Genomic DNA, 72,089 nt, shown 5'->3' with positions numbered 1-72,089 from the left:
ATATATAATGTGGCCGAGCTTGCAAGCTGTTTGTATGGAGGATAAGCGGGCGTGACGACAGGTTGTAGAGGACGCTAAAGGCAGTGCCTTTAAGGCACGCCCCCAATTTTGTTGGCCGGGTGGCAATCGGGAGAAATTCAGGAGAATAGTCGGGAGGGGCACTGAAATTCGGGAGTCTCCCGGGAAAATCGGGAGGGTTGGCAAGTATGATTAGAACATGGATGGATGGATGTTGTGATGCTAGTAAGGATGTATACAGTGTACTGGTATTTTTTGGTACTGGTTCCTAGTTGGAGGGGGAAGCAGATATTCTCAAATATGAACAACATCAAATACCAAATACCACACCCGCCTCACAGATAAGAGCTTGCAGTGTAATATAGCTAATAAACACACTTACATGATGTATTTTTGGTCCAATATGGCTCTTTGAACATTACTGGTTGCCGACCCCCGATATAGTAGAAGTAATAAAATAAATCTTTAAGGGCCCAGGGTAAATCTGACCTTTATTTCCACGATGAGTAAATGGAAACTAACTAATTATTGCTCATCCCTGCCGTCTCAGACCCCTCAATGGGGCCCTTATTAACTTTACTGGTCTCAGTCAACTGCTTGGATAGACACCTAGGATCTTTACACATTTGCAGGCTTGAGTAACAGAGCGGTCAAAGGGTTAAGACGTGTGTTTGTGTTAGATAAACTCAACACAAAGGTTAATGACTGACAAGCGAATAAAGCAAATGCAGCCGGCAGAGTCCTAAAAGTTTTTATGTTGCATTCTTATGGGAGATTTTCCTAGTTAGGCAAGTGAGTTTTTTGGTGTTTTTTTTTCCACGCTCATAAACAGGTAGCCCCCTCGGAGCACAGCGGGGCGGGTGTGAAGAGCGGCTGTCTTAATTATGGCGGAGGTGCCATGTGAAGTGTTTTTTTGGCCAGGAAGGAGCAGTTTGAAGCCCAGAAATAAGGCCAAACCCACCTGGTATCCCCTGAGGGGACAGATGAACCAACTACAACAAACACTCCTGTAGCATTTGGCTTTTTCGCTGCCAATTTAAGTGTGACGTGGATTGCTGCCTTTAAAGCAACACTATGTAACAATTGGACTTCAAGATGATAGCGTTGAAAACATTTTGATGGCAAACTGGGGGAACAGCAGGTCTTAGTTGTTGCTTATTGTTGGTGGGCCAACTTGGACATCTCTCATATTGGCAACATTAGCATTGCTACTAATATGAATTGTTGCCTCGTCTTGTATGTTTATTTGAAAATTTTCTGTTGAAATAAAAACCTTGTGTTTTCTTGATTAGGCAAATCCTATCATATTGTTATTCCTATCTAATATTTTTTATAGGGCTGTCAAACAATTTAAATATTTAATCGCGATTAATCGCATTTTGTTCATAGTTAACTCAAAATGAATCGCAATTAATCGCAGAACGATATAATTATTCTTCATTAATGACAGATAATTTTTTAATACCATGACTGGACAATGAATTTGCTTTATGCCTTTTGAAACAGCTCAATGAAAAAAGGATATACACATGCTTTTAAAGATAATTTTAAAAGTGTGTTGGTGTCTTGCCAGAGTTTGTATTTTGTAGGAAGACGCAATGTGCGTACCTGCTTTAGGAGCACTTGCATTTAGAGGAGAGGAGCTACATTTTCATGTTTGGATAGCAGTTTCACGTATTAATAACACAAAATGTGGATTGTTACAATGATGCTTTGATTGTATAAGATGTTAGGCGATATTTATTCTACCAATATAAATGTTTCTGATAGTGTTGTCCCGATACCAACATTTTGGTACTGGTACAAAAATATTTCGGTACATTTTGGTACTTTTCTAAGTAAAGGGACCACAAAAAATGTAATTATTGGCTTTATTTTAATAGAAAATCTTACGGTCCTTAAATAAAATAGTGAACATACAAGACAACTTGTCTTTTAGTAGTAAGTAAACAAACAAAGGTTCCTAATTAAGCTGCTTGCATATGCAGTACCATATTGTGTCATGTATCATTCTATTATTTTGTCAATATTATTAAGAACAAGTAGTAGAAAATGAAAGATTAATCTACTTGTTTGTCTACTGTTAATATCTGTTTACTTTCTGTGTAATAATCACTTATTCTTCTTTTGTTTGATACTTAACATTAGTTTTGGATGATATCACACATTTGGGTATCAATCCGATACCAAGTAGGTACAGGATCATACATTGGTCATATTCAAAGTCCTCATGTGTCCAGGGACCTATTTCCTGAGTTTATAAACATAATATAATTTTTTTTTTTAAACGAAAGAAGATTTTGTGATGCTAAAAAATATATATGTAATCATAGTGGTATCGACTAGATACGCTATTGTACTTGGTGTCATTACAGTGGATGTTAGGTGTTGATCCACCAATGGCGTTTTTTTATATTGTAGTGTCCCAGAAGAGTTGGTGTCGCAGGGAATTCTGGGAATTTGTTCTGTAGTGTTTATGTTGTGTTGCGGTGCAATTATTCTCCCAAAATGTGTTTGTCATTGTTGTTTAGTGTGGTTTTATTATATGGCACGGATTTATGACAGTGTTGGCGTTGTTCATATGCCCACCCTTAGTGTGACATGTATGGCTGTTGATTAAGTATGCGCTTCATACACATGTGTTTAAAATTTAGATGGTTGCCTAATGGTTAATGAATGGACATAATACAATCTTGTGTTGACTTTGTCAACTATTGAAAAGTTTGAACTCATCCATTATCATCGCTCCGATGTACTGCGGTGTGAAGTGAAGCATGTAGAGCGCGTCCTACAGGGTTGATACTTGAAATAATTGTACTCGATTTGTCTCCATGGAGACAAGGATAAGTGATATTAAAGTAGTTACAACACTGCTGACTGCTGACAGACATTAGCCTTATCTTAAAGCATCTCTTCCTGAGGGCGTTCTGCATGACACGACGTGACGTGGTCGGGTGGGGAACTGGTACTTTTTACAGGCGGTATAGTACCGAATATGATTCATTAGTATCGCGGTACTACACTAATACCGGTATACCGTACAACCCTAGTTTCTAAAATTCTCTACTTTACATGTTGTACAATTTAATGGCATTCATATCTCTGCATGGCAATGTTTTAACCTTCTCTACCTATTTACTAATACTATGTCATATTCAGCCTGTTAAACATTCTTCAATTGCGGACTATCAATCAGAACAGGTTATAAAAGAATATACCATAGCGATGGTAATATTGTGTAGTGAACTGTAATTACCCGATGTGGGCTGCAGCGGGCAGTTTGTAAGCATGCCTGCACTATTAAACCTAGTCTTAGTGGTAGCGAAGAAGAAGACGAGTTTGTTCAAAGAGTCTTCTTCCTTTATTATCGCTGCTGCCGTTAAAATACACTTGATTTCAATCTGCCAGAAAACATTTATTTAGGTAGAAATTACACAGAATAGCACAGAATAATACATTAGCATGATTTTATTGAATAACGATGTTTTGTTGTTTTGTTGGTTAGACTGGATGTCAAACGTAGCATTTTTTTAGTGAAGCTGCCAATCGGACGTGTGTGATTGGTATGAGAAAAGACATGACATGTTTTGATGAAAATTTCCGATAAAAGTGACTTTAGACTTCTTCGCTACCGTCCCTGTTTCTGATGAGCTTTTATTACATCGTACTAAAGCAGTTCCAGTTACAATCTAAATTTTATGTTATTAAAGGGGAACATTATCACAATTTCAGAAGGGTTAAAACCATTAAAAATCAGTTCCCAGTGGCTTATTTTATTTTTTTAAGTTTTTTTCAAAATTTTACCCATCACGCAATATCCCTAAAAAAAGCTTCAAAGTGCCTGATTTTAACCATTGGACGGGTGTAATCATACACCCGTCCATTTTCCTGTGACGTCACATAGTGATGCCAATACAAACAAACATGGCGGATAGAACAGCAAGGTATAGCGACATTAGCTCGGATTCAGACTCGGATTCAGACTCGGATTTCAGCGGCTTAAGCGATTCAACAGATTACGCATGTATTGAAACGGATGGTTGTAGTGTGGAGGCAGGTAGCGAAAACAAAATTGAAGAAGAAACTGAAGCTATTGAGCCATATCGGTTTGAACCGTATGCAAGCAAAACCGACGAAAAGGACACGACAGCCAGCGACATGGGAGAAAGCGAGGACGAATTCGGCGATCGCCTTCTAACCAACGATTGGTATGTGTTTGTTTGGCATTAAAGGAAACTAACAACTATGAACTAGGTTTACAGCATATGAAATACATTTGGCAACAACATGCACTTTGAGAGTGCAGACAGCCCATTTCAGGCGCGCTAAGAACATATATTTTTCCACGATTTCAGCACTCAGGTTAACCATACCTAAATAGACACAAAATACTGCATTACACAAGACTACCCGAATGTACTCGAATGATTGAAAAAAATAAATGTTTCTAAGCTAAATTATTGGTAAACACAGTTTATGTAGAATAATTTACGTAAAACCGCGAGTAATGAATAAAGTTTTCATCAATTAATATATTCTGTAGACATACCCTCATCCGCTCTCTTTTCCTGAAAGCTGATCTGTCCAGTTTTGGAGTTGATGTCAGCAGGCCAGGGAAGCTAGGGTCGATATTCTTCTCCTGATCATCTTCGGTGGCAGAAGGGACTGTTGCCATCTCTGTCGTAGCATAGCTTTCGTCGGTAAAGTGTGCGTAACAAACGACTGACCATTTTGTCGGCTTTCCCCACACCCTCGTATTTTGAACAAATTTCGTCCAATTTCTTGCCACTTTCGCATCTTTGGGCCACTGGTGCAACTTGAATCCGTCCCTGTTCGTGTTGTTACACCCTCCGACAACACACCGACGAAAGTGAGAAAATGGCGGATTGCTTCCCGATGTGACGTCACGTTGTGACGTCATCGCTCCGAGAGCGAATAATAGAAAGGCGTTTAATTCGCCAAAATCCACCCATTTAGAGTTCGGAAATCGGTTAAAAAAAGATATTGTCTTTTTTCTGCAACATCAAGGTATATATTGACGCTTACATAGGTCTGGTGATAATGTTCCCCTTTAACAAAACCCAGACGTGAAGCTCCTGTCTACAAGCAATGGGTGCCAGAAGCGTTTGGTCCAATGGAGCCGTCTCACGGCGATTAAAGGAAAAAATTGACTTGTCCGGAGAACGACTTGCCATGGCTTTGAATCTGAGATTTTCATAAAGTCCCTCTTTCTTTGTGCAGTTCTCTTAGCTATTTTCGAGCTTGTTTTCCCAAGCTACGGAACGGGCCGAGGGTAAAAGACATTAATCTCTCGTTAAAAAAATGATCGCCGTTAAAGAAACTTATAGTTATTACCGCGTTAACTTTTACATCCCTAATTTTTTTATACGATTGTATTGTATTACTGTACTCCCAAATTTACATTGTTAGCAATTGTGGCTTCCCTGAAATTTAAATTGTTAGACTTACCAATTTGCTAATATGGTGATATATTAGGCTTTTAAAGTGTCTCCTGATCAGTATGCATTTGAACGCTTATGAATGCATTTTTATGTTGAAGCAGTTCTGTTCTTTTAAGTCATTTCATGGGGGAAAATTGTAAAAAAAATATGTCCATGTTGACTATGCAGGTTGGTATATTAGCGCAACGGGTGCAATGTGTGTTCCCTTTTAATGCGTCAAAGAGTTGAATATGCATCGGTTGGGACTACAAAGAGAACAATTGTATCGCTGTCATTTCTAATAATAGCTCCATTAGCATACCCTTCAGGGCCATATCTATGCGGGGATGTGCGCTGGCGTGTGCACTCATGGAAATAATGCCAGTACAAACAGGACGGTCCCTGCTGACATTCCCTTCCCAGCTTCATTTCTCGCAGTTTTTTTTTAAGTCAATGGACGGGCAGACAGACAAGAAAATGTGTTTGCGTCTCAATTTGCACACCTCCAAACTCACATTTTGTATTTTGAGTGCCTGATTAAATTGAGACCCAGCCTAAGGTTCAAAGCCAGCCGACCTTAACCTATGGAACATGTGTGAACTATGGACCGGTAAACCAACCAACAATGTGTGTTTTCCTGCTACATGTCCTATCTGTGTACTTTTAGCTATAGTATTGATTTTAGTATGTACCAATTATTTTATTTGTTTTAAAGCACAGACCAAGAGTGGCAGCAATAATCATTAAACATTTAATAACATTTCAGTACACTAGTATATTCTATTGTAACCTAATCCTAGATTATGGCAGACTTTATTTAAAATTGTAAATTGTTCTTTGAGTGCAACAAGAAAAGCCCAATGTGTTTAATGCCTTTTATTTTTTGTTTTAATCTTGTAAAATTGTTCTTTGAGTACAATTAGAACATATGTTTAATGTATTTGTAAGATTTTTGTATTAAAATAAAGCCAAAAATCTATATATTTTGTTCCTCGTACCAAAATATTGGTATCAGGGCAACCTTAATATAAATAGATATAAAAAAATTAAAATAAATATATATATATATATATATATATATATATATACAAACCCCGTTTCCATATGAGTTGGGAAATTGTGTTAGATGTAAATATAAACGAAATACAATAATTTGCAAATCATTTTCAACCCATTTTCAGTTGAATATGCTACAAAGACAACATATTTGATGTTCAAACTGATAAACATTGTTTTTTTTGCAAATAATCATTAACTTTAGAAATTGATGCCAGCAACACGTGACAAAGAAGTTGGGAAAGGTGGCAATAAATACTGATAAAGTTGAGGAATGCTCATCAAAAACTTATTTGGAACATCCCACAGGTGAACAGGCAAATTGGGAACAGGTGGGTGCCATGATTGGGTATAAAAGTAAATCTCATGAAATGCTCAGTCATTCGCAAACAAGGATGGGTCGAGGGTCACCACTTTGTCAACAAATGCCTGAGTAAATTGTTGAACAGTTTAAGAAAAACTTTTCTCAACCAGCTATTGCAAGAAATTTAGGGATTTCACCAGCTACGGTCTGTAATATCATCAAAGAGTTCAGAGAATCTGGAGAAATCACTGCACGTAAGCAGCTAAGCCCGTGACCTTCGATCCCTCAGGCTGTACTGCATCAACAAGCGACATCTGTGTGTAAAGGATATCACCACATGGGCTCAGGGACACTTCAGAAACCCACTGTCAGTAACTACAGTTGGTTGCTACATCTGTAAGTGCAGGTTAAAACTCTCCTATGCAAGGCTGAAAACCGTTTATCAACAACACCCACAAATGCTGTCGGCTTCGCTGGGCCTGAGCTCATCTAAGATGGACTGATACAAAGTGGAAAAGTGTTCTGTGGTCTGACGAGTCCACATTTCAAATTGTTTTTGGAAACTGTGGATGTCGTGTCCTCCGGACCAAAGAGGAAAAGAACCATCCGGATTGTTATAGGCGCAAAGTTGAAAAGCCAGCATCTGTGATGGTATGGGGGTGTATTAGTGCCCAAGACATGGGTAACTTACACATCTGTGAAGGCGCCATTAATGCTGAAAGGTACATACAGGTTTTGGAGCAACACATGTTGCCATCCAAGCAACGTTACCATGGACGCCCCTGCTTATTTCAGCAAGACAATACGAAGCCACGTGTTACATCAACGTGGCGTCATAGTAAAATAGTGCGGGTACTAGACTGGCCTGCCTGTAGTCCAGACCTGTCTCCCATTGAAAATGTGTGGCGCATTATGAAGCCTAAAATACCACAACGGAGACCCCCGAACTGTTTAACAACTTAAACTGTGCATTAAGCAAGAATGGGAAAGAATTCCACCTGAGAAGCTTAAAAAATGTGTCTCCTCAGTTCCCAAACGTTTACTGAGTGTTGTTAAAGGGAAAGGCCATGTAACACAGTGGTGAACATGCCCTTTCCCAACTACTTTGGCACGTGTTGCAGCCATGAAATTCTAAGTTAATTATTATTTGCAAAAAAAAAATAAAGTTTATGAGTTTGAACATCAAATATCTTGTCTTTGTAGTGCATTCAATTGAATATGGGTTGAAAAGGATTTGCAAATCATTGTATTCCGTTTATATTGACATCCAACACAATTTCCCAACTCATATGGAAATGGAGTTTGTACAAATGCAGTTGGGATAGGCTGCAGCCACCCCCGCGAAACCGGGAGGGACAAGTGGTAGAAAATAGATGGATGGATATATTTCCAGCCATAGTTATGCCAAAAGCTGTCGGATGTCTTCAAAAATCATTTGGTTGATGTCAAATTTGCTAAGGAACATTTAACCAAGTATTAGTGGGGGGATATATGTACATTCTCTGGTGCTGTAATAGTAATAGTACAAATGTCTGCCTTCAATGGTAGAGGGCATGGGTTCAATTCCCGGCCACGGTTGCATCAGGAACGGCATCAGGCGTAAAAAAATTAAGCCAAACCATTCATGTTATCAACTTGCTGTGGCAACCCCTAACAAGTAAGAGCTCAAATTGGAGTAGTGTTACCAGGAGGTGTTGAAGGTGCGTGTTGAGAAGAATGCGGAAGTCCAGAAAGGGCAAGGCAGGCGAGTGGTCAGGGGCTGGAGCAAGGCGTCGTAGTCTGGGGGCATGCGAGAGGTCGAGATCTGGGGAGGCAGCAGTAAGTCCAGAGGGAATCCGGGGAGACAAGACACACAGCTCGAAACCAGGGAATGACGCCAGGCTGCACGATGACGACACAGGACAAGAGGAGGAGAAACACGGAAAGCGAGGAAGCACATAGGCGAGGAAAGCTAGAGACGTGTAAGGCTTACTGTACTGGTACAAGTAGCTACGTTCTGGCACTGGAACGCTGGACACGTTGGCTTAAGAAGGAAGTGGAGTCCTCATCAGCGTCAGGTGTGTTGATCACAGATTGAGTGGCCGCAGCAGGTGAGGAGCGCTTGTGCACAGCAGAATGTGTGGCGGCACGTATTTTAAACGTCACCACTTATTTGGTAAGCCCAAGACATCTTGATTGCAAATTTTACATTAGTTCCTTGTATGTGCACTAACAGACTTTTACACCAAATAGTTACGACACTAATAAATTGTGACATACAGCGTTCTCTTGTGGTTCTTCAACACAACCAAATAGTAATGTTGGAATGTTTCCATCTTTCAGTAGCCCCTTATACAACATTGTACTGGTCCATGTTGACTAAACAGTCACTTGTAAAATGTCATGGACGGATAAACACAGCAATGTTTGACTTTTATAGACATCAGAGCAGGCGGGAGGGCATGAATCGAGAAGGCATGACACGGGAGCCATGACAGTCTTGGCACAACTTGAAGCAGACGGGAGCATATACTGCATGCCCATAAAAGTATGTCTGTCCGGCGCATATTGACATCAGTGGGACGCATTTTGACTGAAAGACGCAGTGTTCAGAGGCATCCAAAACTGCTTGCAAGCTCACATCCAAATGTATAAACCTTATGTTAAAGTTAAAGTACCAATGATTGTCACACACAAACTAGGTGTGGTGAAATTGGTCCTCTGCATTTGACCCATCCCCTTGTTCACCCCCCTGGGAGGTGAGGGGAGCAGTGAGCAGCAGCGGTGTCGTGCTCGGGAATCATTTTTGGTGATTTAAACCCCCAATTCCAACCCTTGATGCTGAGTGCCAAGCAGGGAGGTAATGGATCCCATTTTTATAGTCTTTGATATGACTCGGCCGAGGTTTGAACTCACAGCCTACCGATATCAGGGCGGACACTCTAACCACTAGGCCACTGAGTAGGTTGTGATTTGACGATGTGGCATTGTCATGAGTATCCAACATTGTAACAACATTCGTAAGACAGAAAAGTGAAAAAATCTTCATAGGTCCCATTCGTGGGCCCAACATGAGTTTTGACATACATTGCAAACCTATGACTGTAACTTCAGGGCCTTGTCGATGCGTGATATGTGCCAACATGCACATTAGAGATGCGCGGATAGGCAATTATTTCATCCGCAACCGCATCACAAAAGTCGTCAACCATCCACCATCCACCCGAACTAACATTTATTCAAAACCGCACCCGCCCGCCATCCGCCCGTTGTTATATATCTAATATAGACTATGCAAGGCATTAGTGAGGTTATAAAGCTTTTGCCTGTTAAAGAAAGGAGACTGATCCAATTTAGCAGAGACATTCAATGCGTGCCACGCTGTCACGGCCCAGACGCACACCAGTGCGCAATCATCTGGGAGCCGCGCTGAGCGCACCTCCAAGCGCGGTCGCGCGCGCGCGTCACTCAAACTGCTGCAGGCAGCTGCGTTATATCTTGTTTTAACATCCTGTGGCACTCTTCTGGGATCACGGCGGACGAAACTGCTCATGCTCAGGGTGTTTGTGGAGATTCGGGGTTTTGCACAAATGTCATGCACCATGTTAGATGTCCCGGTTTTGTGACTGTCGTAGACATAAACAGCGTCGCAGCTCTTGCAAATCACGTAGCCAGCATTACTATCATCCTGATTTACAACCTCATAAAAACGAGTCCACGCTGAAATTTTCTGGCCTTTTTTCCCCCTGGTCTTTAGTATTCCCTTTTTTAGTTTGTCGCGTACCACGTTTGCTGCCGGCGTTGCCATCTTTTTTTTTTTTTTCTTCTTCTGTTGTGGCGTGCTGCAGGTGCCTGCTCGTTTTTCGTATGTGGGTAACAACATTTAACTATGTATATATATTTCCGAATTGGTTTAACTGCCACCCGCCTGAATCTATTTAAAATCTAATTTTTTTTTATTTCAACCGCCCGACCCGCGGATAATCCGCGGACTCCGCGGTTGTGTCCGCAAACCGCGCATCTCTAATGCACATTCATGGAAATAACACCAGTACAAACAGGATGTCTTCTCTTCATTCTCCTTCCAGCTTGCTCGTTGTGGTTTTTCAAGACAACAGACAAACAGGAGATGGAACAAAGGTGCAAAACCAAAGTGATGACTTTGTTTGCCTTTATTTTGCTTACTCCCAGCAAATTTATCAGATAGATTTAAGCCCAATCTTCTCGTCGATGGGCTTTGTCACATTTCAAGATGCCCTGACCTGATGGGGACTACTTTTTTTTCCCCCCTTCTTCAAACAAATCAATAGCTCCGTAGTTTAGCCTTTCATAGCAAAGATTACAGAGAAATGGCTATTAAGGGCTTAGCCTCTATCACGTCTCCCATCTCAAAGCCACTTAAAGACTCTGGGTTGGGATCGGGGACCCTGTTGACCCCCCCACCCTCCCGTCACACTGCAGGGGTTGTCAGACAGGACTTGAAGATCACGTTTGGCTTAAGAGGAGATGGACCGTGCAGGTGTACGACTTTGATGGGACAAGGGCAAAGGAAAGAAAATGGGAGAAATTGTCTTTCTGACTCTTATTGGACTTTTCTACTGAGTCACTAGACGCTTAAGTGACCGTGCACTCTTTTAAAAATGTGAGCGCGTGACTGGAATGTCAAGTGACTCCTCTTGTTGCGCTAAAAACAACACTCATTGTCTTGCCAGAGTGCATGGATGACATATAGTCCAGATGTGGGGGGTGGGCTCAATAGTAGGGTGCGTGAATAATTCTTGCAATGTTGCTAGAGTACAATAACTACATACAGCGCGAGTTTGGGGGCATCATCAGTGCTCTTAAAGTTAAAGTTGAAGTACCACTGATAGTCACACACACATTAGTGCGGTGAAATTACACTCTGCATTTGATCCACCCCATTGTTTCATTGAGCAGTGAGCAGCAGCGGTGGCCGCGCTCGGGAATCATTTTCGTGATTCAACCCCCAATTCCAACCCTTGATGCTGAGTGCCAAGCACGGAGGTAATGGGTCCCATTTTTATAGTCTTTGGTATGACTCACGACCTACGGATCACAAGGCCACTGTGCAGGTTTTGCCCATGAATGACTATTGCAACATTGCTGAGTGCTTGAATGACACACTCCAGAATTATGGGGTTAAAATTGCTACACTATTTGAGTCCTGTATGGGACCTCAAGTCACAGTGGCAGTTTTTTATTGATCCACAGAACAATTTCAAGCATTATTATTCTATGTCTTATTTAGCCATTGATTTTGAGCCCGAGTCAAAGTGTATTGACTGTTCATTTAGAATGAGCAGCATGGGAGAAAGTGAGGCGTGTCTTATTGCATTGTGTTAGTTCGCATGCAAGCAGTTCCATCTTTATCATACATTAATTGCCATAATAACAATAAATGTATATGCAAGACTTCTGTTGATTTTGAACAGCATCAAAACCTTGATGGACAGAGTAGAAAGGAGAAAAGCATAAAGCTTCCTATGTTTTTGTTGGCACTCTAGAAGTTTCAGATTTTGTCTTATATACTCTTATTTGAAAAGTGATCAATGCTATAATAGCAATGACGTATATGCAAGACTTCTATTGATTTTGAACAGTATCAAAACCTTGATGGACAGAGTAGAAGGGAGAAAAGCATAAAGCATCCTATGTTTTTTGTTGGCACTCGAGAAGTTTCAGATTTTTACTTATATACTTTTATTTGAAAAATGATCATTGCCCTAATAACAATAAGAGTTTATGCAAGACTTCTGTTGATTTTGAACAGTATCAAAACCTTGATGGACAGAGTAGAAGGGAGAAAAGCAAAAAGTGTCCCATGTTTTTTTGTTGGCACTCTAGAATTTTCAGATTTTGTCTTATATACTCTTATTTGAAAAGTGATCAATGCCATAATAACAATGACGTATATACAAGACTTCTATTGATTTTGAACAGCATCAAAACCTTGATGGACAGAGTAGAAGGGAGAAAAGCATAAAGCGTCCTATGTTTTTTGTTGGCACTCTAGAAGGTTCAGATTTGAATTATATACTCTTATTTGAAAAATGATCATTGTCATAATAACAATAAGTGTTGATGCAAGACTTCTGTTGATTTTGAACAGTATCAAAACCTTGATGGACATAGTAGAAGGGAGAAAAGCATAAAGCGTCCTATGTTTTTTGTTGGCACTCTAGAAGGTTCAGATTTGAATTATATACTCTTATTTGAAAAAGGGTCATTGCCATAATAACAATAAGAGTTGATGCAAGACTCCTGTTGATTTTGAACAGTATCAAAACCTTGATGGAGAGAGTAGAAGGGAAAAAAGCATAAAGTGTCCCATGTTTTTTTGTTGGCACTCTAGAAGTTTCATATTTTGACTTATATACTCTTATTTGAAAAATGATCATTGCCATAAAAACAATAAGTGTTGATGCAAGACTTCTGTTGATTTTGAACAGTATCAAAACCTTGATGGAGAGAGTAGAAAGGAAAAAAGCATAAAGTGTCCCATGTTTTTTTGTTGGCACTCTAGAAGTTTCAGATTTTGTCTTATATACTCTTATTTGAAAAGTGATCAATGCCATAATAACAATGACTTATATGCAAGACTTCTATTGAATTTGAACAGCATCAAAACCTTGATGGACAGAGTAGAAAGGAGAAAAGCATAAAGCTCCCTTTGTTTTTGTTGGCACTCTAAAAGTTTCAGATTTTGTTTTATATACTCGTATTTGAAAAGTGATCAATGCCATAATAACAATGACGTATATGCAAGACTTCTATTGATTTTTAACGGTATCAAAACCTTGATGGACAGAGTAGAAGGGAGAAAAGCATAAAGCATCCTATGTTTTTTGTTGGCACTCGAGAAGTTTTAGATTTTGACTTATATACTCTTATTTGAAAAGTGATCATTGCCAAAATAACAGAAAGAGTTGATGCAAGACTTCTGTTGATTTTGAACCGTATCAAAACCTTGATGGAGAGAGTAGAAGGGAAAAAAGCATAACGTGTCCCATGTTTTTTTTGTTGGCACTCTAGAAGTTTCAGATTTTGTCTTATATACTCTTATTTGAAAAATTATCAATGCTATAATAGCAATGACGTATATGCAAGACTTCTATTGATTTTGAACAGCATCAAAACCTTGATGGACGGAGTAGAAAGGAGAAAAGCATAAAGCTTCCTATGTTTTTGTTGGCACTCTAGAAGTTTCAGATTTTGTCGTATATACTCTTATTTGAAAAATGATCATTGCCATAACAACAATAAATGTTGATGCAAGACATCTGTTGATTTTGAACAGTATCAAAACCTTGATGGACAGAGTAGAAGGGAAAAAAGCATAAAGCTTCCTATGTTTTTGTTGGCACTCTAGAAGTTTCAGATTTTGTCTTATATACTCTTATTTGAAAAGTGATCAATGCCATAATAACAATGACGTATATGCAAGACGTCTATTGATTTTGAACACTATCAAAACTTTGATGGACAGAGTAGAAGGGAGAAAAGCAAAAAGTGTCCCATGTTTTTTTGGTGGCACTCTAGAAGTTTCAGATTTTGTCTTATATACTCTTATTTGAAAAGTGATCATTGCCATAATAACAATGACGTACATGCAAGACTTCTATTGATTTTGAACAGCATCAAAAACCTTGATGGACAGAGTAGAAAGGAGAAAAAAGCATAAAGCTTCCCATGTTTTTGTTGGCACTCTAGAAGTTTCAGATTTTGTCTTATATACTCTTATTAGAAAAATGATCAATGCCATAATAACAATGACGTATATGCAAGACTTCTATTGATTTTGAAAAGTATCAAAACCTTGATGGACAGAGTAGAAGGGAGAAAAGCATAAAGTGTCCCATGTTTTTTTTTGGCACTCGAGAAGTTTCAGATTTTGACTTATATACTCTTATTTGAAAAATGATCATTGCCATAATAACAATAAGAGTTGATGCAAGACTTCTGTTGATTTTGAACAGTATCAAAACCTTATTGGAGAGAGTAGAAGGGAAAAAAGCATAAAGTGTCCCATGTTTTTTGTTGGCACTCTAGAAGTTTCAGATTTTGTCTTATATACTCTTATTTGAAAAATTATCATTGCCACAATAACAATAAATGTTGATGCAAGACTTCTGTTGATTTTGAACAGCATCAAAACCTTGATGGACGGAGTAGAAAGGAGAAAAGCATAAAGCTTCCTATGTTTTTGTTGGCACTCTAGAAGTTTCAGATTTTGTCTTATATACTCTTATTTGAAAAGTGATCAATGCCATAATAACAATGACGTATATGCAAGACTTCTATTGATTTTGAACAGCATCAAAACCTTGATGGACAGAGTAGAAAGGAGAAAAAAAGCATAAAGCTTCCCATGTTATTGTTGGCACTGGAGAAGTTTCAGATTTTGTCTTATATACTCTTATTTGAAAAATGATCAATGCCATAATAACAATGACGTATATGCAAGACTTCTATTTTAATTTGAACTGTATCAAAACCTTGATGGACAGAGTAGAAGGGAGAAAAGCATAAAGCGTCCTATGTTTTTTGTTGGCACTCTAGAAGTTTCAGATTTTGTCGTATATACTCTTATTTGAAAAATGATCATTGCCATAACAACAATAAATGTTGATGCAAGACATCTGTTGATTTTGAACGGTATCAAAACCTTGATGGACAGAGTAGAAGGGAAAAAAGCATAAAGCTTCCTATGTTTTTGTTGGTACTCTAGAAGTTTCAGATTTCGTCTTATATACTCTTATTTGAAAAGTGATCAATGCCATAATAACAATGAGGTATATGCAAGACTTCTATTGATTTTGAACACTATCAAAACCTTGATGGACAGAGTAGAAGGGAGAAAAGCAAAAAGTGTCCCATGTTTTTTTGTTGGCACTCTAGAAGTTTCAGATTTTGTCTTATATACTCTTATTTGAAAAGTGATCATTGCCATAATAACAATAATGTATATGCAAGACTTCTATTGATTTTGAACAGCATCAAAACCTTGATGGACAGAGTAGAAGGGAAAAAAGCATAAAGCTTCCTATGTTTTTGTTGGCACTCTAGAAGTTTCAGATTTTGTCTTATATACTCTTATTTGAAAAGTGATCAATGCCATAATAACAATGACGTATATGCAAGACTTCTATTGATTTTGAACACTATCAAAACTTTGATGGACAGAGTAGAAGGGAGAAAAGCAAAAAGTGTCCCATGTTTTTTTGTTGGCACTCTAGAAGTTTCAGATTTTGTCTTATATACTCTTATTTGAAAAGTGATCATTGCCATAATAAAAATGACGTATATACACGACTTCTATTGATTTTGAACAGCATCAAAACCTTGATGGACAGAGTAAAAGGGAAAAAAGCATAACGCTTCCTATGTTTTTGTTGGCACTCTAGAAGTTTCAGATTGTGTCTTATATACTCTTATTTGAAAAGTGATCATTGCCATAACAACAATAAATGTTGATGCAAGACATCTGTTGATTTTGAACGGATCCAAAACCCTGATGGACAGAGTAGAAGGGAAAAAAGCATAAAGCATCCTATGTTTTTGTTGGCACTCTAGAAGTTTCAGATTTTGTCTTATATACTCTTGTTTGAAAAGTGATCATTGCCATAATAACAATGACGTACATGCAAGACTTCTATTGATTTTGAACAGCATCAAAAACCTTGATGGACACAGTAGAAAGGAGAAAAAAGCATAAAGCTTCCCATGTTTTTGTTGGCACTCTAGAAGTTTCAGATTTTGTCTTATATACTCTTATTAGAAAAATGATCAATGCCATAATAACAATGACGTATATGCAAGACTTCTATTGATTTTGAAAAGTATCAAAACCTTGATGGACAGAGTAGAAGGGAGAAAAGCATAAAGTGTCCCATGTTTTTTTGTTGGCATTCGAGAAGTTTCAGATTTTGACTTATATACTCTTATTTGAAAAATGATCATTACCATAATAACAATAAGAGTTGATGCAAGACTTCTGTTGATTTTGAACAGTATCAAAACCTTGATGGAGAGAGTAGAAGGGAAAAAAAGCATAAAGTGTCCCATGTTTTTTGTTGGCACTCTAGAAGTTTCAGATTTTGTCTTATATACTCTTATTTGAAAAATTATCATTGCCACAATAACAATAAATGTTGATGCAAGACTTCTGTTGATTTTGAACAGCATCAAAACCTTGATGGACGGAGTAGAAAGGAGAAAAGCATAAAGCTTCCTATGTTTTTGTTGGCACTCTAGAAGTTTCAGATTTTGTCTTATATACTCTTATTTGAAAAGTGATCAATGCCATAATAACAATGACGTATATGCAAGACTTCTATTGATTTTGAACAGCATCAAAACCTTGATGGACAGAGTAGAAAGGAGAAAAAAAGCATAAAGCTTCCCATGTTATTGTTGGCACTGGAGAAGTTTCAGATTTTGTCTTATATACTCTTATTTGAAAAATGATCAAAGCCATAATAACAATGACGTATATGCAAGACTTCTATTGTAATTTGAACTGTATCAAAACCTTGATGGACAGAGTAGAAGGGAGAAAAGCATAAAGCGTCCTATGTTTTTTGTTGGCACACTAGAAGTTTCAGATTTTGTCGTATATACTCTTATTTGAAAAATGATCATTGCCATAACAACAATAAATGTTGATGCAAGACATCTGTTGATTTTGAACGGTATCAAAACCTTGATGGACAGAGTAGAAGGGAGAAAAGCAAAAAGTGTCCCATGTTTTTTTGTTGGCACTCTAGAAGTTTCAGATTTTGTCTTATATACTCTTATTTGAAAAGTGATCATTGCCATAATAACAATAATGTATATGCAAGACTTCTATTGATTTTGAACAGCATCAAAACCTTGATGGACAGAGTAGAAGGGAGAAAAGCATAAAGCGTCCTATGTTTTTTGTTGGCACTCTAGAAGTTTCAGATTTTGTCGTATATACTCTTATTTGAAAAGTGATCAATGCCATAATAACAATGACATATATGCAAGACTTCTATTGATTTTGAACAGTATCAAAACCTTGATGGACAGAGTAAAAGGGAGAAAAGCATTAAGCGTCCTATGTTTTTTGTTGGCACTCTAGAAGTTTCAGATTTTTGACTTATATACTCTTATTTGAAAAATGATCATTGCCATAACAACAATAAATGTTGATGCAAGACATCTATTGATTTTGAACGTTATCAAAACCTTGATGGACAGAGTAGAAGGGAAAAAAGCATAAAGCTTCCTATGTTTTTGTTGGCACTCTAGAAGTTTCAGATTTTGTCTTATATACTCTTATTTGAAAAGTGATCAATGCCATAATAACAATGACGTATATGCAAGACTTCTATTGATTTTGAACACTATCAAAACCTTGATGGACAGAGTAGAAGGGAGAAAATCAAAAAGTGTCCCATGTTTTTTTGTTGGCACTCTAGAAGTTTCAGATTTTGTCTTATATACTCTTATTTGAAAAGTGATCATTGTCATAATAACAATGACGTATATGCAAGACTTCTATTGATTTTGAACAGCATCAAAACCTTGATGGACAGAGTAGAAAGAAGAAAAAAGCATAAAGCTTCCCATGTTTTTGTTGGCACTCTAGAAGTTTCAGATTTTGTCTTATATACTCTTATTAGAAAAATGATCAATGCCATAATAACAATGACATATATGCAAGACTTCTATTGATTTTGAACAGTATCAAAACCTTGATGGACAGAGTAGAAGGGAGAAAAGCATAAAGTGTCCCATGTTTTTTTGTTGGCACTCGAGAAGTTTCAGATTTTGACTTATATACTCTCATTTGAAATATGATCATTGCCATAATAACAATAAGAGTTGATGCAAGACTTCTGTTGATTTTGAACAGTATCAAAACCTTGATGGAGAGAGTAGAAGGGAAAAAAGCATAAAGTGTCCCATGTTTTTTTGTTGGCACTCAAGAAGTTTCAGATTTTGTCTTATATACTCTTATTTGAAAAATGATCATTGCCACAATAACAATAAATGTTGATGCAAGACTTCTGTTGATTTTGAACAGCATCAAAACCTTGATGGACGGAGTAGAAAGGAGAAAAGCATAAAGCTTCCTATGTTTTTGTTGGCACTCTAGAAGTTTCAGATTTTGTCTTATATACTCTTATTTGAAAAGTGATCAATGCCATAATAACAATGATGTATATGCAAGACTTTTATTGATTTTGAACAGCATCAAAACCTTGATGGACAGAGTAGAAAGGAGAAAAAAAGCATAAAGCTTCCCATGTTTTTTTGTTGGCACTCTAGAAGTTTCAGATTTTGTCTTATATACTCTTATTTGAAAAATGATCAATGCTATAATAGCAATGACGTATATGCAAGACTTCTATTTATTTTGAACAGTATGAAAACCTTGATGGACAGAGTAGAAGGGAGAAAAGCATAAAGCGTCCTATGTTTTTGTTGGCACTCTAGAACTTTCAGATTGTGTCTTATATACTTTTATTTGAAAAGTGATCAATGCCATAATAACAATGACATATATGCAAGACTTCTATTGATTTTGAACAGTATCAAAACCTTGATGGACAGAGTAGAAGGGAGAAAAGCATAAAGCGTCCTATGTTTTTTGTTGGCACTCAAGAAGTTTCAGATTTTGTCGTATATACTCTTATTTGAAAAGTGATCAATGCCATAATAACAATGACATATATGCAAGACTTCTATTGATTTTGAACAGTATCAAAACCTTGATGGACAGAGTAAAAGGGAGAAAAGCATTAAGCGTCCTATGTTTTTTGTTGGCACTCTAGAAGTTTCAGATTTTGACTTATATACTCTTATTTGAAAAATGATCATTGCCATAACAACAATAAATGTTGATGCAAGACATCTGTTGATTTTGAACGGTATCAAAACCTTGATGGACAGAGTAGAAGGGAAAAAAGCATAAAGCTTCCTATGTTTTTGTTGGCACTCTAGAAGTTTCAGATTTTGTCTTATATACTCTTATTTGAAAAGTGATCAATGCCATAATAACAATGACGTATATGCAAGACTTCTATTGATTTTGAACACTATCAAAACCTTGATGGACAGAGTAGAAGGGAGAAAAGCAAAAAGTTTCCCATGTTTTTTTGTTGGCACTCTAGAAGTTTCAGATTTTGTCTTATATACTCTTATTTGAAAAGTGATCATTGCCATAATAACAATGACGTATATGCAAGACTTCTATTGATTTTGAACAGCATCAAAACCTTGATGGACAGAGTAGAAAGGAGAAAAAAGCATAAAGCTTCCCATGTTTTTGTTGGCACTCTAGAAGTTTCAGATTTTGTCTTATATACTCTTATTTGAAAAATGATCATTGCCATAATAACAATAAGAGTTGATGCAAGACTTCTGTTGATTTTGAACAGTATCAAAACCTTGATGGAGAGAGTAGAAGGGAAAAAAGCATAAAGTGTCCCATGTTTTTTTGTTGGCACTCTAGAAGTTTCAGATTTTGTCTTATATACTCTTATTTGAAAAATGATCATTGCCACAATAACAATAAATGTTGATGCAAGACTTCTGTTGATTTTGAACAGCATCAAAACCTTGATGGACGGAGTAGAAAGGAGAAAAGCATAAAGCTTCCTATGTTTTTGTTGGCACTCTAAAAGTTTCAGATTTTGTCGTATATACTCTTATTTGAAAAGTGATCAATGCCATAATAACAATGACGTATATGCAAGACTTCTATTGATTTTGAACAGTATAAAAACCTTTATGGACAGAGTAGAAGGGAGAAAAGCATAAAGTGTCCCATGTTTTTTTGTAGGCACTCTAGAAGTTTCAGATTTTGACTTATACTATATACTCTTATTTGTAGTAGGGTTGTATGGTATAACGGTATTAGTATAGTACCGCGATACTAATGAATCATATTTGGTTCTCTACAGCCTCTGAAAACTACCGGTGGCTTTAAAACATCTTCTTTCCTTTTCTTTTTTTTATTTATATTGTGTTTATAAACTCAGGAAATATGTCCCTGCACACATGAGGACTTTGAATATGACCAATGTTTGATCCTGTAACTACTTGGTATCGGATTGATACCCAAATTTGTAGTATCATCCAAAACTAATGTAAAGCATCAAACAACAGAAGAATAAGTGATTATTACATTTTAACAGAAGTGTAGATAGAATATGTTAAAAGAGAAAGTAAGCAGATTTCAACAGTAAACGAACTATCCATCCATCCATTTTCTACCGCTTATTCCCTTTTGGGGTCGCGGGGGGCACTGGAGCCTATCTCAGCTACAATCGGGCGGAGGGCGGGGTACACCCTGGACAAGTCGCCACCTCATCGCAGGGCCAACACAGATAGACAGACAACATTCACACTCACATCCACACACTAGGGCCAATTTTTAGTGTTGCCAATCAACTTATCCCCAGGTGCATGTCTTTGGAGGTGGGAGGAAGCCGGAGTACCCGGAGGGAACCCACGCAGTCACGGGGAGAACATGCAAACTCCACACAGAAAGATCCCGAGCCCGGGATTGAACCCAAGACTACTCAGGACCTTCGTATTGTGAGGCAGATGCACTAACCCCTCTTCCACCGTGAACTAGTGGATTATTAATTCATTTTCTACCACTTGTCCTTAATAATGTAGACAAAACAATAGAATAGAAAATGACACAATATGTTACTGCATATGCTAGCAGACTAAATTAGTAGCCTTTGTTTGCTTACTGACTACTAAAACACAAGTTGTCTTGTATGTTCACTATTTTATTTAAGGACAAACTTGCAATAAGAAACATATATTTAATGTACCGTAATATTTTTTGTTAAAATAAAGCCAATGCTATTTTTTGTGGTACCCTTTATATAGAAAAGTACCGAACGGTACCGAAAAGTATCAACATTTAAATTTTGGTACCGGTACCATAACATTGGTATCAGGACAACACTAATTTGTAGTGAAACAAAATTCATATTCTAAATAGTATTTAAACATATATATTCATTTTAATGGTTCTAACTTAAATCCAGACTTCTAATCATTATTTATTTATTTTTTTCTGTATTTTTTAAACTTTTTCGTGGCACTCCTCTATGGAAATTGGCTCATTGTCTTTCCTGTCTTGTCACCGGCATTTTGGGCTATAAAACATATACACACTGAGGCTTTCTGCAGATTTGTGAGATTTCTAAGCGGTGTGACATGAATACAATAGTAGGAGTAGTAACACCCTTCCCCCCTTCTTCCACCTGTCTGCCTGCCTCCCATGATTATTCCTACAGAAACATTCAATACCATTTCCATGCAGCAATATAGTGCAAGACTATGGAAAATTGCGCCCTGGAGCTGTACACCTTGCCGCTGTTATGGCAGCAGCGTTTAAGCTTGGCAGTGGGAGACTTTTATTGGAAGTTTCACAGGGAAAGTGAAAGGATATGTTCTTCTTCTTTTATTTTTTTTATTTTTTTTCCGAAGCAGTGAGGGCAGTGGGTGAGTCTGAGTGGCTGTGATATTGGAGGATTTAACGCTACATTCAGGATTTTGGGCTTTTGTAGCGTTCCTGCAGTCCAGGCTGGGCCCCAACCTTCTTTTTAAAAAAGTGTGTGCATATGACTCACTACTGTAAATCCCCACACTATTGTGTGTAAACAGCACAAACAGGAAGGAATTTGAGTTTTTGACCTCAGATTGGATGATATTTTGAAAACATTTTAGTTTAGTTTAGTCTTTAAAGGCCTACTGAAATGCGATTTTCTTATTTAAACGGGGATAGCAGGTCCATTCTATGTGCCATACTTGATCATTTCGCGATATTGCCATATTTTTGCTGAAAGGATTTAGTAGAGAACATCGAAGATAAAATTTGCAATTTTTGGTCGCTGATAAAAAAGCCTTGCCTGTACCGGAAGTAGCAGACGAGTAGCGTGACGTCACAGGTTGTGGAGCTCCTCACATCTGCACATTGTTTACAATCATGGCCACCAGCAGCGAGAGCGATTCGGACCGAGAAAGCGAAGATTTCCCCATTAATTTGAGCGAGGATGAAAGATTCGTGGATGAGGAAAGTGAGCGTGAAGGACTAGAGGGCAGTGGGAGCGATTCAGATAGGGAAGATGCTGTGAGAGGCGGGTGGGACCTGATATTCAGCTGGGAATGTCTAAAACAGTAAATAAACACAAGACATATATATACTCTATTAGCCACAACACAACCAGGCTTATATTTAATATGCCACAAATTAATCCCGCATAACAAACACCTCCCCCATCCCGTCCATATAACCCGCCAATAAAACTCAAACACCTGCACAACACACTCAATCCCACAGCCCAAAGTACCGTTCACCTCCCCAAAGTTCATACAGCACATATATTTCCCCAAAGTCCCCAAAGATACGTACGTGACATGCACATAGCAGCACGCACGTACGAGCAAGCGATCAAATGTTTGGAAGCCGCAGCTGCATGCGTACTCACGGTACCGTGTATGCGCATCCAACTCAAAGTCCTCCTGGTAAGAGTCTCTGTTGGCCCAGTTCTCCACAGGCCAATGGTAAAGCTTGACTGTCATCTTCCGGGAATGTAAACAATGAAACACCGGCTGTGTTATCCGGCACAACAGTCAAGGGGTGCATTCTACGGCGGGGGTGCGTTATCCGGCACAACACCTGCCGCAATACACCGCTTCCCACCTACAGCTTTCTTCTTTGCTGTCTCCATTGTTCATTGAACAAATTGCAAAAGATTCACCAACACAGATGTCCAGAATACTGTGGAATTTTGCGATGAAAACAGACGACTTAATAGCTGGCCACCACGCTGTCCCAAAATGTCCGCTACAATCCGTGACGTCACGCGCAGGTGTCATCATACCGAGACGTTTTCAGCAGGATATTTTGCGCAAAATTTAAAATTGCACTTTAGTAAGCTAACCCTGCCGTATTGGCATGTGTTGCAATGTTAAGATTTCATCATTGATATACAAACTATCAGACTGTGTGGTCTGTAGTAGTGGGTTTCAGTAGGCCTTTAAATGAAGGGACAATGCACAGAAACCTTAAACTGAAAGACAGATATGTTCTGCACCAGATTATAGCTGAATAGTTCATTTCCATCTGCAGTCCCTGGCTAAATTAATTAAAGAGATACAAAAAAACATACAATAACATTAGAACAATACAAATATACTATAGCATATAATCAAATTAAGATAATTGATAATTTTTCTCACAGGAAATAATCAAAATGCAAATAGACATCCAAAATCATCCTAATTCATGTTATTATAACCTTCATAGTAATTCTTTGAAAGTAAGTTAACCTTGAGCTATTGATAGCTCGTATGTGCCTTAAATGCCTCAACTTTTACAATACATTCGTGTGTGTAAAAATAAGGTAAACAATTTTATAGCACAAGCAATGCAAAACGACAACAAAACATGTGTAATAACACTTATGTACACTAAACATTTCATTTAAAATTTCTAACATCCTACAAGTGCAAATAATGTTAGGCACCGGTAACATGCAAAACACGTGTAAAAATTGTTAAAATTATTTGCAAATGTGCAAAATCACACAATTTTAATTTAGAATGAAACATTTAAACACGCCTTTTTCTGTTGAACGTATATCCATTAAAATATTGAAAAACGGCAACATATATTAGTAGGTGGTCATTGTGTAGTGTAGTAGTAGTGGCTCAGTGGCCTTGTGGTTAGAGTGTCCGCCCTTAGATCGGTAGGTCGTGAGTTCAAACCCCGGCCGAATCGTACCAGAATAAAAAATCACCTCACTTAGCATCGAGCGTGATTCACGAGCACGGCCACTGCTGCTGCTCACTGCTCCCCTCACCTCTGAGGAGCAGAGGGTATTTTCACCACACCTAGTGTATATTAGTATTAACATATAAAACAATAAAGCAAAGGTTTCAAATGTCGAAAACTGGATTCAGACAATTAAATTAAATTAAATTAAATACAAAAACTAGTTTAAACATTGACCTTTTGAACCCCATTAAGCAAAAGACTGACATCAAACATTTTAGTATATCAAAATATGATATGTGACATGGAATGTATTAACCAAATAAGTCCAACAATGTACTCAAACATCTTGAACCTTATTGAAAAACGAGTAAAAGTGGGAATATTTGGGCACCTCAAGATTTGATTACGTTTACGATCCAGGGGCTACGATTAGATTATAAATCGACTATTTTTATATGTATAATTATTATATTATAAATTATTATTATGTCACTGCATATTGTTAATATATTAAGTTGTCACGTTGTGTAAATCGTAAACAAAAACAGAATACAATGATTTGCAAATCCTTTTCAACCTATATTCACTTGAATAGACTGCAAAGACAAGATACTTGACGTTCAAACTGGTAAACGTTATTTTCCGCTAATATTAGCTCATTTGGAATTTGATGCCTGCAACATGTTTCAAAAAAGCTGGCACAAGTGGCAAAAAAGACTGAGAAAGTTGAGGAATGCTCATCAAACACTTATTTGGAACATCCCACAAGTGAACAGGCTAATTGGGAACAGGTGGGTGCCATGATTGGGTATAAAAGCAGCTTCCATGAAATGCTCAGTCATTCACAAACAACGATGGGGCGAGGGTCACCACTTTGTGAACAAATGTGTGAGCAAATTGTCGAACAGTTTAAGAACAACATTTCTCAATGAGCTATTGCAAATAATTTAGGGATTTCACCATCTACGGTCCGTAATATCATCAAAAAGTTCAGAGAATCTGGAGAAATCCCTGCACTTAAGCGTCAAGCCCGAAAACCAACATTGAATGCCTGTGACCTTTGATCCCTCAGGCAGTACTGCATCAAAAACCGACATCAGTGTGTAAAAGATATCACCACATGGGCTCAGGAACACTTCAGAAACCCACTGTCAGTAACTACAGTTTGTCTCTACATTTGTAAGTGCAAGTTAAACTCTACTATACAAAGCGAAAGCCATTTATCAACAACACCCAGAAACGCAGCCGTCTTCGCTGAGCCCGAGCTCATCTAAGATGGACTGATGCAAAGTGGAAAAGTGTTCTGTGGTCTGACGAGTCCACATTTCAAATTGTTTTTCGAAACTGTGGACGTCGTGTCCTCTGGACCTAGGAGGAAAAGAACCATCTAGATTGTAATAGGCGCAAAGTTCAAAAACCAGCATAAAGTGATGGTATGGGGGTGTATTAGTGCCGAAGGCATTGGTAACTTATACATCTGTGAAGGCACCATTAATGCTGAAAGGTTTATACAGGTTTTGGAGCAACATACGTTGCCATCCAAGCAACGTTATCATAGACGCCCCTGCTTATTTCAGCAAGACAATGCCAGGCCACAGTCTGCATGTGTTACAACAACGTGGCTTCGTAGTAAAAGAGTGCGGGTACTAGACTGTCCAGACCCGTCACCCATTGAAAATGTTTGGCGCATTATGAAGTGTGATGTACCCCAACGTAACCTGTATGAATTGTATACATAAACTAATACCATAACCTTACCCATAACTAAAGGTTGTTGAACATATTTAGGTTTTTTTTAATCGGTAAAATTCCATATTGCATGGCCTGAGGGGCGTTTATTTTTGTCTCAACTCCGCGTCGCCTCACGCTTTAGCCAATAACATGTTTGCTATGATCTGGACAGCTGCTCAGCCCAGAAGGTGTGAAATATGGGATACCTTTTATAGCACATTAGCCTCCTTTTGTTGCGGGAAAAAACGCTCCCAAAACTCAGAGGCAGGCTCCGAGAATCTTTTTCTCATCGATAGCACCTCTCATTGACTGCTTTTCTTAATTGATTGAGGGCCAGCAGAGCTAATATTTGTCATTTTGACACATCATTATGGCAACGTAGCGCTGTCCACTGGAGTTTCAGGAGTGTCAATAAATGCGAATGGATTCCGAGTGATAGTGACAAGTATCCGAGGAGCTCTCCACAGGTAATAGGATCATTTGGAGATACTGAAATGCACTCTTTCGGGTGCAAAGATAAAATAAAATGGTGACACTCGGGGCTTGCTCTACCAAGATCCAAATAAAAAGTGCTAAATATTGTGTGCAACCTGTACAATTGTGTGTACTTTTAGTGGGCATGTTGGGAGTGATCTACTCAGCTACTCAGACTGCATGTACAATTGAAAACAAGTGGTGTTGACCACCCTATTTAAGTGAGGTTTTTGTGTGTCCTTCAGGCTGTCACTATGAAGACACTCATTTACTGGCATCATACTCCAACTTTTATGTTGTGGAACATGTAGCATATCACAGTAATCTGTTTCACATTTTCTGGACAATATATTAGAAGCACGGTCTAGAACAGTGGTTCTCAAATGGGGGTACGCGTACCCCTGGGGGTACTTGAAGGTATCCCAAGGGGTACTGAGATTTTTTTTTAATATTCTAAAAATAGCAACAATTCAAAAATGCTTTATGAATATAAATAAAAACCTATCTTTTTGTCCAAATAGTTCAAGAAAGACCACTACAAATGAGCAATATTTTGCACTGTTGTACAATTTAATAAATCAGGAACGGATGACATAGTGCTGTATTTTACTTCTTTATCTCTTTTTTTCAACCAAAAATGCTTTGCTCTGATTAGGGGGTATTTGAATTAAAAAAATGTTCACAGGGGGTACATCACTGAAAAAAGGTTGAGAACCACTGGTCTAGAAAACAGAACCTATTTTTAGCACCCTGCGCTACACCAGCAACACACAAGCTCAAGTCCGCACATGTTTTTGTGCACGCAAACTCTTAGTACAGGGGTGTCAAAACAGGTTTTATCCGGCCAGCGGGATGAGTTTGCTAAGTATAAATATGAGCCGAAATGTTTGAATGAAAGAAACCGCTGTTCTAAATGTGTCCACTAGATTTTGCAATAGCAATTCTTTGTGTCTTTGTGGATGATGCTACATATGTAAAAAAATAAACCACATGTTAGTGCACCAGATGAGGAAAATGAGCAAACTACATAAATAACATCCTGTAATTTGATTTTCTATATTATTTTTATATCACGATAAGTTTGGAAATTAACACCAATGAATTGACTGATGAACATTATCACATGCTTTATTCAGAAAGTATAAATAACGACAAATAAAGATAGAATACTATTAACCGCAACATGTATGTGTATACCTTTGGCCATTCGAAGCCGGTAATTTGCTGGAGTTATCTCACCCTCTGAGCAGCCTTCATTTTACTAATGTTTTCCAATGTTGTAAAAATGTGTAGAATAAATATTACATTTCAACATTTCTGTCAACGCAGATTTGCATTAGCCTGCGACACATAGTCATTTTGATAGTAGGCTAGTATTGACACTTACATCATGTATTGCCTTCATTATTAGACTTATATAAGACTTTTACATTTTTTGGGACGCCGGACAGATTTGTTTTTGTAATCTTGGTCTAATATGGCTCTTTCAACATTTTGGGTTGCCGAGCCCTGGGATAAGCGGAAGAAGATGGATGGATGGTGTCACGGCGCGGGCACGAACCTGCCTTTCATCGGCAGCTTGTGCTGCCAGCACCTCTGTTGTCAGCACGCCAGGACACGCCCCTGTTCGGCTTAGCTGTAGGCAATCAGCAATATGCGCACCTGGGACTAATCAAGACAAGCAGCTTAAAGACCAGCGGACCCATGGAGCCTACACCGGAACGTAGTTAAATCTTCGCAGTAAGCATCCCGTCTCTGGCTTCCCTCCCGCGTACTTGCTCTCTCCTAAGTCTTCCTTGTTTCCCGCGTCTCATGTCCTTTGTGCCTCCCGCAGCGTCCTTCCTGTTCCCTGTGATCGAGTTGTGTATCTCGACCTCTCTCTGGATTTTGGACTGCCTCCCTCGATCCATGACCCCTGCTTGGACACGGACCTTGTTGTTTCTCTCCAGCCCCTGACCGCTTGCCTGCCCACGGACTACCTCTTTGCTTCGCCCCTCTGGACTGACAAAGGATTCATCCAACACGCACTTACAACAAACGCTGGTAACATTTACATTATTAATTCTACACATCGTCTTGCACCAAACACTTAGAGTAGCATACACCTGCCACACACTCATCAAAAGTTGCAATAAACCTGTTAACTTGATCCTCCTCGTGGTGTTGTCTCCTTTCCCTACTGTACGTAACAGATGGATGCATAAGAAAAGTGCAGAATTACTACTGTTAGACATCAGAGACATAACAACATAACATTGTTGAACATGTGGGTCCGTAAAGAAGTTCATTACCAATAGCAATCCAACTATAGATATTCAATGGCATACAATCAATTTGTTGGGCATCATAGCAGGAATAGGGTAGAAAAGGAACAATTTGTTCTATTTTTTTATAAAATCCTAGTTGTAAACAGCGTAGAAAGGATACTTATTAAATAATACGTTTTCACTTTGCACTCTAGCAGAAATTACGCATTTTCACGTATCTTAAAAATATCAAAGTATTAATATTTTTATCAAGGTTTGTATTGAGTTTTGAAGAACATCAAATTCTGTTTATTTGGAATGAACAAAAGAGGACAATAGGCTTTATCTGATAGCTCTCGAACATTTGCAGTTTTTAACTCAATGTCTTTAAAAATTGCAGGTTTTCACAGATGTTTTTATTTTTTAATATTATGCTTTGTTATAAGGGTCCAAAAGTTATCAAAATTTCCTGTCAGTGTGGCCAGTCCTCATTTGATTAACTTCCGGCTTGCATTTGGATTAGGCGGACAAACCAGACTTCGCTTTTCAGTATACGGCGTGCGCGTCGGATCGGTGTCGATTAAATCATTTTCTCAAATAGGGGAAAATAATAATTGGAAGAAAAAGGCAGCTCGGTACATTATGCAAGTGATGCACCATGACTTCGGAGCCAAACGTGGCCCTTCCTTATTAAAGACCCAACCAGGCCGAGCGAAGCCTCCTAATCTACTTCCAGGATTTCGGTAGATTCAGCAATCCGGGGATTAGAACGTTTCTCACAGATTAAGACGGCGTCTCCCCTCTGCTCACCCCCCCAACCACATCACTTACTCCCACTCTTGAATAACTATAAGACATGCAACACTACAATATTTTTATTTTCATATGCCATTTAGGCACCCTAGCAATGCCGCAATATTCATCCATGCACTTAAGCAATGTCGCAATTTAGCCCCTCAATGCTATATTATATGTTATTCATGCACTCTAAAGGCCGAAATATACTCTCACGTCATTTAGTTTGCGTCTTAGTTCCTTTGAAGCCTTTTTGCTGCGATGATCTTCCAAAACTCTAAGGGGCAGTGTTTTCTTGTGGTGGCAACTACAACTCTCGTTGACTACCTTCCTGTGAGAGAGAGAGAGCTTCCTGTGTGTAGTAGTCATTGTAAACTTGTCGTAAACAATGGCGTCTGAGGCAACAACCACTCCCGAACTAATCCTTTTGAAACAACGGCCAATTTTAATGAAGACATTGCTTCGGAACAGGAAGAGAAGACATTTGCAAAAGTGGGCTGTGCAACCCCTGAAGGAGTCAAGGCAATTTTTATACAGTAAGTTTGGCAAAGAAGTATTATATCAATGGTCATATTTGTGAATTTCTTCGATTATGCGCTTCTCGGTTTGCTTCATTGTTTCGATAATGGAGGTTGTAGTTTTTGGGGCTTTTTTGCTTTCGCCAGGCAGAAAATCACGGTAATTATGCAGTGACAAGCTGACCAATCACAGCTCTGTGGTCCGCTATGAGCGCTGACGAGAACCTACATTGTTTTAAGATGTGCACATCAAGATCCGCAGGGTGGGGATCAAGGCGGCGTTGCTTATGCAAACTACGTAACATTAGAGAGTATATTACGGGCTTAACAATGTCAGAGATTAACCCCCAATTCATGATTTTGTCTAAGTCCTATTGCTGCTCGTATCGAGCAGAGCAAGCCTACAGTCGCCAAGAGTTGATTGACATCGGACTGCAATGTAGTTTCAGGATCACTAGAGACTTCCAGAGGAAAAACAACATCCCAGACATAATCGCTAGAGAAGCGAAGTAGGAGTGGATATGCATGCCGGCAATGGGATGTAGACGTCGGCGGGAGCGAAGGCAGAAGCGATGTTCAGGCACGCTGGCTAAGCACAAACCGTTGCTACCTAGCACTTTTCTGACAAACGCCAAATCTATTGCCAACAAGATGGATGAGGTGGAGCTGCTTGTTGCTTGTAACAGCGCCACCTGGACATGTTGAATAACGATCGTAACAGAAAGCTGGCTGAACCCCCTTATACCCGACGTCGCTATCCAGCTGGCAGGCTGCGCTAGCTACCGGCAGAATAGGGGCATCGAGTCGGCTAAGGGTAAAGGAGGTGGTCTTCGTGTCTACCTCAACAACAGCTGGTGTACTAACAGCAGGATTAACGCCGAACCTTGTTCTCCTGACCTGGTGGCACTCTCCATATTATGCAGACCCTTCTATTTACCCCTAGAGTTGAGCATTGTTTTTATCACTGCTGTTACATACCACCCGATGTTAATGTTAGCATCGCTCTTGGACATTTAATGACAATTATAGATTACCGGCAGCACACCTATCCTGACGGTGCACACGTATTAGCAGGGGACTTTAATCAAGCAAATCAAGATCAGTGATGACAAAACTTTTACCAGTATGTGAACTATGCTTCAAGGAGGAATAACACCTTGGATCATGTGTACACTAACATCAAGCAGGCCTACAGAGCTGTCCCCCTCCCCCATCTTGGCCAGTCAGACCACCCCCACCTTATAAGATCGTCTAAACCAAGCATCAAAACTATCAAAACCTTGTCTGAAGATGCACTCTCACAGTTACAAAACTGTTTTAAGGCCACAATCTGGGAGATATTTTAATCAGGAGGACCTGGAAGACCACAGGAAGACTTTCCTGCTATATATTAAGGTCTGTGATGACACTGTTGCAGTTAAAAAGTGAATCAGGACGTTTCCAAACCAGATACCGTGGATGACAAAAGAGGCTCATAAACTCATCAGAGCACATAACACCACCTTTAAGTCAGGGGATAAGGTGCTGTACAGCATAGCCCAAGCTGACTTAAAGAGAGGCATCTTCCCCCTCTCTCAAACTACTAGAAATGATGGAGTACCAAGCAAAGAACTTCAGTCTTTTGCAGACCAGCTAGACAGAGTTTTTAACATCTTACTGACGCACGCCTGCATCCCTTCCTGCCTAGAGAGAGCTGCCATCATTTGTTTCCCCAAAAAATGTTCCTCTGAGGATTTAAACAACTGCAGGCCAGTTACTCTCAATCTCCTTGTAATTAAGTGTTTTGAAAAACTGGTCCTGCATCACATCAAATCCAGCCTCTTCCCATCTTTTGATCCCTATAAATTATCCTACAGAACTAAACGCTCAACTGAACACCCTATTCCAGCCACTCTTATCAACAAACTCCGACACTTAGGGTTCCTCCCCAACATCATAGACTTTCTAACATATCGCTCTCAGTGTGTTAGACTAGGTCCACACACATCCTCATCCATTACACTGGAGCTCATCAAGGTTGTGTTCTAAGTCCACTCCTCTGTACTCTGTACACTCATGACTGTACCCCTGTCCACCATTCAAACACCATAATCAAGTTTGCACATAAACCAACAGTCATTGGACTCATCTCAGACAGTGACGAGACCCCATATAGAGATGAGATAAAGAGATTTTCAGACTGGTTTTCAACGAACAACCTGGTTCTTAACAGATTAAAAATAAAAGAGCTGATTCTGGACTACAATAAAGGATGAGTCTAACCCTGCCTCGCTCTGTATAAATGGCGAATGTTTGGAGAAAGTAAAGAGCTTCAAATTCCTTGGCGTCCATCTGTCCGAGCCTCTGATAGTCAACCAATACTACTGTCACCCTGAATAAGTTCAGACAGAGACTCCACTGCTTGAGAGTGCTTAGCAGGAGCAGCATGGAGTAGAGGCTGCTGACGGCCATCTATAGAGCAGCCATTGAACCCATCCTGGCCTACTGCATCTCAGTGTGGTACACAAGCTGCTTCGCAACAGACAAAAAAAGCCCTGCAAAGAGTGGCGAGAGCAGCGAAAAAGATTAATGGCTGCCAGCTACCGTATGTGGAGGATATTGCTGCCTCTCGCCACCTCAACAGAGCTAGGCATATTGCTAAAGACTCCTTTCGCCCAGGAAACCACTGGTTCCAAATGTTACCTTCTGGCAGGTTTTACAGAACAATCAGATCACATACTGTACAACCAGACTCAGGAACAGTTTCTTTACAATGTGCCTTTAACAAATATTTGCACCGAACCTCGTTGCACACTGCTCTTTTATGCTGCTAATTGTTTGTATTGTGTTTTTATGTCCTGTTTTTGTATTTACATTTAAGTGATTTTATGTCCTGTTCTTATGTTTACATTTAAAGGACCTTCTGGAGTTGCACCACTCATTTTGTTATTTTTGTAAAACAATGGCAATAAGCCTATTCTATTCTATATGTCATTCATGCACGCTAGCAATGTCACAATTTAGACTCCCGGGGCTGGACAACATGTGATGCATGCACTCAAAGAATGTCACAATTTATCCCCCAAGAAATATGTTTTGCAAATGTTATTACATCATGCATTCTGGAATTGTCACAATGTATCCTTTTAGAGCTGGAATATAGGTCATTCTTGCACTGGAACAATGTTGTAATTTTGACCATCAGAGCTAGACTATATGTCATTGATGCACTCTAGCAATGTCACAATTTAGTCTCCAAGGCTTAAGAGCTGGTGTATATTTCATACTTGTACTCTAGTATTGACACAATATTCATTCATGCACAGCCCCAAAAAGCTGGAATATTTGTCACACTCGAGCAATGTTTTGACAGTGCTCTTTACTAAATTGTGGTTTAGTACATCTAACCAGCCTTACAAGTGCAGACCACATGTAACCGCACCAGCCCAGGAGCTTCGCATCCAGTAACTTCATCCCAAGAATCATCTGAGACGAGCCACCTGGAAAGCTGCAACAATTGCTTTGCATAACCAGATTATTTCTCCAAAACTCTCAGAAACTTTCTCAGAGAAGCTCATCTTCATGCTCTGTGTCTTCACCGATGTCTCAACTCTGATTTTTACTTTTTATTTGTTAATTGAGATATTTTTTCAACAGCTTTATTTTTTCTTTTACACATGTAAAATATATGATCTTCGGCTTATATGCATGTCCAGCATTCTCAGTAGAGAAGCCAACTTCTCTGTCTCCAGACACCTCTTCCAGTTCCACCGGCGAGACACTGAGGCGTTCCCAGGTCAACTGTGGTATAATCCCTCCAGTGTGTCCTTGGTCTACCCTGGGGCCTCCTTTCGACTGGGCATGCCCGAGAGGCCTCATCAGGTCTTAAATATACCCAAAAAGTCCAGGGCAGGGCCAAGGTCAGAGCCCTTTGCGTACACTTCGGATCATTTTGGGACACCATGTTAGGAAAAAACACACCATCTGGTCTCCTTTTTTGAAAAGGGGGACAACCACCTGTCTTCCAATCAAGATGTACTGTTCCCAATTTCCACACAATGACTTGTCAACCAAAACAGTCTTATAACATCCAGAAATTTAGAGCAAAACTTGTCGACACTGAGCATGCCTTATCCTCACACCATCAGTGAGGTCCCCACACGGCATTGGCAGGACACTCCCCGCAGGCCAATCCCGCAATGTCCTATAGGTGTGTGTCCTGTAGGTAGGAGGAGCGGAGAACCCACACAGCCCACAAAAAGACCCCCAACCCATGCAGGAGGCGACAAAGACGTACGGCCAGGAGGCCCACCCCCAAAGCCCAGGTCCAAACATGTCTATCCTTCCCAAATTCAATCTGCAAACGCCCCATAACGTTCCCAACCGCCCCAACCCGACTCTGCGGAGTCCACAGTGACAACCCCACGCAAAAACTGCACAGCCACCATGCTTAACGCGAACACCGCATGTGACCTGCCTAGACAGCAATGCGTTCTCACAACGACGCCCCTCAACGAGGAAAGACGCCAACACATGCCGGCACCAAAGCCAGCCGGCAAGCCAATGCCAGCAGGTCCCTACAATTCCGTCAGCGCGTAGCCACCAACCGCGTCTTCGCAGCACCAATACCCGCCAAAATTGACGGAAAAGAGTGACTAATCCTGCAATCTGTAACAACGCACACATACGGTGACCACCGAGATCGCAAACCTCCGGACCCCAACCTCACCCATCGCCCGGCCAATCGGGCTATCGAACATTGGCCCAGGCTCACCAAACACCTCAAAGCGCCGCCGACCACACCCAGTGATACACCCCCACACAGCCGCAGACGGCACCGGGGACCACCTCAGAGAGGCGAACAGCCCGTAGCCCCCCTGGAGAGGGAGGAAACCACCTGCAACTCAGCAGGCATCAGGCACCCAAGTCAACCCACCACCAGTCCGACCGCCCCCAAGCGTGCCCTTTCAAACAAACAAACAAAAAAAACAACCCAAAGCCTGTTCGCCATAAATGCCCAGTGCCGCCAATCCCCGCAATCCATCTGGCACGTCCCGGCCAATCCCCCATCAGAAAAAAAGGCCAAGAGTAGCCAGCCCGGCACCCACAGCCGGCCCACCACGACACACCAGCAGATCCGCAGCTGCGCTCAGAAATGCACGCCTGCCACATCGGGCAGTGACACACACACACTTACACATACACATTTTTTTTATTTTATGTCTTCACGCTGTTTCTGCTTGCAAGTGCTGCAGTTGCCTGTGTTGACTAACATATGCCAGCATTGTCACTGCGGCACACATGTCGATGAAAAAAAAAAAAGAATGGTACAGCAGTATGGTACAGTTTTTAATTCATTAGTACCGCAGTCCTTTTTTAGTACTGTTATAACCGTACATCCCTTGTCATCAGACATTTCAGCCACAGAACATAATTGAGGCAAATAGTGTTTACGATGGATACTGACAGACTGGTTTTCGGAAAAAACTCACACTTTGTTATGGATATTTAAAGTTATGCAATAATAATAATAATAATAATAATAATAATAGATTTTGTTTGTAAAAAAACACTTTACATTGAGTAAACAACCTCAAAGTGCTATAGTGTATTAAACAAAAATAAAAATAAAAAGATAATAAAAATAAATACAAATAAAAACTAGAACAGCCAAATAGCTGAAACTAGTATGCATATATCTAAAAAAAAAAAGAGGCTTTTTTAAAATGAAGGGTTTTTAAGCCTTTTTTAAAAGCATCCACAGTCTGTGGGGCCCTCAGGTGGTCAGGGAGAGCGTTCCACAGACTGGGAGCGGCAGAGCAGAAAGCCCGGTCTCCCATTGTTCGTAGCTTTGTCCTCAGAGGTTGGAGGAGGTTAGCCTGTCCGGAGCGGAGGTGTCGTTTGGAGGATTTGGGGGTGAGTAGTTCTTTGAGGTAGAGGGGGGCATTTCCATGAAAGCACTGGTGGGTTAGTAGGTAGACTTTGAATTCAATCCTGAGTGGAACAGGAAGCCAGTGAAGGGATTTGAGAGTTGGCGTGATATGGTCATATTTCCGCACTCTCATCAGGATCCTAGCAGCACTATTCTGTATGTATTGCAGCTTCTGGATGTTTTGCTGGGGATCCCGATAAGAAGTGCGTTGCAGTAGTCCAGCCTAATCATGCTGTCTAATCAGCATCTTGGCATGTCACACCTGAAAGGTGGATAGAGTATGTACAGAACACATTTTTGAGTTCATGAAAAATAAGAGCAAGAAAAAATGCTTATATTTCTTTGTACTTTCATGTATTTCTGCTCTTATATACACTTGAACGACCGAGAAGGTTTTGAACAAATGTTAAGCAATTAAAAAAGTTTCAACAGCAAGTGAGGCGCCAACAACGGGGTGGTCTCCAACCTATCTTGGTCCGGGATCGTGTTCGTGCGACCGTTAACACGTGTTGTCATATTTACATCTTTGTTTGTATTTATACTCACCGCTTTCACCGAGATATCCGGACAAGAGTGTGCTTTACAAGCAAAGTTCAACTTCTTCTCTCTGACCGCCCTTGCCCCCCTCAACCCTTCTTTTGTGTGACCTTTCCACTGTGGGCACAGCTGTCTCCCTCATAAACTGGAATATTTCAGTCAAGTAGCTCAACTGTTATTTGGTCTTCAACAGATATGTCTCCATTGTTGTACTTGACCTTCATGAAATGTATGTATTATTTCCTTGCAATAATTTTTTAAACTGCAATAAGATGTCCCCCATACTCACTACACCCCATTGCCCTATTGTGCCGTATAGGACTTAAGATAGGAAATGTATTTATGGCTTTTCTTTTACCCCTTGTCAAATGATATTACTACTCATTGCAGTGTAGCGCCGCCTGACAGCCGGCATTTATCAGCGCCAATTTGCTGCAAGATGCTCGTTGGGTTGACTAAAAGCACACAAAGACGTTTAATTAGCTTCAAATTGTCAACGTTATTGACTGAAGCAGCACATACAGACTTTGGTTACCGTATTTTTTGGAGTATAAGTCGCAACTGCATAATAAAGAAGGAAAAAAACATATATAAATCGCACTGGAGTCCGGCCAAACTATGAAAAAACTGCGTCTTATAGTCTGAAAAATACGGTAAGTGGAACTTCTTCATGTGTTCATAATTTCACATACAGATCTGCAAAAATGACAAAATTGTGTGTCGTACATAGGCAGAGTTACATGAGTTAAGCACTGCTGATGCAGTGGAAACAAAATAATGTTTACTTGAGCATGCTTTGGTTAGAATTTTTAAAAATCTATTCTAAACCGCCATATAAGTGTCAAAATACGTAAAGCGCTGGTAATATGCTAAGAAAAAAAATTAACAATGAATTAAGTTTGCATTTTATTTGAATATATCTTGTTTACATTTGACAATCCTTTGAGCATTCTCAATGGTTATGTAAGTGTAAAAATAAATTAATGTGGTCTTATTAGTGTCATGACTTGGTCCTGGGGTTTAGTTTTTCTAGAAGGCAACGGAAAGTTGGCTCGGGCGAGACGGGAATGTAAGTACATGATTTATTTAATTTTATTAAAAAAAAGTACAAACGAAAAGCGCGCACAGTGGCGGAGAAACAACTTGGCTATGAAAACAAATACTTGCACAAAGGCAGAAACTATGAACAACAAAAAACACTAACTGTGGCATTAATAAACAAAACTTACTTGGCATGGACAAAAGGAGCAGCATGAACGATGGACATGGAAAAAGTGTCAGGAATGTGCAGATCATAAATGTGGGATGTCGCCAGCACGACAAACTGAAAACAATGAACTTAAATACTATAGACATGATTAGTGAAAGCAGGTGCGTGACGTGACAGGTGAAAACTAATGGTTACTATGGTGACAAAACAAAACAAAAGTGCACAAAAAGTCCAAAAACAAAACCGAACATGACTAAAACAAAACATGATCACACAGACATGACAATTAGGTTGTTGTTTTTTTCTACATGTAAAACACTTTCTTTTGGTCAACATAAAATGTAATGGTGGTTCCTTGTTGAAAATGTTGCATTGATTTTGTTTTACAGACCTAAGACAATTTTTGACTCCGTCTTTCTAAACAACAAAGACAGAGTTGTTAGATCAGGGGTGTCAAACGTAAGGCCCGAGGGCCGGATCAGGCCCGCGAACAAGTATTATCCGTTCCCCGGGATGAGTTTCCTAAGTTCTATTCTATTATATTATATTCTATAAGAATTAACCAGAAATTTTTCACTGAAAGAAACAGCTGTTTTAAATGTGTCCACTGGATGTCGCATAAGCAATTATTTGTATCTTTGTAGATGATGCTACGTATGTACAAAATAAACCACATGATGTTAGTACATCAGTCGAGTAAAATGAGCAAACTACATAAATAACATCCTGTAACTTGACTTTGATATAACAATTTTTTTATCTTGATAGATTGAAAATGAACACCAATGAGTTGACTGATGAACATTATCACCTAATTTACTCAGAAAATATAAATAACCACAAATAAAGTATATATTTACTATTAACCGCAACAGGTAATTGTAAAAAAAAAAAAAAAAGATTATGATTTGTACAATTTCAGAATGTGCTTGTTCTATTTTTAAACAAAGAAAACAATCTGAAGTTGTCTTTATTTTTTAATTATCGTGCTGTGATTTTACCAGTCCGGCCCACTTGGGAGTAGGTTTTTCTCCATGTGGACCCCGGTCTAAAATGAGTTTGACACCCCTGTGTTAGATGCAATTAAACCACCTCCTCACCACACCCCGTCACGCTGAGTGAACCTTCGTCCCCACCCCGGCAGCCATGTTTTGTGGTTTTGTAGCTTTCGGAACTTAAATACATTGGCGATCGCCGTCAGCAATCTGTTTTCAGTGACTTTCACAACAACACAACATCCCAGATGATACAGTGAGACCAGCGGGCTGTCACCACATCATGTCACCACATCATGACGCGGGCAGACGAGAGTGAGGAAGAAGAAGTGAATCTACGGATCTAGTACTATAGTATATGCTACGGCTAAACCTAAACAGAGTCTGTTACTCTTCTATGCTAGATCCTTGATATATACATGTGTATACTGACAATAAAATGCTTTTCTCTTCTTTATCATGTCAACAACTCCACTGCACTGCTGCATCGATTACTTGTAAGCAATAGAGACTCAAGCTGGCTGTGCCCTAAGCTGCGCTACGAGCCACTTTGCTCACGTAATAACGGATTATATTACGAACTGGTCCATTGCCGAACACAGTAGGCACTGATCCTTTTTTTTTTTTTTTTTGTCCAGCTTCCCAGGCAAATCATATAGTTGATGTAGATGCCCATATCGGCTGTTCAGATTTACTTTGCAAAAGAGAAGTGTGGGTGGGATACATCTCTTGTTGCCTTATTTGTATTTGACTTTATTAAATGTATTTATATTATCATTTAGTGCAGCCGGGCCGGAGCAGGAGGGGATAGAAAGAGAAAAAAAAAGAAGATAGAGGGGGAAATTGTGGGGATGAGAGGGGGATTAGACAGAGAGACAAAAACAACAACAACAACAACAATAGAGCAACATCAGCAAATACCACATGTACAAAAATGATGGTAAAAGTGATAGCAAATAAGCAGTTAGCGAAAATAAAAAATAATACAGAAATGACAATGAGCATTATTACACTACAAATGGATCAATACAAATATCAATAGAAATAGCGCTATTGATAATGAACAATACCAATAATTTACCTCTATTATCAACAATACAGTTGTTCAAATACAACAATACATATACCGTATTTTTCGGAGTATAAGTCGCACCTGCCGAAAATGCATAATAAAAAAGGAAAAACACATATATAAGTCGCACTGGAGCCCGGCCAAACTATGAAAAAAACTGTGACTTATAGTCCGAAAAATACGGTACTTAATGATAACTTGAGATACGAGCGAATGCAGAAAAATGGAGGGGAAGAAAGAGAAGCAACCTACATTAACCTTGTAGATTGTTATAGTAACAATAGGTTAAGCTTTGTCAGTGTGCCATGTGTTATACCCAGTTTACCCTAGGGCAACAACGTTAATATATGTTTGATGAAACGTGATTATGTACATGAGTGTATGAATGCATATGTACTTGTATACGTACAGGATGTGTATATGTGTTTGTACAGTGAGTGTATATGTACAGTATGTGTATGTGTATGTTTGTATAATGAATGTGCGGGTGGATGTACAAACTTTGAGTTTGTAAATATGTACTGTATTTGTGTATGTATGTGGGAGCGTAGGTACCTATGTATGTATGTATGTATGTATGTGAGTATATGTGAATTTGTATGTACAATATATTTGACTCCCAGTGTGCGTGGGAGCCAGAGTACAGCCCCAGTCCAATTGGATCAAATACACATAGGTAGGTACCATAAGGTTAGAAAAGTTGGTTTTGCATAATGGGCTCCTTAAACAGCTTATTTAAACGGAACCTGTGATGATTTTTTTCACACATATCCACAATGTTAAATGTCTGCGTTAAACAATGCCTGAGTGTCAAATCATAATGTCCATGGGTTTGGACATAAGCTTGCACAAAGCTTTGGTAGCCTCTGACCACTGTGTTTTGCAGTCTTTTAAAAAACATTAGATACAGTGTGACGTCACAGCGTGGTGGACATACTTATTTGGGCATTTCTAGTATCTGCTGTGGGGCAACCTCCTCCCCCTACGATTTAGGCTGTGAGACTGTTCTGGCTCCTTTCCGTCTGCTCTGATGTTTATGAAGTAAATACTTCCCTGTTTATTTGACACTTTACACATGACTGTTTTGTCAAGATAGGCCCATACAAAATTCAATCCGGACGGGAAAAAACTCACTTCTACTCAGTTTCAGGAACCACAAGAAAAAGTCAGATGAGCAATTATTTTCATATAATTGTGGAAAGCACATAAAAACACAAAAGTGAAAACATTTTAACTTTTTTATGCAGTTTTGTATCAATGTGAGAGTGGGCAAGTGTACCTAATTGTTTGACTACTGAATCCATTGACTTGTTCATGAGGTTTATTTTCGACCGTGTCTAAAAAAAAAATTAATAACGTCTTTAAGATTTGACAGGCCACAATTTCGTTGTGGCTTGTGCAGCCCTTTGAGACACTCGTGATTTAGGACTATATAAGTAAACTTTGATTGATTGATTGATTGAGTGTACATTTTTAAAAAGGTGGAGCTTGGACGCTTTCAATTACAATCTAAAGAGAACCCCTTCACACACAAACTACTTGCAGACACATGCAGAAAGTGGGTTATAAATGATCAAAATGTACAGAAACTTTACAGGAAAACATGTATATTAGCTAAACCACAAGAAGGTGTGTTGAATGTAGGTTAAAACCGTAATAGCTCCCCTTTAAAATTAATTCATCATTTTGTTAATTTTAGCATTCTCAGCAGTTACAAAAGTGTAAAAATAGGTTTAGCACAGTTAATATGGTAATAAATACACAAAAATAATAATACAACTATTACAAAGGCCTATTGTGACAATAAATTAGCATTGTCCATGCTCCCACCTTTTCTTTACAGATAGTTTCATTTTCAGTGCTCATATAAATATTAAAACAAGTCAATCAATGTTTCCTGGCTGGTACAGCAACACAAAAAGTGCCTAAGTTAAAGAATCATGGTTGTCATAGCAATGATGATCATTTCAACGCTGAACTTAAGTGTGTGCGTTAACCCTAATTATGACTTACTATTGCTTTAAATGGACACAAAAGGACGTCAATGAGAAAATATGGAAATGGGAGCAAAAGGGGAAATTGAGCTGCAGCTGTTAAGCCTTTGGGGAGGTGATAAGCTTATCTTTACCATTTTCATTTCTCCGTCCAAGCAAACAAAAAAAATGGATATGTGATAAAGCACTGAAAGCAAGGAGGGATACGTTGCAACAGCATAGTACTCTAGTCATACAGTATAGAGGATCTTTGACTTGTTTTTATTTTCCTCCTGTCACATAGATAGGGGGTCTTTGACTAGAGTTTTTACAATGGAGCCTTAAAGGGGAACATTATCACAATTTCAGAAGGGTTAAAACCATTAAAAATCAGTTCCCAGTGGCTTATTTTATTTTTCGAAGTTTTTTTCAAAATTTTACCCATCACGCAATATAAAAAAAGCTTTAAAGTGCCTGATTTTAACCATCGTTATAAATACCCGTCCATTTTCCTGTGACGTCACACAGTGATGCCAATACAAACAAACACGGCGGATAGAACAGTAAGGTATAGCGACATTAGCTCGGATTCAGACTCGGATTTCAGCGGCTTAACACTGTCTGATAAGATAATTACTAACAACTATGAACTAGGTTTACAGCATATGAAATACATTTGGCAACAACATGCACTTTGAGAGTGCAGACAGCCCATTTCAGACGCGCTAAGAACATATATTTTTCCACAATTTCAGCACTCAGGTTAACCATACCTAAATAGACACAAAATACTGCATTACACAAGACTACCCGAATGTATTCGAATGATTGAAAAAAATAAATGTTTTTAAGCTAAATTATTGGTAAACACAGTTTATGTATAATAATTTACGTAAAACCGCGAGTAATGAATAAAGTTTTCATCGATTAATATATTATGTAGACATACCCTCATCCGCTCTTTATTCCTGAAAGCTGATCTGTCCAGTTTTGGAGTTGATGTCAGCAGGCCAGGGAAGCTAGGGTCGATATTCTTCTCTTGATCATCTTCGGTGGCATAAGGGACGGTGTGAGCCAAGACATCCAGGGGGTTTAGCTCGCTCGTCTGCGGGAACAAACTGCCGCCATTGCTTGCCGTGCTACCGAGGTTCGTTGTCCCTGAATAGCTCACACACTCCGGCAGATTCAATGGGGGTCTGGCGGAAGATTTCTTTGACTTTATCGTTGGATATGCATCTGCTTTGAGTGTCGCAGGATATCCACACATTCTTGCCATCTCTGTCGTAGCATAGCTTTCGTCGGTAAAGTGTGCGGAACAAACGACTGAACATTTCGTCGGCTTTCCCCACACCCTCGTATTTTGAACAAATTTCGTCCAATTTCTTGCCACTTTCGCATCTTTGGGCCACTGGTGCAACTTGAATCCATCCCTGTTCGTGTTGTTACACCCTCCGACAACACACAGACGAAAGTGAGAAAATGGCGGATCGCTTCCCGATGTGACGTCACGTTGTGACGTCATCGCTCCGAGAGCGAATGATAGAAAGGCATTTAATTCGCCAAAATTCACCCATTTAGAGTTCGTAAATTGGTTAAAAAAATATATGGTCTTTTTCTGCAACATCAAGGTATATATTGACGCTTACATAGGTCTGGTGATAATGTTCCCCTTTAAAAAACAGTAGAGCGCTCTAATACAGGATCTTTGATTCACGTTTTTGTGGTCGGTCTTCAAAAAGGGGATTTTTGACAATGTTTGTTTTGCAGTAGATCCCCTAAAAATGGCAGAATGCTACTGTAACATAGAGGACCTTTATGTAGTCGGTCCTCAAAAACAGCAGGGATGGATCTTAGTTATTTTCTTGCAATCAGACCTCACACAAACAACAGAGCCCTGCTCTCATGTAGACAATCAGAAGCAGTGTTTTGTTTTTGTCAAATAGAAAACCTTTGATACGGCAGAATGATCGAGCAGCATCCTTGTCCAACATTTTTGAAGTAAGTTCTTAAAAACAGCAGATCTGAGACACAGGATCTTTGACTCGTGTTTTTTCCCAGTGTGTCCTTAACAAATAAAACACGTCTGACACAGGACCTTTGACCAGTGTTTCTTTGCAGTATGTCCTTAAAAATAGAAGCAATCAGTACTTAGAACACCAAAAAAAAAGCACATTTGACTGTGGTATTGTTTTCAGTAGAATCTTAATAACAACAGATAGACAGTTTTTGATGAGTGGTTTAAAGCAGCGCTCAGTAACTTTTCAACCTTCATAAAATATGTTCATAACTTTTGGGATTATACATGGACTTACAACTAGTTGAATGAGGGGGTCTGTATCACTTTTACTGGCACTAGGTGACTTTGAGGAGGGTGGCAGGAACCCCGCCACACAAAATACTACAAATATGCTGACTTGCTTTACGGCATACGTCACACCCCCTTTCCTAATTTGTTAAAAAGACGGAAGTCGATGCGAACGCCTATGTGCAATTACTGCTGTCATGGCAGGAGCTTCAAAACAACCAAAGAAACAAAAAAAAGGGAGGCTACCCGGATAAAAGGACCGTCAAGGATCAGCATTGGCCTGGCTTTTACTCGCTGGCGTGAGCTCAAAGACAAGGAGGGATTTCAGACCTACAAGCGGTAGAAAATGAATGGATGGATGGAAATCAAAATGATAATACTAATATTAGCTATCGGAAAATTGTGTGGTAGCAATAAATAGCCACCAGCTTGATAGTTTGCAGTTCCACACTGACACACAAGAACTGTATAAAAAAAAACAACAATGCAATGACTGCAAACCGCAAATATAGAGTTAGAGTAAAATATGAAGGTTCCTACTGTAGACAAAACCGTCATACTAACTGACTAACCTTATGCACTGGTCCTCTTGGGAAATGTGTTTTTTCCTCAGGCAAAACACTACCGCTTTGGTCCATTGGCGCCGCCAAAATCTAGTCTTAAGAGAGGTTTTAAGTTTTTAAGTCCTTAAAAAAACAAGAGCGCTTCTGACACAGGATCTTTGACTAGTGCTTTTATTGCAGACGGCTCTTAACAAACAGCAGTGCACTCCAGGTACCCCAACCAGAAGAAGGTATAATGTTGGCATTATTTTTTACGGACCGGCTTTTCACGTGTGGCAGATAAATACAGATGAGATACAGATAAAATATCAATCAATCAATAGTATACAAATTAGTTTTAAGATGGTTCTACTGAAATAAATACCACTTACCATAGCGCTGAATTAGCGGTAGCCCTGGGCTCTGTGTTGAGATGGTCCCCTGCAGGTTGATGGTACATGTTATACACCTTCAACCTGCCAGAAAATGCAAATGGTAATTAGCCTTTGGCTACAATCTGGAAAGTTTACTTTTTCTATGTTCATTAATGTCCATTGTCTCATGTAAACAAAAAATATATAACAAATATAAGAAATGGCGACTTCCAACATGAGTTTTATCATACGACTATGAAAAAGCCTATTGGTGCATCCAGAGGGACAGTAAAAAGTGCGGTCGTTTATAAATTCTTTAATGTTTCTGTGCGCAAATGCGTCAGGGAGCGTCGGTTGGACACCAGTGACATAGAGGATCCTTGACTAGGTTTTTTGCAGTCAGTCCTCAAAAACAGCTGAGAGGACCTTTGACGAGTATTTTCTGCTGTCAGCCCTTCAACATTGTTCCTGTCACAAAGACCATCGTTGACCACCGTTTTTGCAGTCAGTCCTCAGGCCCCTTCTAAACTAAGGTTATCCAGGGTAAATCCCACCTAACCTTATCCTTGTCCACACACACACAATGGTCGTTTAAGACCCCCTCCCCACCTGCTTCCACCGGCGCAACGCGACCTAGTACGCATGCGCGGAAAATGCGCACGTCATAGTCACCTCCAGTGTTGCTTTGTGTGCAAGTTCTTACATTTAACTAATCTGAACAATATCCAGTGTTGTGGTATTTCAATTAACTGGAATCCAGTGTGCTGTGGGGCCCTATTGTAGTGAATCACACCTGAGCCATCATAATCTTTATTGGACACGTGAAAGTACACAATGTGATAAAGAACATTTTACAAAAATCAATCTCGGGATCTAGATATCTGGTCAGGACACTCCTCACTCTTTTGCCTTCACCTTCATTGGCCGTTCGTTTTTGGTGACTTTATATACTCTGGACCTAGACGTTGAGTCTGCGTCATACATGGCGGACAATAACTGATATAGTCTGCTTTGCCAGTCCAAATGTATTCGCTGTTTTCCGTAGTCTTCCCCCGTAGCACACGCTACCTTTTTTATCACATCCACGGGAGCCCGCATTCTCGTTGTCGCTCCTTCGACAAATGGACAAAGTTTTTCGGTAAGTAGAATCACAGCTGACCTGGACATTCGAATGTTCTCTTGCCGTCTGAGAAGTGTTGTATCCGAAATAGCTACAATCGCTTTCTCTTAAGGTATTCATGTGTGATTTCCACAAGCGTCTGTACAGACGGAAGGAGAAACACGGGCATGTCTGGATGACTCGCTTCCATATTTCCAGTGGTCTAGCTCCGAGTTACGAAACCACTTTATTATGAAGCTGGCTGCGGCGCGTTCTTTCTGACGTTACTTCCTGTGTGGGGTGCAGTCTTTCTGGTGTCCCTTCCTCTCCGAACTCAGTTTGTAAACGATCAATTAGTCCATACAAAGCTAAGAGCCGGAGATTCAAGAAATACACGGCGTAAAAAAGAGTCAGAGGAGGGGGACCTTAAACAATAGTTTAGTGTGGCTGAAACGGGGCTTAGGCTAAATAATTATTAGTTTAAAGGCCTACTGAAACCCATTACTACTGACCACGCAGTCTGATAGTTTATATATCAATGATGAAATCTTAACATTGCAACACATGCCAATACGGCAGGGTTAGCTTACTAAAGTGCAATTTTAAATTTCGCGCAAAATATCATGCTGAAAACGTCTCGGTATGATGACGCCGGCCCGTGACGTCACGGATTGTAGAGGACATTTTGGGACAGCATGGTGGCCAGCTATTAAGTAGTCTGTTTTCATCACAAAATTCCACAGTATTCTGGACATCTGTGTTGGTGAATCTTTTGCAAATTGTTCAATGAACAATGGAGACAGCAAAGAAGAAAGCTGTAGGTGGGAAGTGGTGTATTGCGGGCGGCTGCAGCAACACAAACATAGCCGGTGTTTCATTGTTTACATTCCCGAAAGATGACAGTCAAGCTTTACCATTGGCCTGTGGAGACCTGGGACAACAGAGACTCTTACCAGGAGGACTTTGAGTTGGATGCGCAGACGCGGTACCGTGAGTACGCATGCAGCTGCGGCTTCCAAACATTTGATCGCTTGCCCGTACGTGCGTGCCGCTATGTGCATGTCACGTACGTAACTTTGGGGACTTTGGGGAAATATATGTGCTGTATGAACTTTGGGGAGGTGAACGGTACTTTGGGCTGTGGGATTGAGTGTGTTGTGCAGGTGTTTGAGTTGTATTGACGGGTTGTATGGACGGGAGGGGGGAGCTGTTTGTTATGCGGGATTAATTTGTGGAATATTAAATATAAGCCTGGTTGTGTTGTGGCTAATAGAGTATATATATGTCTTGTGTTTATTTACTGTTTTAGTCATTCCCAGCTGAATATCAGGTCCCACCCGCCTCTCACAGCATCTTCCCTATCTGAATCGCTCCCACTGCCCTCTAGTCCTTCATTCTCACTTTCCTCATCCACAAATCTTTCATCCTCGCTCAAATTAATGGGGAACTCGTCGCTTTCTCGGTCCGAATCGCTCTCGCTGCTGGTGGCCATGATTGTAAACAATGTGCAGATGTGAGGAGCTCCACAACCTGTGACGTCACGCGCATATCGTCTGCTACTTCCGGTAGAGGCAAGGCTTTTTTATCAGCGACCAAAAGTTGCAAACTTTATCGTCGATGTTCTCTACTAAATCCTTTCAGCAAAAATATGGCAATATCGCGAAATGATCAAGTATGACACATAGAATGGACCTGCTATCCCCGTTTAAATAAGAAAATCGCATTTCAGTAGGCCTTTAAAGGGGACATAAGGGTAGACATAGCCTTAGAAACAGCAAAAAGAGGATCTTTGACTCGACATGCACAGACTTTGTCATTCAGATTGCATTAGCAAAACATATTAGAACTAAATGTTGTTGCACTGGCTCGGACTCGTGTTTTTACAGAACAGTGCTCCTGTCATGGTATATAATCTTTGACTGGTGTTTTTTGCTCCTGTCACATAGAGAATCGTTGGCCACAATGTGGCACCCAGAACAATTTAGTTGAATAACTGTGTACCAAAGCTTCATTGTTTCAGGCTCCATTGTTAATCCTCCGCGTCAATGCTGAGATAAAACAGCGTCTTGTCGCCTCCAACAATACCCCCCTTTCCACCGACAGCGTCCACACAATAAAAGACAACAAGTGTCTGCTCATAAACATCATTGCGGCACAAGAGCGTCGCTATATCTTTGACCATTAAGCCTAATTAATGAGCCAGGTATGGAGAGGCGATAACTGCTCAGTAGCTATTATCCGACCACTCACTCGCAACACAAAAGCCTCGTCTGTGCTCAATGGCCGCTGGCAGAAAAGGGCGAGGGGATCAATTGCAAGGAGAGGAGTAGTAAAGGAGTTAAAAGGGAATGTGTGATGGAAGCAGGCATTTGTTACAAACAGGCTTGGATGGAGAGGTGCTCGGTTGGACCATCGGGGAGTTAGTTGTCTGCAGTAGTAGTGCTGTATATATTACCACAAATTACCAGTTAATTCCTAAAAAAGTGCTGTATATTCATGTTCAGTGCTTTGTGCCACATATATGGACTAGATAGATGGTGGGGACAGCAGCAAGTCGTTCGTAGCTACTTAGAAGCAAAGGTGTGAAAGAGGTCAGCGCGGAGGCGATAAGGCGAGGCCACAAATGAGCTTAATGATGGACTAGTTTGCATGTGAGAGGGTCGTTAAAGAGAGAGGCTTGGGTCCTGGCAGGATGCCTCACTTTGTTAGCAGGCCAAAGTACATTCATACAGGGCATATTGAATGGACGCGCCATCTTGCTAAGAGTCCAAAAAGGTATTTTTCTGGGATTTAATTGACAAGGCTTTTTAGTTAAGAGGTATAGTTTTCTCTAAAATTTGCACCTCAATGTGCATTCTTTTTACATACCTTTTGCAAAATGGCGAATTTTGACGTCAACAGTAGGTCTGGCATTTATGCATTTGCCCTTTGCCTTTCATACAAAACCAAGCAAATGCTGATTTATGCCATAACTGTGTGGGCTTTTTACAAAGCAATGATATTCATTGATGTGTGATCACCTCTTACAGAGAAATCCTGCAAAAATGTTACCCAAGTCTATCTCACATTTGGTAATCTGTGCATGTTGCACATAACCCTGCAAGGTGATATATTGTTGTAACTGTTTTCATGTTTACTGAAAGTTATGCAATCTTGCTATCAGATGATTAGGTGATGTAATCGCCACTGTCTGGTGTGACTTATAAAAAACGTTGTTGCAGAGCAACAATTGCCCAGACAAAGTTCACACATATTTTCCCGGATTTCAGGTGCTGTACCACCTCTGTCACGTTACCTCCATCTAATACTGTATATATAATACAGATTCCAGACGTCTTGATCTCCAAAAACAAGATTATCTTCCAAAATTGAATAAAAAACAGGGTTCATGGAGGTACACCTTAGGTACAATATAAAACGTAGCTTGGATAGCAGAGTCGAGTCCACGCCCAGGGTGCTTGACCAAAGAAAGGCTGAATTTGGGCAACTGCTGGCCTGAAGCTGTCATGCCTTGCTGTGTCAGGCAAACAGGAGGGCGCTATCTGCCGATTTAGAAAAGGACAAGACGTCGACAACTTGTCCAGTCCCTGTTCCAGGTGTGCATCAGCCCTGAGCCTCGTCCACGTCGCATCTTGTTCCTGCATTATTTGCAGATGCTCAACCACAGCCCGTGGCGCTACTCTACTACTGGCCCCACCCTCCTGGCCAGCCCCCAGAGAGCTTACATAAACTCCTTGTTCTGTTTTAACATTTGGACATTTGCTTGTTTTTGGATTTAGTGGCCGTCTGTAATATGTTCCTTTGATGAAGGATACAGTCATTATCACTTTTGTGGGTCTATGGTCAGGTCGAGACCCCAATGAGAATATCGAGCATGCAGATGAGCTTCCCTGAGACAGTTTCTCACAGTTTGTGCAGCAATGGTTTGGTTATGCAAACCAATTGTTGCAGCAGCTGTCCGGGTGGCTGGTCTCAGACGATCATGGAGGTGCACCTGCTGTATGTGGAGGTCCTGGGCTGGTGTGGTTACAAGTGATCTGCCAAATTCTCTGAAAGATCTTTGGAGACGGCTTATGGTAGAGAAATGAACATTACATTTACGGGCGAAGCTCTGGTGGACATTCCTGCAGTCAGCATGCCATCTGCACGCTCCCTTAAAACTTGCGACATCTGTGGCATTGTGCTGTGTGACAAAACTGCACATTTCAGAGTGGTCTTTTATTGTGTGCATCATCAGGTATACCTGTGCAATAATCATCCTGTTTAATCAGCATCTTGATATGCCACAGGTTGGATGGATTATCTTGGCAAAGAAAAAATTCTCACTAATACAGATTTAGACAAGGCTCCAGCGCCCCCCGCGATCCCGAAGGGAATAAGCAGTGTTGGGTTAGTTACTGAAAACCAGTAACTAGTTACAGTTAATAGTTACTTTATTTCAAAAGTAACTCAGTTACTAACTCAGTTACTTACACCAAAAAGTAATGCGTTACTGTGAAAAGTAACTATTTAGTTTTTTTTAAAGCTCCCATTAATGCCCTTTTTGCCTTCATTTCAGTACTGTACTGGAGAATAATACAATCTGTTGATCAACTTGACATGCATTTTTATTTTCCTTTTAACATAATTAATGAAAAACAGTGCAACATAAAAAGGCATTCCTCCTTTCTTTAAACTTGGACCAATGACCATTAATAAAAAACAAGTTTAAGTGCAACATAAGAAGAAACATCATCTTCCTTGAAACATAGGTAGTGAAATAAAGCCTGACATCTGGAGTGATGCTGCTGTCTTCCACACTTGGAGCCATGGATTTTAGAATACTTGTTTTCAGTGGCAGGATCATTGACACAGATGGTGAAGTTTTAGTGCTCAGTAGAGATGGAACACTTTTGAGGGGTTTAAGCACCTGGAGGACCTCATCTGCCACTCTCACATCATCATCAGACAGGGTGACATTTGTCTTCAGGGTGTTGTGGGTCAATGCAGAGTATATAGCTGCCTGCTGCTCCAACATATCATAAGTGGAGTTCCACCTCGTTGGGACATCATGTATGAGCAGGCAGCTTTAGCATTTCTTGCTTTGTCTTAAGCACATGAGCAGCTGTTGTGCTTGGGTGGAAGTAGGAAACCTTCCTGATCCTCCCAAAGAGGCGCTCCATCCTATTGACTGAGATTCCCTTCTGTGATGCCAAATTCACTACATGTGCAAAGCACCTATCTGTGGTCCCAGTCCTGCCTCATTCTCTGAAAATTATTTGATTTTTGGCATTATCACGTGTGACTGGGATATCTTTATCTTCCATTCCTCCACTGCTTGTGTCAGTACCTGCGCAAGGCAACTCTCGTAGAGGGGGCGTGTCTTCTCATCTCCCAGTCTGCTGTGATGAAGTGAGCGCTTATAGTTCCCCTGGACGTCCACCCGTCTGTCATGAGCGCAACAGATGACTCGGGATAGTTTTTTCTTCTCCTGCTCATAAAGATCTGGCACAATCTTATTGCTGAAGTGGGTGCGCGACGGGATGTCGTAACGTGGTTCAAGCATGTTCAGCATGTGTTTAAAACCCTCGTTTTGCACAACCGAGTCTGCACCTATAAACACACCGATTAAATGGCGTGGGGCGTTCAAGCTCCTCTGTTACTCCGCTCGCCATGACCACGCTGTGTGTGGACTGAATGTGCCAACAACCTTTTTTTTTTGTTTCATATATCAAACCGCGGATCACACACACACACACATACATAGACCGCGCCTCTTTTCTTCTCTCCGGCTTGTGACAGAGGAAGATTCAGAAGAACGACACCGCAGCGCTTCTGTTTCTAGCCGATACTACATCAAAAGTAACGTAAAAATAACGCAGTAACGCATCATGTAGTAACGGTAACTAAATTACTGAATAAAAAAAAATAACGCGTTAGATTACTAGTTACCGCCGAAACTAACGGCGTTACAGTAACGCGTTACTTTGTAACGCGTTAGTCCCAACACTGGGAATAAGCGGTAGAAAATGGATTGATGGACAGATTTAGACAGTGAACAATAGGTATTTTGTGTATTTAGTAAAATTTTAGATCTTTGAGTTCAACTCAATAAAAATGGGAGCGAAAACAAAAGTGTTGCATTTATATTTTTGTTCAGTCTACATTTAAAACACTTCATCATGGTCTAGATCAGTGGTTCCTAACCTGGGTTCGATCGAACCCTAGGGGTTCGGTGAGTCGGCCTCAGGGGTTCGGCGGAGGTCAAAACACACCCGACTCATCGTGTAAATACTAACTTCTCCTTATCGGCATATTACGGATACGGCAACAGCTGACTGGTTTGCAGGTGTGTAATTTGTTGTGAGTTTATGCACTGTGTTGGTTTTGTTGTTTGAACAAGGTGATGTTCATGCACGGTTCATTTTATGCACCAGTAAAAAAACATGGTAACACTTTAGTATGGGGAACATATTCACCATCAATTAGTTGCTTGTTAACATGCAAATTAGTAGCATACCGGCTCTTTACTAGTCATTATTAAGTACTTAGTAATGCCTTATTCCGCATAGCCTTATTATAACCCTAACCCTCTGACCCTATCCCTAACCAAATAACTCTAAATTAAGTCTGTATTACTTAGAATATGTTCCCCTAGTGTTTAAATAACTCTAATATGTTCCCCATACTAAAGTGTTACCAAAAACATATAACTTTGTCTTGAATTTGTCTTTATTTTTCACTAAAGAAGGGTTCGGTGAATGCACATATGAAACTGGCGGGGTTCAGTACCTCCAACAAGGTTAAGAACCACTGGTCTAGATAGTATGTAATGTTTTGATGTAAAGTTTGCATACATTTTGCTCCACAGTCACATTTATAACCAGTTGATTTAATTCTGTCGGCAAAATGTTATTTTGCAGAGGCGTTCCCAGATTGAAAATTAAACCACGCCCCACCTTCTCTAAATATTTTATCTTTTGATAATGCACACTGTTTAAATAAATATTTTTAAGTCATCGCCGCAATTTTTTTTTTTACAAACACAGTCAAAAATAAACTTTATAAACATTCTATACCAGACTTGGGCAAATTAAGGCTCGGGGGCCACATGCGGCCCATTAAGCTTTTCAATCTGGCTCACTGGACATTCCCAAATATTTATTTTAGATCTTTGAGATCGAAACTGTAGCTGCCATTATGATGTGCAGTGATGTTTTTAAATTACTTGAGCTATAAAAAAGTATTTCAATGGTTGGAATCTGCGCTTTTGCATGACATACGAGTTACTATGGTAATCTAATTAGTTACTATGGTAATCTAAATCACAGCAGCTCAGACGAGGCAGCAAGCAGTGTGGGTGGGGTGCGTTTCCACGGAGTGTTTCCATAGTGGCTAGCCTGAAATGCAGGTGTCAGGGACAGACCCAGAAGGAGATTTCTACACCAAAGTTCTAAAGTTTAGTAATCTATCAGATTGTAAGTGGGTTTTTTTTACCCTTTACGTTCATATTTTGCTGTGTTTGTTACATTTTTGCTGTGTTTCACTTTTGGTAGCCATCCACAAGCTTCTGGCAAGCTTCTGGTTGAATTTTTAACCACTCCTCTTGACAGAATTGGTGCAGTTCAGCTAAATTTGTTCGCTTTCTGACATGGACTTGTTTCTTCAGCATTGTCCACATGTTTAAGTCAGGACTTTGGGAAGGGAAACCTTAAATCTAGTCTGACTTAGCCATTCCTTTACCACTTTTGACGTGTTTTGGGGGTCATTGTCCTGTTGGAACACCCAACTGCGCCCAAGACCCAACCTCCGGGCTGATGATTTTAGGTTTTCCTGAAGAATTTGGAGATAATTCTCCTTTTTCATTGTCCCATTTAGAGCACCAGTTCCATTGGTAGCAAAACAGGACCAGAACATAATACTACCGCCACCCTGCTTGACGGTGGGCATGGTGTTACTGGGATTAAAGGCCTCATCTTTTCTCCTCCAAACATATTGATAGGTATCGTGGCCAAACAGCTCAATTTTCGTTTCATCTGACATCACATGGACAAAGATAAGACCTTCTGGAGAAAAGTTCTGTGGTCAGATGAAACATAAATTGAGCTGTTTGGCCACATATTTGGTATATACAGTATATACATATCATACTTGCCAACCCTCCCGATTTTCCCGGGAGACTCCCGAATTTCAGTGCCCCTCCCGAAAATCTCCCGGGGCAATTATTCTCCCGAATTGTTCCCGATTTCACCCGTACAACATTATTGGGGGCGTGCCTTAAAGGCACTGCCTTTAGCGTCCTCTACAACCTGTCGTCACGTCCGCTTTTCCTCCATACAAACAGCGTGCCGGCCCAGTCACATATTATAAGCGGCTTTTACACACACATAAGTGAATGCAATTCATACTTGATCAACAGCCATACAGGTCACACTGAGGGTGGCCGTATAAACAACTTTAACACTGTCACAAATACGCGCCACACTGTGAACCCACACCAAAAAAGAATGACAAACACATTTCGGGAGAACATCCGCACCGTAACACAACATAAACACAACAGAACAAATACCCAGAACCCCTTGCAGCACTAACTATTCCGGGACGTTACAATATACACCCCCCGCGACCACCAAACATCGCCCCCCCAAACCCCGCCCACCTTAACACCCCCCATCTCCTGAATTCGGAGGTCTCAAGGTTGGCAAGAATGATATATATATATATATATATATATATACATACATATATATATATATATACACACACACACATACAGTATATATATATATATATATATATATATATATATATATATATATATATATATATATATATATATATATATATATATATATATATAGCTTAAATATACCGGCCCCCACACTCTCCAATCGCTTCAAAACTGCATAAAAAGCATCCAAAATAATACTTGTATCCGACATTTATAATTCAGAAAAGACACAATTCATCATAAATCCCCTTCACTTTTTTCACACTTTCCTGACATTCCATTGTAAATATTTAATTCAACCAAAAATGTGTGCAACCATAGTTATAGTCACCGAGCTGACCTTTGGTTAGTTGCTTGTTAACAAAGCTGTATTGTTTTGGTTAACTTTTTTTTTTTTATTCTGGCTTGATATTTCTTTATTATAACTTTAAATTACTGTTATTATCATTATCTATATTACTATTCAATCAAATATTTTGGGGGAAATATGTCTCCCACTGTCAACACAGTTAATACTCTACCTGTTTTAACTTCTTTTTACACTTGCAGGCCAGTTGTGGGGGGGAAGCTAATTTGCGGGTGGTAATGTTGTCTTTTGTAGAGAACATGAAACATGGCTACGTGATACGGACCTAGAAATGTGGTTTCCCAGCTATCTTAACTTACTTTGTCCGTTTCCCGCCTTGCCAGTAATTAACCCCGCACACAATACCGCCTATTGGCAGCCGCACGGACACAATCCCAGCCCTGTTTAAAAGGCTCGTCCATGTGATAGGACGTGTGTAACAAGGGGGAATGGAGACAGCAAAACTTTATCTTGGCCGCGCCGAGTCTTTTTTTTTGTCTGCCGGGGTCTTATTCAAAACTGCTGTTCCTTCACTTCTGCTGAATCGGGTTTTGTTCCCAGTTAATTCGTCATCCAGGCTCGTGGGAACAAGCCACCGCGATCGCTTACAATCAGTCAAACACCTGGGAGATAATTGACTGGGCTTCGGTCAAACTTGTTTTTTCTTCCCTCCATCCTCGTTCTCTCTGTCTTTTCCCCGAGTCTTCACAATGGGGACAAAGAGCCAAGGCAGAAAAAAAAGGAAGATCAGAATCACGGAATCCATTCGTAGGCTAGGTGGTGCGTATAGACGGACCCCGTCTGGTCTATGCAACGTGCTTTGAGCTCCCCAAAGACATTCAGGCCATAACAGGCACAAAAACAACTGTTTGGTCTTTTTTTACCTCCACAAAATGACATCATTTCCTAAACTCCACAGCATGTTGCAGAAGCTTAATTGTGGCAAAAATATGTCCTGGAAGGGCCATGATGCACCTGGCCAAGTTGGAGGAGCATTTGAGGTTTTTATTCATGGTTTTGTTGCCTTTTCTGTAGTAAAAAAAAAGAAAGAAAGGAAAAGCCGGTTTGCTAAATTATGTTGGCTTGCTTTTGGTGCATTGCAGATTTAAGCTGCGTAAGTAAAATCGTACTTTTAGAAAAAAATCCAATATCGTTGACATTTTTGCATCATAGGAGATGTTTCTAATATGTTGATGCTCTCATGAATTGTTTTACGTGGACCCCGACTTAAACAAGTTGAAAAACGTATTCGGGTGTTACCATTTAGTGGTCAATTGTACGGAATATGTACTGTACTGTGCAAGCTACTAATAAAAGTTTCAATCAATCAATCAATCATGTTGCTAAATAAATAATACTAAAAAAAATTTAAAGAAGGAAAAAGTGAAGTTCTACACCCCTACAAGTACATTTTGGAATAAAACTAAATAAAATAACAAAATGTAAAAAAGATTTAAAAAAAAATTACAAACACGTAAATAAATATGATAAATATAATACATTTATTATAATTTTTTTTATTATATTTATTTCCACGTTTGTAATTATATATTTTTTTAATATTTTGCAAAAAAAATATAATAATTACAAACGTGTAAATAAACATAATAAATAATATAATACATACAAAATGTATACAGAGGGCGGTATAGCTCGGTTGGTAGAGCGGCCGTGCCAGCAACTTGAGGGTTGCAGGTTCGCTCCCCGCTTCCGCCATCCTAGTTACTGCCGTTGTGTCCTTGGGCAAGACACTTTACCCACCTGCTCCCAGTGCCACCCACACTGGTTTAAAAATGTAACTTAGATATTGGGTTTCACTATGTAAAGCGCTTTGAGTCACTTGAGAAAAAGCGCTATATAAATGTAATTCACTTCACTTCACTTCACATTTATTATTATTTTTCATTATATTTATTTCCCTGTTTGTAGTTATTATAAATTTTTTTACATTTTGTTAAGAAAAAAAAGAAAAGTTAAATACATAAACAAATACATTGAATCCATTTAATTTAAATACACTTACTGTATCTGCGATGAGGTAGCGACTTGTCCAGGGTGTACCCCGACTACCGCCCGAATGCAGCTGAGATAGGCCCCAGTGACCCCCTGTGACCCCAAAAGGGACAAGCGGTAGAAAATGGATGCATAATACATTTTTTTAATTTTTTTATTATATTTATTTTTGCGTTTGTAATTATTACCGGTATATATATTTTTTTACATTTTGTAAAAAAAAAATACAATAATTACAAACGCGTAAATAAACATATTAAATAATATAATACATTTATTATTATTTTTCATTATATTTATTTCCCCGTTTGTAGTTATAATATACTTTTTTTAAATTTTGTTAAAAAGAAAAAGAAAATTTAAATACATAAATAAATACATTTAATACATTTGATTTAAATACATTTATCTGCGATGAGATGGCAACTTGTCCAGGGTCCGCTTTTGGTATGCACGTACATTAGCGGACTCCGCTAATATGTTTGCCACCCACATTTCCTGTCCTTCACCAAAACCAAAGCTCCAAATCAAAATCTCATTACGAATTCACCACTTAAAAAAATTTATTATAATCATTCTTAAAAGGAAAATACAAAGTTCTTATTCAGTGAAGCTAAAGTATATGCTAAATATAATAATACAATTAGATGTACAATATAGAAATGGGATATAACACATTGGTTTACAATTGTATATTGTTAAATTAATTACACATAGATTATACAAAAAAATATATGAAATAAGAAAAACATAACACTCTTTGAATACAATCAAAACAAATAATAATATTATTCATACAAACTCCCACAATTCAAAAAAAAACTGAGATGTTCTTTGGGAATAATTACGGAGGCGGCGGCGGTCAAAACTTTGGGGAAGCGTGCAAGCTGGCGTGTGCCGGCAGCCTTGGAAAAGGGTTCAAATGTTCTTTTGCTGCCAGTGAAAAGTCCCGCAGACGCTTGAACTCCGAGGAGAATGTAGAGCTAACGAGTTGAGAACCTCCTAAAGCCATGGAAACTGATGACCTAGCGTTTGAGATCATGCCTTTTATTTACTAACTGATGAGAGTCTCTCAAAAAAAATCCACTTGATGTCATATAAAGTAGAGGCAGACCAGATTTTAGTTATTAATATTATGTGTGCACTTTCTGCAGTAACTTTTGCACATCTTAAATGTGTGATTTCAACAGGTTATTTATCATTGTAAAATATCTAATATTATTATTCTTTTTAAATAAAGCTTGGAGTTAACTTTTTAGAAAAGCCTTGATCCCTGGTGGTGTGATAGCAAACATGTTTGCCTTTCACGACAGAAGGCGTAGGTTTGATTCCAGACTAGGATTGGGTCATCAGGGCATCTGGCGTAAAAACTAAACAGAAACAATTCATGGTCATTGCATTCGTCAGTACCAAGATTAGATGGGTGAATCTGAGTGGTAAATTTCTCTGCAAAATACACTTAAGATGATACTTTTACTTTTTCTTAGGTTTTGAGCAAATAACTTAAAAATATAAAATATATAAAGAAAATGCTTGTGTATGACAATCTGACAATAACTTTGCAAGTGTGTAAAAATATTGGGGTCTTTTGTATTGTTGTGTTACATTTGAAACACTTTAATAACATATACTAGTGGTTCTTTGGTTGAAATGTTGCATTGATTATGTTTTAAAGGCAGCCTTTGAGCTTTTTTCTGACCGTCTCTTCAGGATGTGCCATTTTGTGGGTGGTCTTATTTACGTGCCTCCACTTCGACTGCGTCTTCTACCCGTTAGCCATGTTGTAGTTTTTAGCACCTCTGTATGGGTTCTACTGGCAGAAACTGTATAAGTTAAAATTAGGTTTGTACGGTATACCGGTACTAGTATAGTATCGCGGTACTAATAAATCAAAAACGGTACTATACTCTGTTTGAAAAGTACCGGTTCCCAACGCGCACGACGTCGCGCCATCACGTCATGACATTGCTTGGTTTAGGAGCAGAGGAGCATGTTCGGCAGCGCACAATCACGGAGTACTTACAAATGCCATGGGTGGATCTACACCTGACATCTACTGTAATGATACCAAGTACAATAGCGTATCTAGTCGATACTACTATGATTACATCTAGTTTTTATCGTCACAAAATCTTTTTTCCATTTTAAAAAAATATATATTATGTTTACAAACTCAGTAAACACATCCCTGGACACGTTAGGACTTTGAATATGACCAATGCATGATCCTGTAACGACTTGTATCGGATCGATACCTAAATTCGTGGTATCATCCAAAACAAGTGGAATAGTATTCAATTTTTACAGCTTGCCTTTTATAATTTTGACAAAATAATAGAATGATAAATGACAATATGTTACTGCATAAGTCAGCAGACTAAATTAGGAGCCTTTGTTTGTTTACTTACTACTAAAAGACAAGTTGTCTTGTATGTTCACTATTTTATTTAAGGACAAAATTGTTCTTTGATTGCAAAAAGAAACATATGTATGTCTAAGATTTGTTGTTAAAATAAAGCTAATAATGCCATTTTTTGTGGTCCCCTTTATTTAGAAAAGTATTGAAAAGTATTCAAATACATTTTGGTACCGGTACCAAAATATTGGTATCGGGAAAACCCTATTTAGAAGTATACGCTACTTTGTATTAGAAATGGCAGCAGTGGAGGATGCATGTGCATGTACGAGCCAGTCTGCCCCACAAGATGATAGCGTAAAAGGAGCTTACGGACTACAACGCGGACTACAATGGCGGACTCGCGCAAGACTCTTCGGGTAAATCTTTACCATATATGGATAATTTGCTGACGTCACCGGGTGAAAAAGTGTCAAAGGACATAGCAAATTACAAACAGCTCGTTTGGAAGGAGTACAGTCTGAAGGAAGGCTAGATTGTTCTACAAATATCGGCGCACGGTTTGAAATTGAATTTTCTCGACTTTTGCAGATCCCAAATACACAACAGCAGGTACTAATAGGTTAGAAAAGTTGGTTTTGCATAAAAGGTCCCATTCAAGTTCATTTGAATTATGCAACCAAGTAATCAATCGTGATTCATCAATATCAACATTTTAATTAAAAAAAATGATGGTTTGACTGTCCTGACCCTGCATGGCAGTGTTGGGCTGTTAGTTATTATGTTCATGTTTTGGTGTTATTTCCGTTCCAGTGCTCTTATTTTTAGTTTCCACTTCCTGGGTGCTCCCATTGTCTGCCACTGAGCACTGGCCCTCACACCTGTTCCTGTTCCTTGTATGAGGGTCATTTTAAACGTTTTATTTCCTTCTAGAATTGAGGCTATTCTATTTTTTTTTAAATCAAGTTTTTAATTTTTCACAACTTTTTTGTAATTAAAGGGGAACATTATCACAATTTCAGAAGGGTTAAAACCATTAAAAATCAGTTCCCAGTGGCTTATTTTATCTTTCGAAGTTTTTTTCAAAATTTTACCCATCACGCAATATCCCTAAAAAAAGCATCAAAGTGCCTGATTTTAACCATCGTTATAAACACCCATTCATTTTCCTGTGACGTCACATAGTGAAGCCAACACAAACAAACATGGCGGAAAGAACAGCAAGCTATAGCGACATTACCTCGGATTCAGACTCGGATTTCAGCGGCTTAAGCGATTCAACAGATTACGCATGTATTGAAACGGATGGTTATAGTGTGGAGGCAGGTAGCGAAAACGAAATTGTAGAAGAAACTGAAGCTATTGAGCCATATCGGTTTGAACCGTATGCAAGCGAAACCGACAAAAACGACACGACAGCCAGCGACACGGGAGAAAGCGAGGACGAATTCGGCGATCGCCTTCTAACCAACGATTGGTATGCGTTTGTTTGGCATTAAAGGAAACTAACAACTATGAACTAGGTTTACAGCATATGAAATACATTTGGCAACAACATGCACTTTGAGAGTGCAGACAGCCCAATTTTCATCAATTAATATATTCTGTAGACATACCCTCATCCGCTCTCTTTTCCTGAAAGCTGATCTGTCAAGTCCAGTTGGAAATGCATCTGCTTTGAGTGTCGCAGGATATCCACACATTCTTGCCATCTCTGTCGTAGCATAGCTTTCGTCGGTAAAGTGTGCGGAACAAACGTCCAATTTCTTGCCACTTCCGCATCTTTGGGCCACTGGTGCAACTTGAATCCGTCCCTGTTCGTGTTGTTACACCCTCCGACAACACACCGACGAGGCATGATGTCTCCAAGGTACGGAAAACAGTCGAAAAAACGGAAAATAACAGAGCTGATTTGACTCGGTGTTTGTAATGTGTTTGAGAAAATGGCGGATTGCTTCCCGATGTGACGTCACGTTGTGACGTCATCGCTCCGAGAGCGAATAATAGAAAGGCGTTTAATTTGCCAAAATTCACCCATTTAGAGTTCGGAAATCGGTTAAAAAAATATATGGTCTTTTTTCTGCAACATCAAGGTATATATTGACGCCTACATAGGTCTGGTGATAATGTTCCCCTTTAAGTTGACTTCATACCAATTCTGTTTTAGGGGATACATATTCAGCTATGTTTTATAGATAGATAGATGATAAGCATATAATTATGAGATTAGTCCACAATTAGAGATGTCCGATAATATCGGCCTGCCGATATTATCGGACGATAAATGCGTTAAAATGTAATATCGGAAATTATCAGTTTCGTTTTTTTTATTATCGGTATCATTTTTTTATTTTTTTATTTTATTTTTTTAAATGTTTTATTAAATCAACATAAAAAACACAAGGTACACTTACAATTAGTGCACCAACCCAAAAAAAAAAAACCTCCCCCATTTACACTCATTCACACAAAAGGGTTGTTTCTTTCGGTTATTAATATTTTGGTTCCTACATTATATATCAATATATATCAATACAGTCTGCAAGGGATACAGTCCGTAAGCACACATGATTGTGCGTGCTGCTGGTCCACTAATAGTACTAACCTTTAAAAGTTAATTTCACTTATTTTCATTAATTACTAGTTTCTATGTAACTGTTTTTATATTGTTTTACTTTCTCTTTTATTCAAGAAAATGTTTTTCATTTATTTATCTTATTTTATTTTATTTTTTATTTTTTTAAAGTACCTTATCTTCACCATACCTGGTTGTCCAAATCAGGCATAATAATGTGTTAATTCCACGACTGTATATATCGGTTGATATCGGTATCGGTTGATATCTTTTTAAAGAGTTGGACAATATCGGAATATCGGATATCGGCAAAAAGCCATTATCGGACATCCCTATCCACAATCTAACATTTATTGAATTAATCAATCAATCAATCTTGATTTTGAGTCAATAATGCGCAAAAATATTGTTGTGCACACAAAAATATGGTTGCCAGGCCATCATTAATCTTTAAAGCTTGCATTTGAAGCTAATCTGCCATGAAAGAAGCGGAAGCGAAAACTGGAAAATAATGCACACAAACACACACATGCAACACGAGCAAGAGGATTAAATCTTTGAGTGGGAATGGAATGTTGGAATGCAAATACTACTACTACTACTACTACATAGAACATTTGTAGGTTTAAGTTAACTACAGGTGCACACATGTGCATTGCAACAATCTCCCTTGTAGTCCAATACAGGTTGTCTAAATCTAAGTTTATGTCTAAAAATCCCAAACTAGCCAAGCAGCATAACGGTAGCTTGCAGTGTTTTGTTTCGGCCGTTGTCCGTGAATGTGGGTTATGCTTTTTTTTTGACAGCAATCCCAAGGCTTCATGCTGTATGACCGTATGGGGAAAAAAGGGTTAGGTGGAAGGCGCGCCACATCATATAGATAAGCCTTAACTTCATTGTACACTTGCGGGACAGTTGATTATCAGAGATCTTGGAATCTGAACAAATCTTTGAGGTTCAACATGCTCCATTACTAGCTGCTACGAACACAATGATGTTTGTGTTTGGTTTTTTATTCGCAGGTCTGGTAAATCTTTTTTTTTTTTTTTTTTTACACTTGCATGAATTGTCTTAATATTAATATTTGGAATTATTCAATATGCTTTTGAAACATCAATGTGTAAATATAAGCTATTGCTACTAGCTAGGGAGAGGTCGATTCCATTATTGCCTGATGTACAGCTTAAGTTGTTCAACAGTCCGGGGTCTCTGTGGTATTTTAGACTTCATATTGAGCCACACGTTTTCATAACGTTGCTTGGATAGCAACATATGTTGCTCCAAAACCTGCATGTACCTTTCAGCATTAATGGTGCCTTCACAGATGTGCAAGTTACCTATGTCTTGGGCACCAATACACCCCCATACCATCACAGATGCTGGCTTTTCAACTTTGCACCAAAAACAATCCGAATGGTTCTTTTCCTCTTTGTTCCGGAGGACACGACGTCCACAGTTTCCAAAAACAATTTGAAATGTGGACTCGTCAGACCACAAAACACTTTTCCACTATGCATCAGTCCACCTTAGATGAGCTCAGACCCAGCGAAGATGGCGGCGTTTCTGGGTGTTGTTGATAAATGACTTTTGCTTTGCATAGTAGAGCTTTAACTTGCACTTACAGATGTAGCGACAAACTGTAGTTACTGACAGGGGATTTCTGAAGTGTTCTTGAGCCCATGTGGGGATATCCTTTACACACTGATGTCGCTTTTTGATACAGTACCGCCTGAGGGATCGAAGGTCCGTAATATCATCGCTTCATGCACTGATTGCTAAAGATTCTTTGAAAGTTTTGATGATATTATAGACCGTAGATGGTGAAATCCCTAAATTCCTTGCAATAGCTCGTTGAGAAATGATGTTCTTAAACTGTTCGACAATTTGCTAACACATTTGTCCACAAAGTGGTGACCCTCGCCCCATCCTTGTTTGTGAATGACTGAGCATTTCATGGAATCTACTTTTATACCCAATCATGGCACCCACCTGTTCCCAATTAGCCTGTTCACCTGTGGGATGTTCCAAATAAGTGTTTAATGAGCATTCCTCAACATTCTCAGTCTTTTTTGCCACTTGTGCCAGCTTTTTTGAAACATGTTGCAGGCATCAAATCCCAAATGAGCTAATATTTGCAAAAAAATAACAACAGTTCGAATGTTAAGTATCTTGTCGAATATAGGTTGAAAAGGATTTGCAAATCATTGTATTCTGATTTTGTTTACGATTTACACAACCTGCCAACTTCACTGGTTTTGGGGTTTGTACATTTTTTTACGTAGCTAATTGTTTCGGTTAACTTATGTTTAAACTTGCATTCACTGTCGTGAAATGTGAAATCAGTCCAAATTTCCGTCGCATCATGACTAGTTAACACTGGGTAACAAAAAGTTATAGTTTTATTGCCATTGTCCGTAATAATGTTACTTGATAGCTATATGACCACAGTTTAACCACGGAACAACTTCATTGTATTTACTATTTTTTATTTTAAAAAAAGCCATAAATTACCACAAACACAGTCACTGTGATACTCAATAAAAGTAATGTATTTCATGTGTGAATAAATGCCATCGAGGTCATACATATTTGGAGCAATAAAATCGACATTTAGCATGGTGCCTCCGACTTTTACACTAACGGCATGCGTCATGACATCATTACAACTGAACTGCAATCTCCTTACAGTCAGAGAGGGGTGACGAGGGGATGGTGGGTGTCGGGGAGGGTCAAGGAGACGCGGCCAGCCACTGAAGCATGCTTTCAGACCGCAACCCGAGTAGGTTAGAACATCACATGCTGGCCAGCGTGCACCACTTTGATGATGCTCTGCACACGGAATAGCTGGCATTGCCTGCCTTATGTAGCAACAAGGCTTAAAATAAAACAAGCATTGTGTGGCGGACGCAGGCCTCTTAGTGAGGAGATAGCATCTTTAGCGTTGCCAGGGGGACCAGGGATCACTTAAAGGGGTACTGCACTTTTTGGGGGGAATTTTGTCTATCGTTCACAATTATTATGAAAGTCCTTTAGACATACGTTTTTTTTAATGCATTCTAAATATTAAATAAACACAAATAAAAGTCCCCTTACAACAAGCCAATGGGAGGTCCTCTATTCCGCCCAAAAAATCTGATAAAAAACATTCAAAAAGCGGCAACAATACTCCATTTACATTTCGTGAATTGAACATCAACCAAGTACTTGTGATATTGTTGTTATAAGCGCTAACACCAACTATGCACAGCGGCGACGTAATCACTTCAATGTCTCCCTATGTTTACATCATCGAGTGGTCATCTTTTTCCTCACTTCCTTGCTCCCTGTAAGATTATTCTGGATAAATCATGTCTCTTACCTGGACATGGGAGGTCTGAGTAGGTAATCCGACATGATGGGACACTTTGACACCGATTTTAGAACCTGGAACTGGCGAGAACGACACGAAAAGCCCTAGTTCCCTCGGCCCTGAACCTGTTTCTTTGCGAGGATTATGAGACATGTTTAATCTAAATGGCAATATATGAACATCCGAGCAGTCGGCATCCTAATGACAGCAGACATTGTACAGTAAGTGATGTGTTATTATGTTTGTTGGCTCTCATGAAGTCTTTAGTGACTAATCAGTGATAAAGAAAGGAAAAAGGAAACGTTGTGATGCGTTTTGAAATGAATGTGCCGCGTATGCTTAAAATGATCAAAATATGTAAATCAATCAATCAATGTTTATTTATATAGCCCTAAATCACAAAAGTCTCAAAGGGCTGCACAAGCCACAACGACATCCTCGGTACAGAGCCCAATAATAAATGTTATTATAAATGTGCCCCTTACGACATTCCATATATACTTACATCATGTATAACCTTAATGGAGGCGTTAAGATGTTTTGAATTGAACAGCGCCTATACACATTGTAAGCGGACTTTTGACTGAATTTGTTTAATATTAAAATGCAAAAAAATAACATTCATCGTCATGTCTTTCATAATGATTGTAAAAAAAAGTTATTATTTTTGTCACGAAAACACTTGGCTCTCCAAGTACCCCCATAATTACCAACATTAAAATGCAATAGCGTAGTAGGACTAAGTATTAATCAAAAACAAGGCAGAAGTTTTATTCAACAAGTATACAGGTAAAAGCCAGTAAATTAGAATATTTTGAAAAACTTGATTTATTTCAGTAATTGCATTCAAAAGATGTAACTTGTACATTATATTTATTCATTGCACACAGACTGATGCATTCAAATGTTTATTTCATTTAATTTTGATGATTTGAAGTGGCAACAAATGAAAATCCAAAATTCCGTGTGTCACAAAATTAGAATATTACTTAAGGCTAATACAAAAAAGGGATTTTTAGAAATGTTGGCCAACTGAAAAGTATGAAAATGAAAAATATGAGCATGTACAATACTCAATACTTGGTTGGAGCTCCTTTTGCCTCAATTACTGCGTTAATGCGGCGTGGCATGGAGTCGATGAGTTTCTGGCACTGCTCAGGTGTTATGAGAGCCCAGGTTGCTCTGATAGTGGCCTTCAACTCTTCTGCGTTTTTGGGTCTGGCATTCTGCATCTTCCTTTTCACAATACCCCACAGATTTTCTATGGGGCTAAGGTCAGGGGAGTTGGCGGGCCAATTTAGAACAGAAATACCATGGTCCGTAAACCAGGCACGGGTAGATTTTGCGCTGTGTGCAGGCGCCAAGTCCTGTTGGAACTTGAAATCTCCATCTCCATAGAGCAGGTCAGCAACAGGAAGCATGAAGTGCTCTAAAACTTGCTGGTAGACGGCTGCGTTGACCCTGGATCTCAGGAAACAGAGTGGACCGACACCAGCAGATGACATGGCACCCCAAACCATCACCCAACCATGCAAATTTTGCATTTCCTTTGGAAATCGAGGTCCCAGAGTCTGGAGGAAGACAGGAGAGGCACAGGATCCACGTTGCCTGAAGTCTAGTGTAAAGTTTCCACCATCAGTGATGGTTTGGGGTGCCATGTCATCTGCTGGTGTCGGTCCACTCTGTTTCCTGAGATCCAGGGTCAACGCAGCCGTCTACCAGCAAGTTTTAGAGCACTTCATGCTTCCTGCTGCTGACCTGCTCTATGGAGATGGAGATTTCAAGTTCCAACAGGACTTGGCGCCTGCACACAGCGCAAAATCTACCCGTGCCTGGTTTACGGACCATGGTATTTCTGTTCTAAATTGGCCCGCCAACTCCCCTGACCTTAGCCCCATAGAAAATCTGTGGGGTATTGTGAAAAGGAAGATGCAGAATGCCAGACCCCAAAACGCAGAAGAGTTGAAGGCCACTATCGGAGCAACCTGGGCTCTCATAACACCTGAGCAGTGCCAGAAACTTATCGACTCCATGCCACGCCGCATTAATGCAGTAATTGAGGCAAAAGGAGCTCCAACCAAGTATTGAGTATTGTACATGCTCATATTTTTCATTTTCATACTTTTCAGTTGGCCAACATTTCTATAAATCCCTTTTTTGTATTAGCCTTAAGTAATATTCTAATTTTGTGACACACGGAATATTGGATTTTCATTTGTTGCCACTTCAAATCATCAAAATTAAATGAAATAAACATTTGAATGCATCAGTCTGTGTGCAATGAATAAATATAATGTACAAGTTACACCTTTTGAATGCAATTACTGAAATAAATCAAGTTTTTCAAAATATTCTAATTTACTGGCTTTTACCTGTATTTAATGTGTTTGGCCACTGTAACATTAGTTTGAACAATAACACTGTGTTTAAATATAAGATAATAAAACACAGTACTTAAATAAAGAATCAAATGAAATTAATCTAATTTAATTATTATTTGGCGTACCACTACATGGAGCACGCTCACCACAGTTTGAGAATCACTGACTTGAGGTATTCACTTTTGATATTGGCAAATACACATTTCAACTAAGCAGACGGTATAGAGCGCTAAAAACAAAAACAAGCAGACTTTTTTCTACCACTGCGGAACATTTTAAATTATGCCTAATTCCTCAAAAAAAATACAGTGCAATTCTGTTTCTGTTCTCTTGTTACCGAACTCTTGTAATAACATCTTAAAACAGGGGTCTCAGACACGCGGCCCGTGGGCCAATTGCGGCCCGCGAGACGTTATTTTGAGGCCCCCACCTTAATATGAAAGTTCAATGTTAGTGCGGCCCGCAAGTTTTAAATGAATGGCGCTTGACAGCGTTGTGTGCGGAGCTGAAGGAATCTACCAATCATGGTGTGGTAATGGCCCTTGACAATATTGAAGGCGTGCAGTGATGGCAATGCCTTTAGCGTCCTCTACAACCTGTCTTCGCGCCGTCTTTTTCTCCATACAAACAGTGTGCCGGCCCAGTCACATGTTGTATGCGGCTTCTGCAGACACACGTAAGTGACTGCAAGACATACTTGGTCAACAGCCATACAGGTCACACTGAGGGTGGCCGTATAAACAACTTTAACACTGTTACAAATGTGCGCCACACTGTGAACCCACACCAAACATGAATGACAAAGACATTTCGGAAGAACATCCGCACCGTAACACAACATAAACACAACAGAACAAATACCCAGAATCCTTTGCAGCCCTAACTCTTCAGTCTTCCCCCACACACACCTCAAACCCCCCCCCCCCCCCCCCATCTCCCGAATTCGGAGGTCTCAAGGTTGGCAAGTATGCATTGACGTCACTTGCGTGATGCAAGCAGAGAAACATTTTGCTTTCCCACTAGACCCGCACGCGCTCTTCCTCCCTTCCTCTCAGCCACCCTCCCTCCCTCGCTCGCCCGCCTGCTCGCTCTCTCTGTCACTGTGTGTGTGTCTCTCTCTCGCTCCCTCCCCCGGCGCCGCTGTAAACAGTCCGGGCGGGGGAGACGAACGGTCCGGTAGCTTCCGAAGCACTGCGCCGAAGGACCGAGCGACAATACAAAACTGTGGTGCACTGGACCCCAGCGCTGATAGTCCGACAGAGAGTCGCTGGGCGAATCGAACGCGTAACACGTTAGTCGTGATGTTAGCCCGTTCGTGGCTAATTATGCTACCGTAACTGTAAACTCCACGGCGAGCCCCCCCCCCTCCCGTTGGCTCCAGACAGAGACGATTTTTGTTATTTGGGTCCAAAATACCCCTGCGTTAGTGGAAAAGCGGCAAATGAGTGAAAGCGACAGAAACGTTGCCATGGACAAGAAGGTTTTCTTACGTGCGTGGCTGCAGTCACACCGCGACAACTGTCCGTCAGTAATAAAGTCTTTGATAACCTGGACCAATTCAAACCGTTATTTGTTTTTTTTATTGTTTAATTTGCATTGTCTCACACGATGAACACTACATATATTTTTAATATGACGTCAAATAACACTCCGGGAGCCGTCACTTTTTTGCGCTCGCAATCCCGGTACTTTCTGCCGACCGCCGTGTTGCTGTAGGGAGGAAAAGCGGAACGACACACATTGCGGAAATAACATTATTCTCCGTGCGTCGGCTAAATACAAATATATTCCACAACCCCAAACATGTCTTTTTCAAAGCCTGTCGTGAAGAGAAAGGTTAGTGATGAGCAAAGACAATTCCAGGAAAAATGGGAGATGCAATATTTCTTTGTTGAGCACAGGGGCACCCCGACATGTCTTATTTGCACAGAGAAAGTTGCGGTGCACAAGGAATACAATTTGAAAAGTCATTATACAACTAGACATGCTGAGGAGTATGCAAAATACCAGGGAGATGAGAGAGTGAACCGGGTTGCAAATGTTAAAACCAGTCTACTGAGGCAACAAGATTTCTTCAAGAAAGCAACCGAAAAGAGCGATGCAGCAGTCAAAGCTAGCTACATGGTGAGTGAGATGGTTGCTAGGGCGGGAAAGCCATTCAAAGAAGGAGAATTCATTAAAAAGTGCATGTTAGATTTTTTGTAAGAAATATTTTCTTGCGGCCCAGCCTCACCCAGTTTCTGCATCCAGTGGCCCCCAGGTAAATTGAGTTTGAGACCCCTGTCTTAAAATATGGTTACATGCAATATTTTTGAATGTGTTGGGAGTGCGCGTCTGTTTTTATTTAGTTGTATTGCACTGAAGGATGGCACTTAAAGTTGTGTTTACTATAATGACATATAAACAAAAAACGAAAATTAATTCAATTTTATTCTATTGGAAGCTGACACGTTAACGTACGCAAATGTATCAAAAATAAACATTGCATTAAGAATGTATGAATGCAGATGAAAGATCACGCAATGCATTTTGCTCCTTTACCCCTTACGATGGTTTGATGCTTTGATGTTTACTGGAAAGGCGGTATATGATCATTAACCAGGTCAATTCTTCAGTAAGTGCAAAGATGAATCTGCTTGGTGTGCTTGCTGGCAAATTTCAACTCAAAATACACCTCGATAGAATTAGAGATAATACTGTTGGGCAAATAAATGACGTGCATTCAAGTACAACAAATTGTCAGGAACCCGCATGGCTGCAGTAGTTGTGACCCCAAGATGCAGGAACCAGGAGATCAATGACCAGGTAAGAGTTGTTTAACACTCACATATAAGGAGAAGCAGTCCTGCATGCGGAGGTCCAAAACATAGTAAGAATCCTCGAGCACTGAGGAACAGGCGAGGCAGGCTTAAATAGCAGCCTAATTGGCAACTGCAACCAGGTGTGCCGGGCTGCCAATCAGGCACAGGTGAGGGAAACGAGCGCTCAGAAGAGACATGCAGAAAATGGAAATCAAATATGAGAGCTGACAGGAAATAAACACAACACAAGGAAACACAAACAGAAGTGAAGTGACAGATTGTCACACAAACAGACATTCTTATAATAAAATTGTAATTGTATGCAAATATTGGGTTCTTTTTTCAAAGTTATTTGAAATTATGCAAACAAGTGATTTGCTATCATTAATTACGATCACACAATTCTAAAGTTTGAATCATCTGATTTTAAAAAGTCAAACATTTAACAGCACCAATTTTAAGACCTAATTTAATAATACTAGCACATTATAGTGTTTTTTAAAGCATTTTAATGGAAGTCTTGAAAAACTAATGTTCCCTGAAATATTGAGCAATTGAAATAAAAGCTAGTAGAATTGTGAATGTTGTAATACAGTAAACAGAAGTAGTGCAACAAATGTACAGTTGAATAAAAATTGTAAATCAGTCATTTAGAAAAATAAAAGCTTTATGAAAGAGATTTTGAAATTGTGTAAAGAGTAAGTATAAACATGCATCGGAATTGGGGAAAATGTTTCTGGCAATCAAACTGGCAACACTTTTTATTGCTTTAGGACAAGGGTCCCCAAACTACGGCCCACGGGCCGGATACGGCCCCCAGCGTCCAAAATCCGGCCCGCGGGAATTCCCAATTAAAAAAACAACAACAATTTTTTAATTAATTAATTATAATTTTTATTTTTTATTTGTCCTTACTAGTCCATTTTCTACCGTCTCCTAGCCACTCAGGCAAATCATATTGTCTAAGAATGCATCGATAACATGACATGCAGCAAGTGCGCTCTTTAAGTCAATTAGTGCGCGAGGAATATATATGTATGAATACACACACACATATATATATATATATATATATATATATATATATATATATATATATATATATACACATATAGACACATATACATATATACACATATACATATATACACATATACATATATACACATATATACACA

The 72,089-nt window shown here is 39.5% G+C and overlaps 1 long non-coding RNA gene across 1 annotated transcript; it reads right to left on the bottom strand.

Moving 5' to 3' along the window:
- Positions 1 to 36,078: 36,078 nt before the first annotated feature.
- LOC133605769 (uncharacterized) lies at positions 36,079 to 70,990 on the bottom strand. The gene is made up of 3 exons (XR_009815179.1): positions 70,938 to 70,990; positions 45,297 to 45,380; positions 36,079 to 36,532 (listed from the first exon to the last, which is right to left on the bottom strand). It is a non-coding gene; the product is annotated as an uncharacterized lncRNA (long non-coding RNA).
- Positions 70,991 to 72,089: the final 1,099 nt, after the last annotated feature.

Source organism: Nerophis lumbriciformis, linkage group LG05 (genome assembly GCF_033978685.3).
Source record: "Nerophis lumbriciformis linkage group LG05, RoL_Nlum_v2.1, whole genome shotgun sequence".
NCBI lineage: Eukaryota > Metazoa > Chordata > Actinopteri > Syngnathiformes > Syngnathidae > Nerophis > Nerophis lumbriciformis.
Note: the sequence above shows the minus strand (reverse complement) of the source record. Positions and strands in the feature narration are given on the sequence as shown.